General features: G+C 38.0%; 4 protein-coding genes and 1 long non-coding RNA gene across 6 annotated transcripts in view; 3 read left to right on the top strand and 2 right to left on the bottom strand.

The window, feature by feature from the left end:
* Positions 1-10044: 10044 nt before the first annotated feature.
* Positions 10045-16617, top strand: NPFF (neuropeptide FF-amide peptide precursor). The gene is made up of 3 exons (XM_072397946.1): positions 10045-10426; positions 12630-12748; positions 16086-16617. The coding sequence occupies exons 1-3, from the start codon at positions 10301-10303 to the stop codon at positions 16204-16206; spliced, it is 366 nt and encodes a 121-aa protein (XP_072254047.1). The 5' UTR covers positions 10045-10300; the 3' UTR covers positions 16207-16617.
* Positions 16618-19554: 2937 nt separating this feature from the next.
* Positions 19555-42477, bottom strand: TARBP2 (TARBP2 subunit of RISC loading complex). Of its 2 annotated transcripts, none has more exons than XM_072406125.1 (9): positions 42333-42477; positions 34268-34437; positions 31026-31125; positions 27577-27648; positions 26599-26671; positions 25796-25913; positions 24358-24485; positions 22450-22645; positions 19555-21922 (listed from the first exon to the last, which is right to left on the bottom strand). In XM_072406125.1, exons 1-9 carry the CDS (start codon positions 42413-42415, stop codon positions 21765-21767), a joined length of 1098 nt encoding a protein of 365 aa, XP_072262226.1. In that variant the 5' UTR covers positions 42416-42477; the 3' UTR covers positions 19555-21764. The 2 variants fall into 2 exon arrangements, with proteins under 2 accessions (XP_072262226.1, XP_072262236.1); XM_072406135.1 differs by lacking the exon at positions 42333-42477 and adding an exon at positions 36177-36323.
* Positions 36638-52621, top strand: LOC140327019 (pleckstrin homology domain-containing family A member 3-like). The gene is made up of 8 exons (XM_072406146.1): positions 36638-36780; positions 43463-43579; positions 44569-44724; positions 46943-47079; positions 49782-49949; positions 50983-51026; positions 51391-51536; positions 52380-52621. Exons 1-7 carry the CDS (start codon positions 36741-36743, stop codon positions 51506-51508), a joined length of 780 nt encoding a protein of 259 aa, XP_072262247.1. The 5' UTR covers positions 36638-36740; the 3' UTR covers positions 51509-51536; positions 52380-52621.
* A 13685-nt stretch (positions 52622-66306) lies between these two features.
* Positions 66307-72089, top strand: part of MAP3K12 (mitogen-activated protein kinase kinase kinase 12) — an 82675-nt gene continuing 76892 nt past the window's right edge. The window contains exon 1 of the mRNA XM_072406104.1: positions 66307-66565. The gene's annotated coding sequence lies outside the window, so the exon portion shown is untranslated. The remainder of the gene's footprint in view (positions 66566-72089) is intronic.
* LOC140326995 (uncharacterized) lies at positions 70857-71770 on the bottom strand. Its single transcript, XR_011919958.1, has 2 exons — positions 71356-71770; positions 70857-71244 (listed from the first exon to the last, which is right to left on the bottom strand). It is a non-coding gene; the product is annotated as an uncharacterized lncRNA (long non-coding RNA).

Raw genomic sequence — 72089 nt, 5'->3', positions numbered from 1 at the left:
GCCATGCAACCTGGATGTGCCCTGGCCATTGGTGTAAAAATGTCCACAGAATTAAATTTTTCTGCTTGTATTCCGATACAAAGAATAGAACTTCCTTACAACTAAAGTTTTATTTTTTCTGAAGGTGTAATTCCTTGTGCAGGTGCTGCAGCTTTGCTGAATGTTCAGTTATATCAAAACCAAACAATAAATTTCAAATCACAAGTTATAGTTATATTCATGGGTAAATAGTATTATGTTCTTTTGTTAGAATCCTCTTATAAGGAGAATAATGTAAATAAATGGGGTATTGATCACTTTACCTAAATGTATTATAATATTTGTAGGTGGAGCGATTCAACCCCTGGATTCATCTTACGTTTTCAGTACTCCAACAAAAAAATCTTCCTGGTATTTTTCCCTTTTCCTTTAATTCACCTCACTTTTTTAGTGAGGAAACTATTAATTTAACTTTCCAGTATCTGCCAAACTTTAATTTGTCACCTTTGCTTCCCTGCTACAGTGTTCACATGCAACTCTTGTATGAAGCACTCTATCATTAAAATGAATTAAGGTTTACCATCCTGAAAATGTCCCCTTTAGGTGCTTTATGTCTGAAGATATTTTTTGTGCTGTGTCGCAATAAAATTATTATTAAACAGGATTTATATAGCACCAACATATTACACAGCACTGTACATTAAATAGGGGTTGCAAATAACAGACAGATACAGACAGTAATACCGGAGGAGAGGACCCTGCCCCAAAGAACTTACAATCTAGTAGGTGGGGGGAATTTATACACAATAGGAGGGGAGATATGTAGTGATGGGCAGTAGTGATGGTTTCAAAGGACAGAAGAAGATGGGTAGGCACGTTTTAAAAAAATGGGGTTTTCAGTGCTCTACTACACTATTGAAACCAATAGTGTAATTGTAAAATGCTGAACCTTCCATATTGTGCTATTTTTTGTTTTCATATCTGAAAATCTACAAAGCTACAGCAGTAATGTCCTTAGAGTGTATAAAATGTATGCAGTCGGTAGAGAGCATGAATATTGTGTGAATTGTTACTGCATCATTGGAATATCCATTGGATGTTAGTGAGGAAGAGTTAAAACTAAATTCTGTTTATAATGTGGTCTATGTCTGGTAATCATTGCCATCAGGATAGAAAGTTGTCAATGGAGGCGGATTTTAGAAAAAATCTTTAAAAGACACCTAATCTACCTAAACCTTAATGTTCAAGCCTTGGTTTATAGGTTGCTTCTTTTGCTTAAAAAAATATATAATTTATGATAAAATCTAAAATGATCTATTTGCCCCTTTTTTTGTATTAAAGGAACACAAAAATAAATCTGGGAACAAAATCTAAACTACCAAGCACTGAGGTCAATAAAGAGATCACAAAATGCTGTTGTAGAAGGAATATAAACATACTTTTTTTTCATTATGTTAATAAATCCAGAGATTGTATTAAATGCTGCTTTCTGCAGTTCTTATTTGTGTCTATATGGTGTTTCCCAAATCCTAAAGACTTCCTATCATACTCATTCTGTGGCTTTTCTACTTGGCGAGTCATTGACACAGATTTATTAAAGCTCTCCTAGGCTGGAGAAGAAACACTTTCATTAGTAAAGCTGGGGGATCCCGCAAACCTAGAATGGATTTGCTATTTGTTAGCAAATGTTTTTAATCCTGGACCAAATCCATTTCAGGTTTGCTGGATCACTCAGCTTCTCTCTCTCCTAGGCTATCTTCTCCAGCCTAGGAGAGCTTTAATAAATCAGGCCCATTATTTAATATATATATATATATATATATATATATATATATATATAATGAAACTATACTAGAACAATCATAATGTCAGGATGTTACCATTTATTATATAGGCATCTGACCTTCAGACCCATAATTAAATAGGTACAGGATCAGCATGGCAGTAGGGAAAACAAGATTTTTTTTTTTCCTGAGCTGTGATTATTTTTTTCTAAAGCTGGATTTCTGCAAAAGTAATTTAGAAAGACTGATAAATTAATGTAGGTAAACTCAAGTGCAGAGACAATTTTGCAGTAGGTTTAATACTAGAGTGATCCTATATATTTTCTTCTTCTGCTATTTATACGGCGCTGACATATTACGCAGCGCTTTACAAAGCCCAAAGTCATGTCACTAGCTGTCCCTCAAAGGGGCTCACAATCTAACGATACTTCACTTCTATACTTAGTGGGTGTCCCGATGGTAGGGATATTTGGGCATGGACAAGCATCCTCCATATTAGGAAGTCCATAGCACTTGGATTATTATTATTACACAGTATTTATATAGCGCCCACAAATAATGCAGCACTTTACAAAGTCCATAGTCATATCACAAACTGTCCCTCAAAGGGGCTCACAATCTAATGTCCCTACCATAGTCATATGAACCCAATTAACCTCACTGCAAATTTTTTTGAATGTGGGAGGAAACCCATACAGACACGAGAACAACCTGCAAACTCCATGCAGATAGTGTATGGGCCGAGATTCAAATATGGGACCCAGCGCTGCAAAGGCCAGAGTGCTAACCTCTTGAGCCTGGATGAGCTCCTATCATATAGTGCAATTCTATTTAGCACAAATCTGACCCTCCTTCAAACTCCACAGGAAGGCATATGTTGGCATGCTTAGTATTTTAGCAAAAATCAGGTTTTTCAGCTGCCACATCCCGTTGAAGGTAAGAGCCAGTAAGGAGTATATAGAAAAGGGCTTCTAACTTTGTTCTGCCTAGTGCCTATGTGTTATTGCAAAGGCAGGCAAACGGGTTTATTTGGCTGCTTACATTATACAAAAGTTTAAATCAGTATCAGTTATGATATGGTACAAAAATACAAAGCACAAATTAAGGGTAATCCCCTCCTCATTGTTCGGGATATTTGGCTATACAATCACTCCTCTTTGAATATGTATGTATTTGTATGTAATCCATAAAAGGACTAGATAACTTGAAACAATGTGAATGCGATCCTTAAGTGTCTATATTCTGACGGCTTTCACCCTAATGACTTCCTCAGGGGAGCTTGAGATGGATAAACTAAGGATTTGAACCTTTTATGGACGAAATAGGAATATATACGGCATATGTACATATATTGTACGGCATGTGTTGGGTTTGCTGTTAATTTGTGCATTGTATTTTTGTACTGTATCATAACTGATACTGATGTAAACTTTTCTATAATATAAGCAGCACAAAAAACCCTCTTTGCCTGCCTTTTCAATATATATATTAAAACACTACTAACACTATTTAAATATTTTGTAAATATACCCATACCTCTTTCTTTCATGATACTGTACATATGTGTCCAGGCCTGTTAAGTGATTTTTTTATCAGAACACTTTAATTGCAGCCTCCATACTTTTTTCCATGATTGGTTTCCTTTAAATGAAGGCAACATAGAAAAAAAAATAGATCCCTGTAAGACCCAAGGTTTTTTGCCATTACACAGAAGAGAGATAGTGATGGAAAAAATGGCTTTAATAACCGCACGTTACTCTGACTTACAGAAATAATTGGACCCAACAGACAGAAATTTAAATATTAAAAGCCAAGCACTGAATATTTGTGAGATATGTGACGCCTAGCAGTTGCCAGAATTTATTTTGTATCCTGATTGTCTCTGACTATCTTAATTGTGATCATCTTTCCAGAGACTTTACAACTTTCTACATTCTGCAATCTCTGGGTCTGCCTACTTTCTTTACGGGGACAATATCCACTTTTTATAATTTAGCACTATCTCTATGTCATGAAACTATAAGTCATAGAAAAGCCCTGACATCATTCATTTTATTACATTTTACTACATAGTAAATAAAGTCTGTACTTTCCCCAGCTGTACTATAATGACTCATTTCAATAGGTTACCATGATTGCTAGCCTCTAGAAAAGGCAGTCACATGCAAGCCTTCCATATGGAACTGAACAGGAGCTCTTTAACTAAATAAAAGTTAAAAAAAACTGAAAAATATTTTATTTGTTTTTTTTCTATGTTGTCTTTTTTTATCTATTTTTTTTCTTTCGTATTACTGAACAGTAACATTAAACACTGCACCATTCTCACCAGGAGATAGCCTTCCAAGGGAATTCCAAATAATAAACCCTTCATTTTGAGGTTGTATAGGAGTTAAGATCCTACATTCTGGTCTAATAGAAAGCTGAACCCACTGTTTCATAATAACTCTTAAATATATGAAATGTCCTAAAGTAGTTAATGTTGGTTCCAACTCTTGCATCTGTGTGAAGCATGTACATGTGCAGACCCTGTTTAGTAGATTTTCTATATCCGTGCAATGCAGTACAACAGGGTCAACTGAAAGCCAGCTCCCACAGCACGCAAATTTTACCATTCTTTCTCTCCTCTGCTCTCAAATTGGTACCTGGAGTGAGAAAAGGAAGGAATGCATAATTGGGAGTTGTCCCCCCATCTGACAGATCTAGGTCAATCAAAGGAAAATAATTCCATCATTCTCATACCTAAAAGTACTGGGTTAAAAAAATCTGTTTACTTCTAACAAGAAGTAAACTAAAGCTGCGTACACACGTCAAATTTTTCTCGCCCAATAATCGGCATCAGCCAGATATCGGGCGAGAATCTGGCGTGTGTACAGCCCAGGTCGTTCATCGTCCGTGGATCCATCCTGGCGGGTCCACGAACGATGAACCATCCTAATGCAAGGGAAGGGGGAGAGCGCACAGCAGGGTGCCGCTCCGTCGCTCTCCCCCTCCCCTCTCCATGGAGCAGAACGGTGCTGTATGTACAGCACTCGTTCATGCATCTTTCGGTTTGAAAAGGATCGTGAAAGATCCTTTCCAACGACAAGAATTGCACGTGTGTATGCGGCTTTACATTTGTTCCACCACTGGTCTAAGTAAAGGGGAGCTGGGCATTAAAGTGAACCAGTTAATTTGTTCAAAGACCAAATCACAACTTTAAATATGTATCAAGAATATACAGTTGATGCAGTTTATTTAAATTAAAAAATTTTAAATATTTTTTTTTACAAGTGGAGGGGACCCAAATCCTTAGTGTGAATGAGGTCATACAAAAAAGGAAAATTACTTTTGTAAGATGTCAAAATATGAGTGTGATGTCCAGCTGGCACCAGATTATGACCACACTCTCCAGTGTACTCTAATAGACCTGCTCAGATACACTCCGCTCTTACTCCACACTGCAAATCAATGTGAGAACATTGGAGTGACTAGTACTCAACTAGGCCCACATGGAACCCTATATTAGAAGAGGAGGAAGTCCATCCCCACTAGAAGTAAAGGATATTTGAAAGCCAAGCAAATAAGTGGTACAAAAACTACAAAACTTGTATGTGAGCCTTTGGATAAGCTTCAAAACACATACATTTGTCTTAAAAAATATTAGCTACCTGTCACCCAACAACAGTGCCATCCACAAACCTGGACAACTAACATTGTATCTGTGGAATACTAAACACAGGTACGGAATATAAATGAGATCAATTAGACGAACTGGAGATTTACATCTGATAGCTGATTGTTCTTCAGCTACAATGGCACAATTTATAATATAGGTTTTATTTTTTGCACATCTGTCTAGCCATTAATTATATATTTCCTACAGTGGGATGGTTCCTCATAACAAACCTGTTTCTGCTGTTCAATGGAGTACTTGGTGCGCACCAATAGATTAATACTAAGAGGAATTATATATACAAAGCTTGTCCTTGATGTAGTTCTTTATTAGGGCTAGATTAATGTCCTCCATCACATTAAAATGTCTAATTGGTGGGAAATTCATCTAGAAGCTCCTGTGACTAACCTGGAGGAAACACCGCACAATAAACACAGATACTATTCCTGAATTAGCTGTTATCTGCGGTAATTGACAGTGTAAACAGTCAGTCAATATACAAGATTGGTTCTTTATCTACAATTCCCTCTACAACACGCTGTCGATAATCATCTGATATATTGCTCTTTACTATTAGTTCATTAACAAAGTAATGTAACTGTTCTCCCAGGGCGCTCATTTCTACCTTCATGATCACAACAGTGACAGATGCTCTTTAAATGTATTAGATTGTAATGTCCATTGGTTGGGACATAATTCAATGTAAACATAAAGGCAAGATTTAAAAGGGGTGATTAAAAACACTAGTGTGAAATTTCTTTTTTATAAGCAAAATATTTTTATTTTAAGTGATTTTTCAGCATTTGTACAACCAAATACATAAAACATCAGCACAGCCCAACACAATAAAAGAAAAAAACATAAAAGAATGTAAACCAATATCTAATAAAAGGCACAAAGACGTACTCAAATACACATAGAACAGGGATGGAGCGAAATTGTGTTTTTTTTTAATGTTTTGAGGTTTACGTCAATATTTTGCTTCTCTCTCCATACAAGTCTATGGGAATACAAAAGCAACTTTTAAAAGTCAGGAGGTGGTGAATTACATGTCATATGCTCTGTTAATTAATTTTGATTGACCCCCCCCCCCTATTTGGTCACCTGCAAAATACCACACACAGAACTTAGTGGTTAAACTTGATAGACTTGTGTCTTTTTTCAATCTATCTATGTAATTATATATTGTATTGTATTGGGTCTTTTTATAGCTGAAGCTTGCCAGGGATCCCATGCCCTAGAAGAACTGACGATAAAATCTCTGAATGCTCTGAGCTGAGTAAATAGAACACCTATTACTACTACATAGTTGTAGAAAAAAATACCGTCATTTCCTCAGTCACATAGACCAAAAACATGTAATATTCAAAAATGATTGGTTAAACCCTATGTTTTACCCACCATTTTTATACTGTACTCGCTTTTCAAAATTCCAAAGTTTAATGATGTAGACGTTGACATGCTGTCAGTCACTATAGACAATTGCCATGTGGTTGCAGGCATTACAGGGTAGAATAACATATTTGGCAGTTTGCTTGATGCATGCTTGTTTAATAGAACTAGAATTTCACAATGTTCCATGTCAGCCTATATATCTAACATCCTTATACAAAGATCCCACTGTTATTTACATGCAGTGTTCGCCCTATTATATGAGGAAAACCAAACTAATGTTTGCTTGCTGAGTCTGCTTTAACTTTTCCACTTATTACAAGGAAACATATGACTGCTATAACTAGCAGACTTTTCCTGTCTGTTTAGGTTGGTACATTAGGTTAGGTTAGGTTAGATCAACACTACACCATTTTGCCTAAAAAAATTGGATCTTCAGACAAAATTTACCTGCTAAAAAGTAGGAAAGATTTTAAACTTTGTAGTTTTTTACTGTTGTCTGTTGGGTAGATTTGAACTCAATTCCTGTTCTATCATTTGTCAGTAGTACATGAAGTAGAGTGACCTCTCTTCAACATGGACCCAGGTCTGGAACTTTTCTATATACAAAAAAGTAAACTAGGACTTAGTTCCACTTGAAGCCCTGTAAATGTTTAGTGGGGGCAGGTAGAACAGCAATGAATAATAATGATAATAAAACATTTGTAGGAGTATATTAATTAGTATATTAATGTGATATGTTACTGCCAATTACCACCAGGTCCTGGATTTGTAGGGGGTTCCTATGCATAGTCATTGATCACCTACCAAGTTTGGATCAACCATGTCTGCCATGGTCTATCATTGAAACAAATTAAGCATTCATACAGGTCGTTGGCAGAGCTTGGTCACCTATCATGGTACAGGGTCTGGCGGATGGCTATTTATTTACACAACTACTGTGGACAAAGTTGTAGCCAGGCCACACCATAGCGCATTGCTTTCCTTTAACCTATGATTACAAACAATATTTAGCTTTAATTAGCTGCAAAGGAATTGCAGATCCTGACTGAGGTCCATTATACTCTACTCATACAGGATATTGTGTGTGTATATAGTATATTTGGTAAAACTTCTCTATATATAGAGCTTAGCGTATTCCTTTTTTATTATATGCTATTGCCAAGTTGTAAAAGGATTGAGGGCAATAGTATATGTTGCCAAGCAAACTTTCATAGCTACTACTAAATATGATCAGATGGATCAAAGATACCCGTCATCCATACACTATTTTTGGGCTCATTTATTAATGCGTCATTCTTTGTGAGTTACATTACTGAAGCCTGGGGTTTCTCATTTGTATCTATGGAAACTTTTAGGCAGATTATTTGCCTGCATCTTTATGGTCAGATATAGTACTCTGTTAAAATAATGTATCATCTTTAGTTGTTTCATACTACTATAGACAAACTTGCTTTAAATTTTGTTTTTATTGAAGGATTGTGTTTATGGACTTTTATTCACAAACTACTTTAAAAATGTCAAATGTACCTGGTAAATAACTCTCCATCTGTTGTCAAAATTATACCATCAACACAAACCTCTAAAGTGTCCCTGTCACCCCTACATATAGTTATCTTTAAGGTAGCCCATAGTCTGGGGCTTCTCAGTTCTATGCTTCCGGGTGTCTAGAATACGTGTTCTCCCAGCTGCCTCTATGTTACCTCCACACCAGAAGGTGGAACCACAGCAGCCAGCAAAAGGAGCAAATATTTGACTCATTTAAAGATCAATTACTTACAGCAGATAAGAGTAGAATATCAGCTGTTTTTTTATATGCAGGTCACTTTAAAGAAGCCATTCACAACCAGGATTGCATGGAACCCTAAGGTTGCCCCAAAGGTTGCCAGAGGTATCTTGAGCTGTGGTTGATTGACCTTCTGTTTGCTGGAGCCTACATAGTTCTTGAGACAACACCTCTTGGCGGAGCCAGTAGATAATTGAATGAAAGATAATTTTAGCTGTCCTTAAAGGTGGTATTCAAACTGCCACTGTAAGTGCAACATTCTTCTAACTGATCAATAATGTAAAAGATTGGATTTAGCAGGTGTTCTGTGGTAATTAGTTTAGTGGTTCTCTGGGGTAAAAAGGTTGCTTTAATGTATATCTTAAAGTGGAAAGTTCACTTTCCTTCACCAGCACTGACATCTAGATGTAGCTCAGTGTTCATTCCAATATATATATTATTATTATTATTATTATTATTATTAATATATATATATATATATATATATATATATATATATTTTTTATATAAATGTATTTATATTTTTTTATATATATATATATATATATATATATATATATATATTTAGATATGGTTATTTTCCACACATACCAAGGGCAGTTTCTACAGGAGCCAATTACCCTATGAGAATGTTTTTGGTGGTGCAGGGAAAACCCCAAAAAAACATGATTAGCTCTGCATACAATGACCAGGTAGGCAAAGAGAAGGGTGAATTCCTTAGCAGGGAAATAAACGGCAATAAAAACATGTTATAGGTACTATGCCTTATTTGCTGATAACAAATCCAAAAACAATAACAAACTATAGTATATGTGATACTATAAAAAGACTTTATTGTCTTAATAAATAGTAAAATAAATAAATAAATCTATTCAGTATATCATTCAGAATTTAGATAGAAATAGCTTTTTGCACAGTTGCTTACAATTTTAGCATGGCAGAGGTTTAGTATTTGGATTGCCAACAACATGAAGCTAGTCATTGTAATTTAGGTTCCAACCAATACAGCCATTCCACCATTGATAATCTGATTTATACTGCATTGACAGTACAACGAGATGCCACCATTGCCCGGTAAATTGATGAACCTCAATGAATTATTAAGAAACATGGAGCTCTTCATTCCAGTGCAGCCATCAGTAATGCTGTCCCCAGAGCAGCTCCCGGATGGCAGAGCCATCTGTCCATGGTACAGCAAAGTATTAAGACTATTTATTCTCTTGCTTTCTTTGCTTCTCTTGTTAGGATTTGTTCCTCTCTCTTGTCTCTCAGTTGACATAATGTACTAAATACACAAGAATAACAGAAGAAGACAGGTACAGTCCCCAGCCCTTTGCATTATCGGCAGTCATCCCAAGAATATTTGTGAAATAAATGAGCAAATCTTTTTTCCCTCCACTGGGACTCTGAGCATTAACAGGACAAACAGCTTTCAATTAAGTGCCTACAAGAAAATGCTTTAAGCGCAATTCAGCTGGATTTATCTAAGTAATAATGTTGGAGGGAGCTTTACTGGCACTTCAGGGAGTGTCTCCCATCCCCAGAGCCAAATCTCCCCAGCATTGACAGTAACATGTGGCACCTGTTCCCTTCACAAGATGATTCACATCCTCCACCTTGCAAGGATGTTGGTTCCACCCCCTGACTGGTACCCTATATATAGAGAAGACCTGAGCCCATTCTATATTACACCTACCATACACAGCCATGGAGATAGTCACTTTCCTGTTCTTCGCCTTCCTCTCCTGTGCCAGAACTGCTCAGCTTCACCAGGCAGATGAGGACTCCACCGAGAACTTTTTGGAAGTTCCTCCTAGCTTCCTAGAACCACAGGTAAGACAATCTCTTAGTTGGTTATACTACACACAAGGAGTAGGACTTACAGTATATTTTAGATGTCATGCAATTCCATTTTATTGATTCTATGATATTTACTTAGCCTTCGGGTAAGAGTGTCTGCAAATTGTACATTTCCAGATTACATTCAGTCTATTAATGAAAAAAAAAAAAATTCTGGACGACCAGTGTTACTGTAATTATTAGATTTTATATGGAGAAGACCTGAGCCCATTCTATATTACACCTGCCATATACAGACATGGGGATAGTCACATTCCTGTTCCTCGCCTTCCTGTATACAGATCCTGTATAAATGATCTTTTAATGTATTATTAATATAGCAGAATAGACTTGTATGTTAACATCTGACACTTCTTTTGGTGTTTGTCTTTCTGTAATCAAACTTATGGCATGGTATTATGTACATTACTACTGCAACTGTATAAATAATTATACATTTGTGGATGTGAAATATACAGTAATATATTTTTAGGAGTAAAGCTGGAAGATCATTGATTGAAGATCATAGCCAATTACTATTAGATGTATGCCGCTACCATAGAAGACAAAAAGTCCGCCAAAATTATACTAACCACCTCCTGAAAGTTATTGCCGTCATACTGATTCTCTAAACCTAAGTAGAATATTTGTAGATGTTTTCAGAGGCCACTGGAGTTCTGATTTTATAGGTTTTGCACAGCTGCAGCAATCCTGTAATGTTCTGTTATACAATGCAATATACAGCATCCAAACAGCACATGTTCCTATTGAAATACATTGCATATGTGAACACTATGGAGCTACTGATCACAAAATTTAGTATATAGCCCAAGGCATTTGTTCTGGTTTCTTCACATACCTTTACGCAAAATATAATTTCTAACTTACCTTGGCCAGTTACTTATTTATCCGCTAAAAAAGATTCATATAGACAGTTGCTGTATACATTTTTTTTAAATTCTTTAATATTGACATAAACCCTAACAGAGCAACATTTAGTTCACACAAGTACTGTGTATTATAATCATTTTTTTTATTTATTGTTTTTTTGTAAAATATTTGTTTTTATTCTTTATTTATCCTTTGCTGCACATCAGTGCTGCTATCTCCTGAAGTTTCTTTTCAGTCACTTTCTGTATACATTCACACTAGAGATGTCCTCGTGCCATTTCTCAGGATTAGATTTCTGATAATGACAAAAGTGGATCATGGCTGCATAACGTGTGCTAAAATACCAAATTTTAGTCATGATCAGAAGCCCAAGTGACGGTGTTGTCACCATAGAAAGTGCCCAAAAAATACCTTGTTCCAAGGAACACCAGGTATTTTTTTATAATAAAAGCTACAAATTTAAAAATCTTGAAATTACTTTTGAAATGTTAAAGCTTCTATTACATTTAAAAGCTTTAGTCCATGTATGTTACGTGTAATAAACTCACATTGCATGCATTACATTCCTGGTAAAATGACATCTTTTGATTCTACACACTTATATGTGTCTCATGCAAATACCAATACCAATGACCCATTAGGAATATAGGAACAGAACAATTTGCAAACACATCGATTACATGAACAATTCTGTCAGCTGTTAATCCGTAGTAAAGCTGCTTCAACCCAATGTGCAGGGTCATATAGGTTATGTGATTGATCCAAGAGAGAATTTACTTTACAAATCCAATATACAGAGAGAAAACAATATCATCCCCTAAATCAGCAAAGAAGGCAGTTTAGGTATGAATAAAATACCAGGGAAAAATAAATAATTTCCAAAATATATAACATTTGCTTTTCACCATTTCTAACAAAACCATATGTAATCCCAATTTACATCTCTTATTTGCTTTGTTTGGTCTGTTAAAGCATTTTATTATGTCAGCTTGATAAGTATTAGATATCAATTGATCCAGCCATAGATCTAGCAAACTGAAAGCTTCAAGTGCCCTTTGCTTGTGCTGTTTTAATAGTATTATTTTTAGGTAATTATTAATATTATATATAATATTTATTTTATATTTTATATTTTATATTTTATATTTATATTTATATATATTAATAAAATTAATAAACAGTATTTATATAGCTCTGTTCATTAAATAAAAATGAACAGAAAAATATATAGAATACAACATTCCAGATCCACAGAAGAAGCCAGAAAGTATAAAATATGTGTTTTCTTTTTTTTATTTCTGTTTAGATGGATGAAAGCATCTCATCGCAGCCCTTATCCCAAGAAAAAGCTGCACTAAACTCCTTTTTAAAAACACTGCTGCATGGGAGGACATCACGCAGCTCCTTCCACTTCCAACCACAAAGGTAAAGTGTCAAGTCCCAGCTCGGTCAATCTATGTGTCTGGTGCTGGATAGTGATGGGAAGCCCAAAGAGGATGTTGCCAATATTATCCTTTTGCACTTTGCTTTTATAGTACAATGCAGGCTAAATCCTGGAACCTTTGGTTAAGTTCAAATGGGCAATGGGCAACTTGATAGATTAAAATTCCCCAGATGGCTCCCAATGACTAGCACCACCAGCTGTGATATTTCTTAAATCAGCGTTTAACACAGTACAGTAGACTGTACTCAATTGCTCACTACCATCCCCATTCATCCTTTATAGAGGCCACACATGAAAAGCTATATGTAGCATCTCATTCATCAGCACAATTCCAAGATATGATGAAGCGGTAACTGCAACACAACCTCACCGTTCATCTGAACGTTAGATATAAACAGCCATCATAGGTTACAAGTATGTGCAAGTTAGAAATGCCTTACTTTGAAGAAAGAGTTCATAATGAACTGACTTATCTCTAGCTTGATGATCAACAAATGATCATAAAATACGAGCGTCATAGTTGCTCAGAGGTTAGCTCTCTGGCCTTTGCAACTTTAGGTCTCAGGTTTGAATTTCAGCTAAGACAATGCATTGATGTTGTATGTTCTCCCAATGTTTTGCGTTGGTTTCCTCCCACATTCCAAAAACATGTGGTTGGGTTAACTGGCTGCCTCTAAAACTGACCTGAGACTGTGGTAATGACTATTGGGGGGCATTAGATTGTGAGAGCCTTTGAGGGACAGCTAATAACTATGGGCTTTGTGAAGCGCTATGTAACATGTTGGCGCTAAATAAATAATAATAAAATAGCATTTAAAACAACCACATGTAGGGCATATGGAACTAGCCAACAAATCATACATCACCAAAACTATTTTACTTTGTAAATGGACATGGCCAAATTAAATAAACACACCTAAAAGTGCAGGAATTTTTCTAACTTGAATATAAGAACAGTTTTGTGTAACATTTAAACAAGTAGATTATATGAAATGGGAATACAACCCAAAGAATACATTTCAGTGGCACTTTGGGTGAAGGCAGCCCATTCTGAATGACCTAACAATACACAGAAATGAAACGGTCCTTAAATGGTATAATCATGTCAAACTGAAATTGTATTTTACTGTTTGTTATATGTTTATTTTATTGTATTTGAGGATGAGGGTGTTAATAAACTTCTTACACTGAGAATCCCAGCAACACCATGCAGCCAATAACCACTAACAACCAATGTAATGTTTTTAGGTCACAGCATTGATTGGTGATTTTGTGTTATTACACTTTGCTCTTCACTTCTTTTAAGAGGTTTCCACTGGTGTAATTACTGACCTGTGTAAAATTTATACTATTCGGTGCCACTCTTTACTAATCCACTAACACAAATACTACCCAGAATATCAAACTATATTAAACATGAGCACATAAGCAAATAAATCCAGATTCTAATACATCAGTACATCATTTTAAAACAAAAAGTCCAAAACCTTAATTTTCTTGCTGTGTATTTAGATTGTCACTTCGTTGCCCAATATGCACATATGGCAAATAATATAAATCATAGGAGAGAAAGGCGCCTAAAGATGATGCTAATGTGATGACCATTATAGTAATACTGCCCCATACATCCCCTGTATTTGGTCACAAAAAAGAGCTAACCAATCACATGACAAGTGTATGGGTCTTTAGTAGTTTCTTTTTGTCCCATAGTGGATCTCTGCTAGTGTGCTCAGTCTAACTCCATGTTTGTAAAATAGACAAAAGAGAGTTTTAGTATTCACCGATTTAAATAGTTTCCATTAAAGTGGGTGGAAACAAACTGATCTGCACTTATGTCACTTTAGTTTTTTTGGGTCTCTTGTGAGAAAAAGAAGGAAAGAAAGGAACTGAGTAAGGAAAGTGGTAAAGAATGATCCAGTTCTAGCAGGACCCAGCAAAAAAAAAAATGGCTTATAACAAACCAAGGAAGAGAGCATTTTGGATTTTTCTATTCATGTGCCAACCTTGTCATATTCCACCAGGCGTGGTTAACTCTCCAGATGGATTTTGAGATGTAGGACATTATTTTAGGTTAATTTCTGCCTTACGTATTTACAGAGTATTCTGGAAAAGCTATGTTCAGAAATTGGGAACTGTTTGTGGCTCAAGATATCAACCCAAGTGATGTGCCCTGAGTTTTGTAATTTATTCTTAATTTTTTTAATGATGCCAGCCCAAACAGCAAAAATCACCTAAAGAGTGAGTAGACATTTCTCAATTGTTTAGGAATGGGTGAAGAAAGGGGCAATGGTGACGGAACTATTGACAGGTGATCATCATTGTTCACTCTCTGCACTAGTGGAAAACTCATGTTGTGTCCCCGTGTAGGGGTGACCATCATGGTGGAGGATCACGGTTTTTCTTCTTTATATTAGAGCTGCGCTCCAGATGAATGGTTATTATATAACTGTGGGGACATATTAAAGATGCAACAGTAGAGGATCAGGAAACGAGATCCCTATACTGTAGGTGGTACACAACAGATATATATATATATATATATATATATATATATATATATATATATATAAATAAATATATAACTATATATATATGTGTATGAATATATGGGTATAAGGGTGCAGGCACAGCAATGACTAGGTACACTTACATAGGAGGTAGTGCTTTGCTATTTATTAAGACAAAAGGTAGATTTTTTCAGGACCCTGCTTAGCCACAATTAATACTTTTGTTCTTATGAATGTAATTCATGTGCTATCTTATTTATTTTGTTGTATGTTTGTTGTTTATTCCTTTGTAGTGCAGTCTTTACTTTTTAATGTCTTAGTATGTCTTAGTATGTCTTTTGAATGTCTTAGGTACAGTCCTTATTCTCCTGAAAAAACTAGAGCAAACATATCGAAAAAAAGATAGATTGGTTTTGCTGTTCTTGGGGTCTAAAGAACCTTTTTTTTATCTATTTTATTCTTTCCAAAATCAAATATTTGAGATTTTATTTATAAGAAGTTGCCCTGCTCCATAGCTATCCTTTATGTGGGGAGGGGAGATTTTTCTACTGATATTGGTGGAGGTATATGGATTTATTTTCTATATAATAAAAGAATATAATATAAAAAAATTGTTTGTATTTCCCTTCGGCTTGTACGTGAAAAAGTGTTTCTGTCTATTTGTGCACCATTACCATAGATCTTTCTTATTAGATAACAGGGTTAAGGTTCAGCACAAATATAACCTAGGAAAGTCTTGTTTTGTTTGAACATTTGAACACCATGATATGAAGGGAAGTTCAATTCAATGTTTTCTCCTATTCCACCTCAGGTTTGGGAGAGATGAACGAAGCTCTATATTGGGCGATAGTCGGATTCATTCTCGAGGATGGGACTCGGCACCTCAGTTTTGGAGCATGGCAGTACCTCAACGTTTCGGGAAGAAAAAATAGACCCAAGAAACAACTGGACTGACTGATAATACCGCACTACTAAAATGTACAGCCAAAACACTCCTATGTACAGTCTGACTACATACACAAAATACAATGGGACTGTTTGCTAATAAAGTGCAAAACACCTGCCAATAGCAGTCAGTCAGAATTTTACTTTTGTGATCTGTTGCGGTCTATTGTTAATCTGATGTTTAAAAAGGAGGACAGAGGAAGGCGTAGGTGATGCTCTCGGTAACCAGATTAATTTTTTCTGCTTATGTAGGTCAATGAATGAATGATTGTTTGCTTGTGCCACACTTTTACTTCTCTTTCCTCTGTAGATTACATGAAACCCAGCCAGTCTACATGACCAACCATTTTGTTTAATGATGTATGCCTTTAAGTATCATTAAATTGTTTTTCAGTTCAGTTTGGATATTACTTGATGTTTATCTTTATGCTATGGTGCAACATTCCATGAAAGTCGAAATTTGGCTAATTTTCCTTAAAGCTAAAGGGTAGCCGCAGTTGGATGTTCCCAGGTTCTGCCCCTTCTCCACTTCCCTATAATAATAGTTATCACTTTTATAAAAAAAAAAAAAGGACACGGAGGAGTGTACAGATTGGAGAGCTCCCTGGTGAAGTGGGCACGGCAGGAATGTACGGAGTGGAGATCTCACTGGTGGTGTGGACACGGGAGGAGATATTGGCACAGACATAACAGTTCTATTAGTCTAAATATTAAATATTTAGTATTATTATTATTATTATTATTATTATTAATAATTAAAAAAAAAAAAAGAATAGTTGTGCGCAGCAACTTCAGCATTTCACACTTGTCAGTGCTTGGGTTAGACACAAATTATTATTTTTGGTTTGGTTTAGGAGCAGATCATTTGCAAACCAGCAGCCCTTCCACCATAACAAACCAAGACAAAGTTAGGATACTGTTTTTAAATGTACAAAAATTGAATTTATAGCTGTAAAATTTGTTAGATATACATTCTAAATGGTAAACCAATATAATATTCTTTGCTTGGGGACTTCAGCCCAAAATACATTTAAAAATCTCAAAGGGGAATATTTATATCAGTGTCAGTGAAAATGACAGTCATTGAAATGTTTTCAGGTGAAGATATAATTACTACAAATGAATTACATAGACTTTCCCTCTTTCCGGAAAGATTTTCCATCAAAACAAAAATAATCCTAGTTGTAATTTTAGATTTTTACACACGAGGGCGACATTGCAAAGCATTTAGTTCAGCCAAACAAAGCAGTACCTGGGCAAAGATTCCCTGTGTGTTTCAGGTTTATAATCGGGTTCCATGTACATGTGGAAGTATTGGAGTGTGATTATTAGACACTGTGGCATTACATACATACAACATAATTAAAATGGTTAAATTCAAAACATACCTCTAACAAGAGCTGGCAGAGACAAAAGTATAAGCTTCTAGAGACATCTAGGAGGTGGCAATGTAGACTGAGGAAATGTTCTTAAGCTACGTACACACGGCAGATTTTTATCGTGTGTACGCAGCTTTAGATTCAGCTCAATCCTATCATTGCCAGACTGCAGATCTGTCAAGCAGACAATAGTTTGTGACCAGGCAGGCTCTTTATCTTTAAGGCCATGCACACATGGGGTGATTTTCTGATTTGGTTCCTATTAGTGAACCTTCCAGACTGGAGGTCTCTCAATCTTTTGTACATGGGGGTACCCTTGTAATGATTCTCAGGTCTTCAGGGAACCCCTTCTATATGTACTACATTCACAGCCTATAAATATTAGCATGTTAGCCAGTGAGAAGGCAGCCACCTTTACAGATAGCCAAAAAGATCTATGGTGTCACATAAAAGGACCTGAAAAGCAGATTGCTCATGGAACCCCTAGCAACCTCTAAAGGACCCCTATGGTTACCCAAAATCTTGGTTAAGTAGAACTGCTCCAGACCATCCTTACCAAGTAGATATATTCCAATTTTCAGAGTACAGTCAGTCTGAGTTACATACAACTTGTAAAGTTAGGTCCATAAATATTTGGACAGGGACAACTTTATCTAATTTTGGTTCTGTACATTACCACAATTAATTTTAAATGAAACAACTGAGATGCAGTTGAACTTCAGCTTTAATTCAGTGGGTTAAACAAAAAGATTGCATAACATTTTGAGGAACTAAAACTTTTTTTTTTTACACAATCACTTCATTTTAGGGGCTCAAATCTAATGTTAATTTTTCAACTTAGTTGAAAACCCTTTGCTGACAATGACAGCCTGTAGTCTTGAACTCATGGACATCACCAGATGCCGGGTTTCCTCCTTTTTAATGCTCTGCCCGGCCTTTCCTGCAGCGGCTTTCAGTTGCTGTTTGTTTGTGGGCCTTTCTGTCTGAAGTTTAGTCTTCAACAAGTGAAATGCATGTCAGTTGGGTTCAGATCAGGTGACTGACTTGGCCATTCAAAAATATTCCACTTCTTTGCTTTAATAAACTCCTGGGTTGCTTTGGCTGTATGTTTTGGGTCATTGTCCATCTGTATTTTCACCGTGGGAATGATTCTGCGATCATCCACCACTGTTGTTCTCCATGGACGTCTTTTGGCGTTGCTGAGTTCACCAGTGCTTTGTTTCTTTCTCATGATGTACCAAACTGTAGATTTTGCCATTCCTAATATTGTAGCAATTTCTCTGATGGGTTTTTTTCTGTTTGTGCAGCTTAAGGATGGCTTGTTTCACCTGCATGGAGAGCTCCTTTGACAGCATGTTGTCTGTTCTTCCACATACAAGCACCCCCCCCCTCAAATCAACTCCAGGCCTTTTATCTGATTAAATGATAATGACATAACGAAGGAATTGCCCACACCAGCCCATGAAATAGCCTTTGAGTCAATTGTCCAAATACTTTTGAGCCCCTGAAATGAAGTGATTGCATAAAATGTGAGGAACTAAAGCCTTTTTTTTAACACAATCACAAGCTGAAAATCTGCAGATCAACTGCATCCAAGTGGTTTCATTTAAAATTAATTGTGGTAATGTACAGAACCAAAATTCAAAAAAAGTTGTCTCTGTCCAAATATTTATGGACCTAACTGTACTTACCAACTGGGGCTGTGCAGCCGGGCATTACCAAATCTGCTGCTCCTAGAACTGTATGTTTACCATACAGTTACCAAGGCCTGAGATGCTACAGGGCTATTTATGATGTGCATACCACTGTGCAAACCTCCCTTGATGTTGTGACTCCAGCAGCAGAATCAGACCCCGACTCTCTCTAATACCTGTCCCATCCACTTCCGACATTGTTTAAGCATTTACAGAAAGTACTGTATGAAAGGTAAAAGTGTAAAACATGTTAGGACAAACATCTGTCCAAGTTCTTTATTAAAATTCGCTGTTCCAACAATACAAATTCCACTTGAACAAACCTACAGAACCTTCCATTCATAACCTGGGGACTGCTTTTAACAGATATAGGGTGTTATGTACACAATACAACATAAATAATAGTCATTATTCTGTTGCCTGGTAAAAATGATACTGGGTACACATTCAACAAAACAATAGAGGCCAAAATATAACCTGGAACAGCAGGGTTAATTTTTAGGATCACAACAGAATTTCAATTACATAACTATAAAAGTTCCACCCTTATCACCTGAGAAGTTCAAGATAAAATACATTTGCAGAGATTGTACATCTCAGTTAATGTTGTAAAGTTCAGTGTGCATAAAAGACACCAGAATGTCAGAGCCTGTCCTGTGCACAAAAGGATAACAACTATCTATGGTTAACCACCAGTCTGACAGCACCTCCATCTCCCTTACAGTGGGAGTCAGGACTTCAGATGTTCACTAAAGCTCATGCTACCTTCTCATTGATTTAGGAGCTGTAGCTCTGACTGCATGAGAAGTGTTGGGACTGCTGCAGAGAGCTCTTACACAAACAGCAGCTGTCATTTTCTATTGCTGGCTGGCACGGTACTGGCTTTTTTACCGTTAAAACTAAAAGATCTATTGTGCACATGCACACTTTTTTGTTCAATAATTTACCAAAGAAGTACAATTCAGCTTTAATAGATGCTGAAAGGTTAGAATTTAAATCAGGGATGTGGAGTCGGAGCGCTTTTTTGGGTATCTGGAGTCAGCCAAAAATGTACTGACTGACTATTAAATGCAAGCTGTCCTGAAAACACACAGTATGTAAAAATGTCCTATTTCACAGAACAGACATGATAAAGAAGTAGTTCACTGCTGTATGTCCCCTGCACACTGGGAGTGTTGGGAGAAAGCAGAGGTGTTGTTTATCACCCCATGCCTGCACTCCTATTTTTATTTACAAACTATTTTTACAGCTAAATGCCAAGTTTAATTACCATTTATGCTGTTTTAGGTTTTTCAATTGTTTTGGTTTATGTAGTTTGATGGTTTTAAAGCAGTATATGATGTAGTTCATCTTTTTAGTTTAAAGTTTGAACAAGTTGTTCCTGATCCTCTTTATATCTGCAAGTACTTTAAAATTTATTGCCTCTTGATAAAAATAAATAAAACTTTGTTTTCATTTTTGCATTTATAATTTAAAATTTAGGCATAAACATTACATTTGAAAGTTTACATGCTGGCAATGACAGTCTGGTCAGTAGGGTAGATTGTCAGCTTCCTGGCCAGGAGTTCTTGTTCACAAAAGCAAGACTCCCCCATCTTCATATAGCTTTACAATGGATAGGCTTTGGCAGTGATGAAATGCCGTGTATGTTGTTTTACGATCAACATGGAACATTAGCATACATCAGCACATTTAAAGTGGAGGAGTCGGAGGTAGCATAAAATTGGAGGGTTTTTGTACCGACTCCACAGCCCTGATATGAGTGGATTGAACTGCTAGAAGGGCAGATCTCTACTCCGCAAATGTACCAAAATCTAGCATTCAAGTCTTTATGTAAACTACAAACTCAACCCTTCATCCTGTCTACAACCATCCACAAAAATACACCCATTCAAAATAAATATGGTCACTTACTGAAATGTGTTCCTTACAATGGCTTGGCATAAATAAAAGGTTTGTCTACTGTTTGACACTGCAGCAGGGTGTCAAGTGCCAGTAATCAAGGAATAAACTCATTTTTTGATACTTGTTGAATCATTCCTTATTACACATTTACTGATGTATTTTAAGAGATATAGTAAATGGTTGGGGATTCTTACCCCAACAGAATGGTGTTTGGCATCCCTGCACTAAAAGATTGCTTTTGTATTATACTCCACGTACCAGACATTTTTTCCTAAAGTTTACAATCTCACTTTTTTTTTTTTTTGTAACACTTCATACACCAAAACAGTCCACATTAAAATAAGTTGGATTTTCACAGTCCAAAACAAAAAGAAATATTTAAGTTAAAAGGGGAGAGGATGAATTTTTATCTAAAAACCAGTGTTGATCCCATTTGAAGGACGTCCATTTCAATGTTAGTGTGACAAGATATCATTTAGGCTCCTGAATTTTTGAGTCCTTGACCGACAATAACGTAAAGCTGGTTTGATTTCATTATTGTTGGGGAACAGGTAAATCCCACCATGTTCACTTGCTCTTAGTCACAATTTGTATATGTTCCAAGGCGTTATAGGCTGCATGTTCATGTGCGGCTTCTCTAGTTGTGGCCATGCCATGGCATACAGCGGGGGGTTGCGTGGACAGTTCTACGAGGCATCGGTACTTGCCATCTGAACCGATTCGCTCTGGGAAAAAACAAACAAAAAAAATAAAACAACATGAGTCAACACACAAGATGACAAATCATAGAAGCTTAAAACAGATGTAAAAAGAATGGAGGTGAGAATGAATTGACTGAGGAATTAGAATATCTTGGAATTACCAGGTTAAAGGGATTTGGTCATGCAATATTCATGCTGGGTGCCATTTCACTATCCTTTTGCAAATGGTGGCTCATTGGCCATCATGCTGATGCTTTGACCTAAATGCTGTCTGCATTGCATCCTAAATCTGGAACATGTAAAATAAGTGCGAGAATGGCTCATCTTTATACAGGTATGTGTTTTAGTGTTTAGTATAAATCTACCTCGGACATGATTCACCTCAAGACTCAACTCCTGGTATTTGTGTGATTCGTTGACAAGTCAGTGGTATAGTTGGACATATGACAATAGTCCTCATTTTGCTCTTTTAGTTATTAAACAGTTTTTTTAAACATGGGAAGCAAGATTTCTCCATGTGTTTTCTTCTTACTCTGCATCTTTTTACTCACCAAAATCATAATAACTGACTTGGAAATTCAGTTCCTTGGACAGGTCCTGGAGGTAGTTGCAAAAGTCTGAGCTCGGGATGTGTAGAGGATTGCTTCTCGGATAAATTATCCTCTCTCCAACAGAATTACGGAGGGGTTCCCATATACATGACGAACCTCGCCCTCGGCTTCCATCGGTCTTTCCCCCTCCCGTACACTGCAAACAGTCAACAAGTACCATTTGTTACTTTTTTTCTTGATGCAAAACCTACAAGACATGTTTAGGTGCAAGAAAAATCACAAAAGAACAAACAATACTTGATGTTACTCTGACATATAAAGCTCTACCAAAGTGGAGCTTACATTACACTCTTATTTCAGACCCCTTCATCAGGCCCTTTTTATTTGAAAAGAAAAATAACGGTTTCCTGTAGAAAGCAACCTGCCGTTTTGAAAATAGAAAAACAAATTTGGTCAACTGGAGCAATATAGACACTCCTGGAACACAGGATCAAGAGGCCACAGTTTGGTGTTTTTTTCAGTCTACATTGTTTAATCACAACACAACTCCATAATGCACAACCAAGTGACACAAACTGATACTTTTAATTATCTGTGGATATTTGGTGTGTACAGGTCATGGGCTGGTAATCCTTCACTTTTATGTACTGTGTTCCTGTAATAATCTGAACTAGATGTCCCCTGGTATCAATTTGAAAAATTTAAGTTATATCGAATAAGCCACTGAATGATCGAGTATGGTGACCTAAAAGGGACTATCCATGTTACAGTTTTGTGTGTGATCTGTCAGGGAGATTTCCTTTTACTTCCGATCTTAGGAACACAACAGGAAATAAGAGTAGATTTCTACAAAAGTGAGGGGAATCCCCCCACCCAAGTTAAGGGTCTTACATTTCATATCACTTTGTATATAGGAAAGAATAGTTATCAAGACAAACTAAGGATAAGAAAGCAATAAAACTTGACAGTGGGTTAACCATTCCTAATACCCAAAGCTAAAAGCAAATGTTTTGCTTTACACACACTTTAAACCTGTAATTAAATAATAATAATTAAATGTGAAATGCGGGGGCTTATAGGAAATTCCCTGTAACACATCCAAATACAGCCATTTGTTCTTAGAATTGCAGCCTTGGTTAATGGTTATCATTGTAAAATAAAAGCTTAAATTATTTTGCCTTTCCACTTACTTAGTGGTCACTTCATTTCACCCCTTGCAAAGTATATGACATTGAAAGAATGACAGCTTGTATGACTCAGAAACTAATCAGACCAGATTGCACATAAAAAGCCCTATAAACTTTATTTATACGTCTGTATTCAATTTGTTGGCTTCAGGAGCAAATGCCCCGGTAGAAATTTAAGAAGTAAATTAATTAAGAAGTAAATAACGACCAAGAAAATAAAAAAGAAAAAAAAAAAGTGAAGAGATTTTCCAGTGCATAGAATAAAGCTTTAGCATACTAAATGCCTGATAAATAAAATCAAAGAGCAATGAAAATCACCGGGATTGTTATCCAAAGTGCCATCTTAAGGTAATGAACAAAACGTTAGTGATACAGGCAGGATTACAGCCCTGCTTCCACCACACCATGGTACAACACAAGGATTTGTAAAAGAGCTGTAATAGCAGTGATCTCTAGCAGTCTTCTATGCATGTTTCTATGCTCACCATCTCCTGATCAAATCCTATAGCATGTTTGTGGTTGCTGAACAGCTCCTAATGCAGGTCTGCAGTTTGACAGTTTTCTGTAGGACAACATTCACTAAATATCAAGTGCAGTCCTTTAGTGATGTGAAGGGCTGCATCGTGAGCAAACTAAATTAATTTGATCATTTTCATTATTTTCATTCATTAATTTGATTTGTGCAAATTCCCTAAAAAATAATTGAAACCCCATCGGTTACCGTAGAAAACTGATCATCTTCTGGCTCCATTTCCCCACTCTCCCGGTGTTCTGTAGGCACTTTTTGGATCTGCAGAAGCATTTTGGCAGCAGCATTCCTCTTAGCCAGCTTCTTGGATGTGCCACTGCCTGGAGAAAAAGTACTGTTTTAACCTTGTGCATAGTCCATAACATAAATCCCATAATATAATGCTCTAATTTTAAAAGTGAGCTAGAAGATAAAAACCACAGACAACCAAGGGGTGAATATATATATATTTATTTCCAACCTATAAAAAGGTAATATGTACACAATTACTATATATAGTAATTGTCTAAACTAATGCATATGCTGTGGCCAACCTACTTTTCAAGCATTTTTCAAATTCACTTCATCATTCCCATCTGGGGATCCTGCACTAACACATTTCCTGTTTAGGAAGACAGTGGCCCTATTGTACTGTATTTATGGAGAAACTGAGGGAGAGGTAATATAGAGAACCACCTCAGCTCCAAAACCTATGGAAGAGGTTCTGCAGCAAGAGTCCACAGGAAGCTAGGAGACGATTTCTGAGAGGATCCACAGATCCCCCCTGCATCCCATGCACTTCAATTACACTTTTACAGCATTTTTAAAGAGAAAAAAAAACAAGGGAAAGAATTCCAGTCAGAATTTTTGCCTTGATCATAACAACAAAATGGCCTAAATTTATAATATTAATTATTTTATTTCAAGTTTCTGAAGCTGGTAGGGCTCCTAATATAAATTAACTTTGCTTTGCTTTTGAACTAGGCACCCAGAATAATTCTGTCTCTGGTTTCTATGCCATGGAATCACTGAAACACATGCCGTGTCTGTACCAACCCCCTTTTTTTTATTTTACAATTTCCATATGTGGATGACTCAGGGGAAGGCAGTAAAGTGTTTATTACAAACAAGTGTGCTTTTTAGCATTCTAATTTATAAGAGATCCTCAAGAAGCAGACACAATAAAGCACCACAATAAAGAAACCTGGAAAAGATTTACAAAGTAGATGTTTTGCTGTAATGAGTGCTGTCTGGGTAATGACATACAGTCTGAATGAGCAGGTTTGAGGGCTGCTGGAATACAAATAAGCCTGCTGTAATGATACTTACAATTATTATGACCCATGTTATGAAGTATAGGTTGAACAGGCACACTGCTTTCTGTGTATTGCCAGCTAAACATCTGCTGGATGCGATTCAAACTTAAAAAGTTACAAATGCTACAGTTTTATAAAAAGCCACATCACAAGGTAATACCAGGACACAAACCTATTTATATGTGCCCGAGAGCTGCTATCTAGACTATTTATAATACCAATGGCCTGATAAAACACTCATGCCTTCTAATTAAAAAGGTTTCTTCAAATGACTAATGTTCCCACCACAAAAAAACAAAACAAAAAAAAAAAAGCACATATCACCCTGGTCATACCAATCTCCAGGAACTTCTCCACACGGCAGGTCATGGTGAATTCCTTCCGATGTGCTGGCCCAGATTCTTGTGTTACTGTATATTCAGGAAGTCTCCAACCTTTCTGTACCACTAACTCCTAAAAGGAAAAATAAAAGAGGGCAAATGTCATTGCAGACAGATTTATTTTCAAAACAGACGCAAATTAGACACTGCTCCCTACAGTGCATAAATCTAAATGCTATGGCCATTGCCAAAATAGCACAGGTGTAATTTCTGGAGAGCAAAATAAGTACGATGTCTTAAAGCAGCATGTGTCAATTTGTTAAAGTGTAAAAGTTATGGTATGACCAAACCCCTAAACTGAACCTATGTTTGCCCACGTGGAAACAAAGACAACAAAGCAACATGCTCAGCATAACAAACCCCATCCCCAGATGTAAACATTAACCAACCCTTCACTCACCCTGCATGAGTAAAGCAATGGTTTACATTTGGATCTGTGAGTGGCCTGTCAACCTACCTATATCCAGTATACATACCTTCTGCCTGTCTCTATATTTTGTAGTGGTGCAACCAATGCATGTTTAAGGTCACTGATCCAAACAAAAAATAGCTAAGAAACAAGTATCAGATTAAAAAAACCCCAATGCAATGCTCATGAACAGAAAAGTGGTTTAAAATCAAGACCCTAGAAATCTTGGAATGCTGCAGTCTGTTCCGGATATGGTTTTTCAGTTCTTGTGCAAATTATATTGGCTCGGAAGGTGAAGGGATTAAACCGGAAATGAGAAAGAGCACAAAAGTCAATAAAAATTTTTTACCTGCAGCGCCCCCACAGGATTACACTCTGACTGCTGTGCAGATAAAGGAGGCTTCACATCAACGGTGTTATCTCTAAAGAGGAGAATAAAGTCACAAAATAGAATCACTTTCTGCAAAACACTTTGGAATGCCCACAGTAGGAAATCCATGGATATTCTCCAGGTTGTTTACAAAAATAAATAAATAGTGTACAAGTCAACTGGAATTTTTAATTTAAAATGAATACATGAAGTGGAGGCTAAATGACTGACAGGACATACAGATGGGAAGGAGTGGTCTGGACATTCCAGTTAGTATGTAGGATATGGTCATAGGAGAAGACTTCCAACAAGTGCGCAATTACAAAGGTGAGGGTGGAAGTTTGACTATGCCGTTATCCTATCAGACTCCATGAGTTGAGGGATAAAATAATTGTTAATAAAAAATAAGAGTTCCACCTTAAAACTCTAAGCCCTGTTGGAAATTCTGTCTCTTCCCTACAGTTATTTTACTGCAGAGCACCACTGCAGTGCCTATGACCAAGAACTGATACCTACATTTGTGCCCAATATATATCAAGCTTCAAATACATAGAAACCAAGTTAAAATGACGGAGTAAGGAAGGAAAAAGGATGGCAACATAGTACACAAAATACCTAGGCTTCCACTTTAGAAAGTAAACTCTTCCATACTCACCGTGTTTCCTTATGAGAATGTCTTTATAGCCCTTATTTGCAGAGGTAATTTGTTATGCACATATACCGGATTTTAATTCTAAACAAGCAAATCAACTGTACAGAGCTCAATACCACATCTTGAAGTTTATAAATAAATGACAACTCAACGCTGACTGAAATGTTCCTACAATTTGCATAATGAGTTATATTTAGAGTAAGAGACTAGTTACACTTCCCAAGCAATCTGGATGAAGAATGTCAGAAAAGCAAATATTGAATATTTTCTGTAATTGCTCTGGTATACATTATTTTAGGAGGTACCTGGTGGGTGAAGGTGGGGACATGTCTGGTCTTATCTCTGAATCTTCTGTTGGTTCCACTGTAAGCACTGCACTATAAAGGAGAGAAAGGCAGGTTAGGTTCTCATTTAGAAGTTTACATTTAGACTTTAATTTTTTATTGTTACTGTAGTATCATAATGAAGCAGACATACAGACTATAAGGAGCCTATGTGCCTTAAAAGGGTCATTACACTAACCGCTATTCATTGAATATCACTCCGCATATCAAAATATAAGCACTGGTAGAACATAGACATAATAGCATGCAATACCAAGCTGAAATATCTAAAGCTAGTAAAATACTTTCTTGTATTAAAAGAGGAATATACTGTGAATACAAATGAAGACATAATCCTGCCCCAAGCATTGGTCAGACCACATCTGGAATATGCGTAACAGTTCACAAAAAGGACATTGTGGAATTGGAGAGAGTGCAGAGAAGGGCAACTAAACTAATAAAAGGAATGGAGGAGCTCAGCTATGAAGAGAGATTAGCTGAACTGAATCTATTCTCCCTTGATAGAAGACGTATAAGGGGGATACGATCACCCTGTATAAATATATAAACGGTCCACATAGAGAACTCTCTTCCCCATCATTCACTGTAAGATCATTACACAGAACAAAAGGGCAGTCTTTGCACCTGGAGGAAAAGAAGTATAAGCTCAGGATATGGAAGGGATTCTTCACTGTAAGGGTACCCTCAGGAAAAAGTTTCAGCAACTACTATAGATTGCTTTAAGAAAAAGCTGTACGCTTTTCTAGAACAGACTATAACTGGGTATTAAGGCTTTAAAATAAAGATAATAGCGACTGTTGATCCAGGGAACATCCGATTGCCTCATGGAATCAGGAAGGATATTTTTTTCCCCTGTTGAAAGAAAAATTGTACCAGGGTTTAATTTTTGCCTTCCTTTGGATCAACTATGTCCATAGGGTTTTATATCTGGGATGTGTTTTTTTTGCCCAGTGGTTGAACATGACAGACTTATGTCTTTTTTCAACCTGACTTACTATGAACAATTCTCTTTTATACAACCTCCTTTATATTATGAACCACTATGTAGTGTCAGACTGTCCAATAGGATATAGATTGAATGGACAGTCCTTGCCCTACATAGTAGTTGGTAATTTCAAAAAAAGGGTTAAGGGTTAAGACTGCATACAAGGTATGTGGAAGCAAATACCACACGGGGACGGACACAACCCACTATTGCTATAAAGAATTATAAACCTTTACAATGACCACTAAGAATACAACAACCATGTAAAAACTTACCTTGCTCACATCAATTTGTCTGTGCCTAAATAAGATTAAGCCTAAGCATTTCCCTACTCACGATAAAATTCTGCCAATCGCTTAACAGCCTTATAGTTTAAATGCCTGGTAAGGGACTATCAAAGGCTAAATACAGAAGAGAGGAATATATCTTGCAGAACAAGGATGACGCACAAGTGAATAGTTTTTCTTGTTGAGGCTCTGAGGCTGCCAAAAATTGTGCTTGTATTTTAAGGCTAAAACGCTTAACTGATACATAATTATGCATCAATTATGCAAAATATTCCCAAGACTGTTTCCTCCTCGTAGGAGGAAAAGCGAGGGGGACTGCAAGAGCTTTTTTTTCCTGTCAGTTTAGACAGTGAATAAAAAATAAATAAACACACACAGGACTTCCGTGTGCCTCATTTTATCTCAAATTTTATGCCAATGCCTGTGAAATTTCATGCCAATGCACAGTCACAGCTTCATTTGCTGCTTTCCTCAGTTAAGGGGGGGGGGGGGGGGAATGACATAATATACATGGCATAGATGGAAAAGCTGAACATTACCTTCTTCACCCATCAAAAGTTTAAAATACATATCTTATAGATTAGCAGCTGGTTTTTATAAAGTCCTCTTGCCCACACAAGGTAGCAGCAAAGCAGTGAATCGTGCTTGTCAAAAGGTGTCTGAATATAGCGAACAGATTTTCACCCAATAATGACAGCAGTGGACACCGAGTACTTTAATCTCTCCCTCTGCGTACTGGGACAATGTCCAAGGAACAAAACTGTATTTTATATACAAATCTTTACAGGTACTCAGCAACATTAGAAGACAACTTCTGAGACTGCAGGATAAGCCATATGTAGTGTTTTCAATGTGTGTGAGGAGATGAATGGACTTGAAGTCAGAGAACAGTAAAGCAGATTTACTCTGCAGCATTTCTAGGCAAGAAGCATAATTATAAATCAAATTCTGACAAGCTAAACAAAAAAAGTTATATTATGCAACTACATTAATACAAATTGTTATTAAATACCTATCAGTTTATGATGGCCACAACTTTACAGAGGTAAGAACAGACAAATGTTTTATTACCAATTCTGAAACTGGGTTTTAATATCATCCTTAAAAAAAAGAGACCCGTCTATGATAAGTATAATATAAAATCGACCAACAGAACAATGTTTAAATATAGACAATATACTTGTTGTTACAATATTGTTTATTATGAAAAATTTAATAAAAACTATTGAAACATAAAAGAGAGCCATCATTTTTTTATCTGACAGTAACTGACAACTGTCATAAATGGCTCGTCTATGGCATTCATCTTTTCCAATGTAAAATACCATTTCTCTAAAAAGGTGCAGGTACAACAATATCCAGAAAAATGTAGAGTCTGTATTTTATAATACATTTGCCAGAGCCGGGCAGTAAACATCTTTATTTCTCCCAATGAATAGTTTTGACAAAGATTGCAGTTAAAAAGTCTTTTAGGGTGAGGAAGTAACTTTCATAAAGTTAAGATATAATAAATTAAATACACACATATGATATGTCAGGCCAACTGTTAAAAGCTAGGGTACCAATTCATATATACAAGGTTATATAGGCCACGGTATAACATTCTGGTCTTGCTAGAAACATTTAAATTTAAAATAAAGTTTTATAATCTATGCACTGCTTGTGTCAATGCAGGGCGAATGTATTCTTGGCATTAAGTGCCTGTTCACATGGGGCAATTCCATCTGCCCTAACCCTAGCCAGGACCAGGAGTAAACCAGGAGTAAACTCTTATGTAAACCCAGATTACTGTATAAACTGGCACTTACCAAAAAATTATGTAGATGAGCTACCCTTGCACTTTACATGCCCGGTTCTGATTTTACAGGAATACGTTTTTTTGCACCAGGAACAAGTTTGGGTAACGCCTGGTCATACACTTCTGAGGCTTTAGAAATTTGTATTTCGTTTACCACTTCACATTTGAGTGCTCTATACATAGCTCACCAACAGAATCCACTGACAGTTTTAGAAAAGCTGAAGATCTGTAGTTAAGGTATATTAGCGACTTGACCTGATAGAATCAGTACATTTTACAGGATCATGCACAATCAGAAATAAAAATAAATAAATTGCCAGAACACCTGTATTGGACTTACCTGTTATCTTCACAAACCCCAAACATATCACCGACCTTCAGACGAGAGAGACACACTTCTGCTGCTCTGTGTTTTGCTGCCTTCTTGCTGGGTCCTTGACCTAGAAGAATGAAGGAGATATCTAAGGAATTATCAGCCTAGCACCCTGAATTATGGATTTGATTTCTGAGGAGAGTTGACATGTCGCACCTCCAGGACTTCTCTGTAAACAATCGTTCAACCGCTGTCCAAAAACCAGCAGAAACATAACTGAGCTATCAAAGGGCATTATGTAACCCAACCCTAATCTTAATCATGTGTTTAGTATACAGAATTATAGGAAGAATCCAAATATACCTTGAAAAATGTTTACATTACACAGCACCAGCATCCTTTACAGATATGCACAATCTAAAAATACACAAGGACACTAAAGATTCATTATCTTCTTCCTCACAAATCTATATTTCAAGGATAATGGTATCAAAAGTGAATAATTATCTTATACATAAACATCCCAACCACATGGATACAGTGATTAACATGCAGAACGGTCTGAAAGAATCACATCCATGTAGAACATATTCTCCATGCAGTTTACAAAACCTGAATTGAAGGTACAGGTGCGAGTGCAAATACTTGAAGGATAATCAGTTCCCAACAAATCTCATTGAGATTGTATTTTAGTAATTAGTAAACTCTGGATGAAAAGCTGAGATTATATTCATTTTAACGAACACTCAAGGCAAAGTTGCCAAAGGAAAGTGATCTACATCAATTTGCAAAATCAGTTCCTTGTGATTTTTATCCAGCCAAAACACCAGTGGAATTTTTTTTAGCATTGCCATCATCATTATAGAAATAAATTGCCGTTCTGTTTATATGCACCAAAAAAAAAAAAAATTACCAGAAGTCTTCAGCCCTATAGATGAGCCCCCTCTTTGGGATAAAGCACTGCCAATCTGCTATCAAGTGAGAAAGCTTGGCTCCAGGTGTATGGGTCAGGGCTAACAACACAATGCATCTAATGCCAGTTTAATGCCCTCAAAAAAAAAATTTAGGCTACGTACACATGTGCAATCATTGTCTTTGGAAAGGATCTTTCATGAAATGCACTGCACGATGCATGAACGAGCACTGTACTTACAGTGCCGTTTTGCTCTATGGAGAGAGGAGGGGGGAGAACAGCGGAATGGCACCCTGTTGTGCTCTCCACTTCACTTGCATTACGATCGCCCGTCATCCATGGATCCGTCAGGACGGTCGTTCAGACAATGGATGACAAGCACCGTACACACACAAGACTCTCGTCCAATATTGGCCCCGAGCCGATTATTGGAAGAGAACCATTGCACGTGTGTACGTAGCCTCAGACCGAAAGAAAACATTTCCTTAAAGTAAGTCACAAACTCTATAGGAAAAAAAGCTTTAGTCTCGAAAAGGGTTACTGGCTGAACAATCGTGCAATTTGACTTTAGTTGCGTAAAGCCACATGATAGAAATGACAAATCAGAAAACTGCCAACCCTTAAACAAAAGTCAGCAGTAAAAAGAATTCCTCTCTTGTGACAGGTAAGTATACAAAAAACAAAATCAACTAGGCAATGCCACTAGGTAAAGACTAGAGAGGACAGCTGCAACCTGTAGGTGAAAGGAAACAATTTTGCTACTTTGTGACAAAGATTTCTGCAGATTACAGCATCATAGTAATAGGTAACACTGTACAGGGGGTAAAAAAAATATGATTAATATAAAATGAAAATAGTCATAAGGTCCTTGCTCAGAGTTTACAATAACAAAAGGGAATAAGGAACAAATAAATTGCCTACAAAATTACTATTTAGAGATTTAAGAGCACTGAAAATTCAACATTGAATGCAATAGCGTTTATGTCTACTGCCATATGAACATCGGTTCAGCTTTGGTGCTGAAGACTAAACGGATACTGCTCCAGATATAGATATGTAAATGTCATAATAAAAACTGAATGCTACTACATGCTCTAAAAAATTGTCACTAAAGCAGGGTTTCTCAAATCAGGGTTCTTTAAGCAATGAGCAGTTGTGTAGTGAGACTCTCCTGTCCGTTTAATGGATCGCAATAATTCTTGATGCCATCTGTAAGGGCAACATTCTTCTTACTGACCACCACACTATTATATACACAGCTCAGATGACATTTATCATGGAAGAGTAGTCAAAGTAGCGATCATAGTAGTAGGTTTTATTTTTTTTAAGGGGTCCCCACCAATGTTTAAAATTATTCAAGAAGCACTGCTCTAAAGATTTGTTGGATCAAATCCCACATTGCACCCCAATCAGAGAAGCATGGAAGTTACACATTAAGTGGAAGCCCCCTATTCCCAGGAAACATTGCTCCACGTCTGGAGACACAAACCAATAAAACGTCAAACTCTACAGCTATATTTCAGTCAAAATGGGTGTGATAAACATGACCTGAATATTCCCTATTACACACACATACTTCAACTCTTATTTACCAGTGCTGAATACCAAGGTCATGCAGTACTTGACATAAATATGGAAACTGGAGGGGGGACCATGATCATCAATCTGCTGTTCCCCACAAGATACAAACAAAGCTCACTACAAATGTGTTGGCAGCTGCAGTTGATTATCGTATGGTTTTGCCACAAAGATGTATGAATGTTTGGGGTAAATTGTATTAGGCGTCCTCTGTATCTTAAGGAAGCAAAAGTGATCATCTTGGGAAATTATTCTATTCTACACCATTCATTTCACTTACCCCAATACCAGCTAAACATAATGGGCCCAATTTATTAAAACTCTTCCAAGACCAAAGATAACCTGATGGAAGAAACTGGGTGATCCAACAAATCTGAAATTGAGTCCTTAAAATTCACCATTAGTTGGTAAATATCTCCCAATCCTGGACCACATTCATTCCAGGTTTGCTGGATAAGTCTGTGTTCCTAAGTCTTGGGAGTGCTTTAATAAATCAAGCCCTATGTGTATACAACAGTCCTATCTACAAACATAGATTTTTTTCTGGATAAAACCTCCAAGATTGATATTGGACAGCTACATAAATGAGGGATTGGCCTGGTCTAAACTTTGGCAAATGTTAGGTCCTCATGTACAGCCAATGCCTATAATCCACATGGCTTTACAGGGATTTGGTTATAAGAAGAATATTGGTACTTCTGTGTACTACAAAGTGCATTCACTTTAGCACTGCCAAGTGTTTAGAGAGGGTAAAAAAACAAAAACACAGAGGACTGACCAGTGCAGTTTGTGTCTCCAATTGATACACGGAAGGTAAAGTTGGGTTGATGTGCTTGTCCTTCAGCTTTGAGCAGATCATACACGGGGGTCTTTCCTACCCGAGTCCCATACTCCTGAAGTAAGCTGATAGGGGTCTTCCCAGGATTCAACGCCAGCATGTGTTCCACACTGAAAATAAGGAAAAGCATATTATCCAAGGACAATGATGGCAAAACACAATGTCAAAGGAAAACAATACATATGTGACAAACGGTCATCAGTTATGGGCAGCACGGTGGCTCAGGGGTTAGCACTCCAGCCTTTGCAGCGCTAGGTCCCAGGTTCGATCCCCAGCCAGGACATATCTGCATGGAGTTTGCAGGTTCTCCCCGTGTCTGCGTGGGTTTCCTCCAGGTACTCCAGTTTCCTCCCACATCCCAAAAGCATATTATCAGGTTAATTGGCTTCTCCCTAACAATTGACCTTAGACTACATTAATCACATATGACTATGGTAGGGACATTAGATTGTGAGCTCCTTTGAGGGACAGTTAGTGACACGACTATGGACTTTGTACAGCGCTGCGTAATATGATGGCGCTAAATAAATACTGTATAATAATAATCAGTTTATATTTTATCCAACTCTATACGGATTACTGGGCTTTGATGCGTCAAGTAGATCTATTACAAGTAGTCCATTCTGCAGGGACACCCATACAACAACATGGTCACCCTGGGGGAACGTAGATTACACTTAAATTGAAGCAACTAAATGCACTGAAACCTAACTTCAGCCAAAACTTCCAAAGCAATTGCAGAAATTTTACATGAAAAGTTTATGGTTTATGGTTGTCTACCCTTTTATGTCAAGCGAAAATTCTGAGTTTAGGTACGCTTTAGTCAGTGCACCCAAAGTGAAAGAACAATGTACAGCACAAAGAGACGAAGGCACTGATGAGGGTGCAGCAAGCCAGTACACAAAAGGAATGAAACACTGATAAAGGTGCAGGAGAACAGTAAACAGATGGGGGCACAGATGAAGGTGCAGCAAGCCAGTACATAGAGTGAGGGTAAGAACCAATCGGGGTGCCACAGGGCAATAAACCGAGATGGAGGCACTGGTGAGGGTGCAGGAGGACAGTACAGAAAGATAGGGGCACCGATGAGGGTGAAGCAGGTCAGTACACAAAAGGGATGAGGGCAAAGCAGGTCAGTACACACGAGCAACAGGAGACACTGATGAGGGTGAAGCAGGCCAGTAGACAAAGGGATAGGGCACAAAGGATGGGGGCACTGAGGAGGGTGCAGGAGGACAGTACACAAAAAGGATGAGGCACAAAAGGGCTTGAAGCACTGATGGAGGTGCAGAAGGACAGTAGACAGATGGGGGCATTGAGGCAAGAGATTGCAGCAGGCCAGTACACAAAAGAGATAAGGGCAATAAGGAGGGCAGTACACAAAGGAATGGGGCACAAGAGAACTGAAGCACTAATGAAGGTGCAGGAGGACAGTAAACAAATGGGGGCACTGATGGGGGTGCAGCAAGCCAGTATAAAAAGGGATGAGGACACTAAAGAGGGTGCGGTCAGTACACAGTGACAGGGGGGCAGTGATGGGGGTGAAGCGGGTCAGTACACACAGGGGGGCAGTGATGGGGGTGAAGCAGGTCAGTACACAGTGGCAGGGGGGGCAATGATGGGGGTGAAGCGGGAGGACAGACCATAAATGAATGGGGGCACTATAGAGGGTGCAGCAGGCCATGGCACAGTGACAGGGGGCAGTGATGAGGGTGTAACAGGGCAATGTTTATGGTAGGTTTGTACTCTGCTGGGAGGCTGGGACATTGAGCAGTATTTCCACTCTTCCGGTGCGGTGAGCGTCGCTCTCCTATCAGTGCCAACCCCTGAGAAACGCTGCACCGCTTACCTGGGACACCCGGAGTACGTCTGGTTGTCACAGTCCTCCGGCTCACTCATTCCCTCCTGCTCTCCGCTATCCAGCAACAATGGCCGGGGCGGGAAGCCGTGCTCGGAGAGGTCATTCGTCAGGCCGCATGGCTCGACGGGAATTGTAGTGCAAGACCTACGTATACCTTGGCCTTGTGCGATCCATTAAAACTACAACTACCAGCACTCACCTCACCACCATCCTCCCCAGCAGCCAATCACAGTTTGGCTTTTCAAGCGTCAGCGTCGCAGTGTACACAGATTGGACGGCCCGGCAGAACCGCGGTGACGACACAGTCACTACACAGAAGTCACACAATGCTGTAACCAGGATTGCAGACCACGCCTATTTATCCACGCGGCGCTCAAATATTTTTCTGATAGGTGGAAGCTAGAACTAAGAATTAACCTATTTAATTTTGAGGGCCTCTACTGGGTTCTAGTCACATAAGCCACGCCTCCTCGCTTCCTATTGGCTAATACAGCACACTCCTATACCGATTGATAATTCCCCAGCAGCGGCAGGCTGATCAGACTGCGGGACATGGAAGGATCTCTGATGAAATGGACCAATTACCTGTCAGGTACTGGAAGCATCACAATTCTTTGCAGAGGCCCCATACATATAGATCGCTGCAGAGAGATGTCATTGGGTGCCCTTGGCAGCCAATCAGACAAAGCTAGGGTTAGCTGGAACTTGTAGTTCATTACATAGAGGATAGTAAACACATCCTGCAGCTGCTATTGGGAAATGTTGACTTCGATTTGTAGGGACAGATAATAGGATAATGCTTTTTATTAACTTCACAGATCATTATTCTTTTTATAGAAAATATGAACATGGTGGAAAAAAATAATAATGATGATGATTTATAGCTGGCCCTATTGCAAAAAGACATCAAGATGGGAATGTGGGAGAAATGTCATTGTTGAGACAGCTAGGGGATCTGGTGAAATGTGAGCATGATGGCTATTTACTGCCTCGGCACACCAGATGTCATGGCCGTGTCACCTCAGCCACAACTTGCCAGTGACGGCATCACCGTACAAAACAAATGGTGCGACTGCTTTGGGTAACACTACCCTACATGGGCGCCAGCAGCTGGCCCTGACACTCCAGCAAGTAAAAGGAGCATTTTAAGCCCATCATCATAGGTCATGGGTTGTTTAATCATTTCCCATAAGACTAAAAACTGCTACCGTACTTCATGTCTTTAAAATTATGTGTCCAAATCGTGACAACGCTGCTGCACAATGTTATCGCAGAATAAAAAGCATTGTCACTCCAGCAGCTAATGGCAGGATCAATGTGTAATACATTTATGGTATACTTTAAGGCTTGTAACAGATTGCAGCATATATGATGATTTTGATTATTTGGATTAAACCCAAATCTGGCACAGACACAGCTATACCATCTTTACCTCCACAACAGTAGGATCACATACTGATCCTATCTGTCAACACTTGTTTATGTCTACAAATGATTTGGGTTAAGATTTAGCAGAAGCCAACATGCTAGACCGGCAATTACATCACACATCAATCATAGGTCTTGGTAACAATTCACACCTATCATCCCGCCCTGTTCCTTTCCCCCATTGGTGACTTCTATGCCCCCCATATTCTGACTACCAATAGCGGCTGAATTACATTATTGGTGGTAAGAGTATCAAGATTGGCAAACAACAAGAATTGATCATTTTTCAATATATTTGCATTGGATGCTTATATATTTTTTTCTGTTGAATCCTTTAGCAATATTGCCCATTATATGAGCAGTATTAGTTGTGGGGCTTACTGACTTGGAGCATGAGATATTTAAAAATGTAATTTATAATATAACACATATGCTATAAATACATGCATTTACTTTCAGTACTCTATTCTATCTATGTGCATACAACTAACTGATTGTATATCCTTTGATCTGATTGTCTGGGTATAAAAGACAACCAGGAATGTTGAAGTGTTTCACATGATTCTGCATTATTTGCAGGTCCAATGAAAGCTTTGTAATACACTCAGGATTTCCTGAGGGTTAATGTAGAAGAACAGGCTTGGTCACTGTGTGTACAATGTGAGCTTTACATTTCACTCTATACTAAGCAATACATTTTGTTTCCTAATCAGTTTAAGAGACTGGATTTCAGCACAGACTGATCAAGCTGATTACAAAGCGCACTAAAACTAGGTACACAGGTCCAATGGTTCTCGCCCAATAATCATCTCAGGGCCAATATCGGGCGAGAATCGGGTATGTGTACAGCGCCCGTAATCCATCGCCCGAACGACCGTCCTGGTGGATCCACTGATGATTGACGATGAACAGTAATAAAGTCGTTCTCCCCCTCTTCATAAAGCAGAACCGTGCTGTATGTACAGCATTGTTCATGCATCATGAAAGATCCTTTCCAACGACTATAATTGCACGTGTGTATGCAGCTTTATAGTCATCTTAGAGAAACTAATGTCAAACATGGTTCCTCCAAAGGTCACTAGGGGTTCCTTGAGATGTTCTAGACTGACCTCCTGTCTGATAGTGCCGGTCTACTTCTGGATCCAACACCATTTGGCAGTGCCAATAGCATGACAAAATTATCTTTGCCTGTAAAAGTGACCCCCACTTGGTGGCTTCCTTCAATGACCACCAATCAAAAAGGCATTCCTCTAACTTAATTTTAACAGGAGTTCCCCTAAGACCTAACCCAAGGGCTCAGATTTGAGGGAAAATGTTGAGAAATGCAGGGTGGCATCAATGCAATCATTCCATTTATTCTTCTCAGCAGTATCAAAATGCACAACATATTGTAAGATTACAGTACAACACGTGTCTTAGGGCTTTAATTATAAGACAGGGAATCAGACATTTCCATAGATTAGGGCTGTTCATATGCAGTCCCCCATGACAAGGATCCACACACTTTTCTTATATTTACAAAGAGAACATGAAATGCACAGCCTGTGTGTAGCCCTCAGACTGGAGCTGGGCATCGCTGGTATAGACAGCATATTATTAACAATAAAAACATTTAAGTGGTAAGGATGTGTCACCTGGAAATTTGTTCTTCTGCATCTGTCAAGTACTCAATTATATTTATGTTCTTGAGTCCCTGAGATTACACACATGAAATGTCCACAATGAGTCCTTGGGCAGCACAGTGGCTCAGTGGTTAGCACTCCGGCCTTTGTAGTGCTAGGTCCAAGGTTCGAATCTTGGCCAGAGCTCTCGCTGCATGGAGTTTGCAGGTTCTCCCTGTGTTTGTGTGCGTTCCCCCTGCGTACTTTGGTTCTTCCCACATTCCAAAAACATGAAGTTAGGTTCATTAGCTTCCCCCCAAAATTGACCTTAGACTGTAATAATGACATATGACTGTGGTACGGACATTAGATTGTGAGCCCCTTGTTGAGGGACAGCTGACATGACTATGGACAGCACTGCGTAATAGGTTGGCGCTATATTAATACTGTGTAATAATGATAGACTCATTATCCCTGTTAGATTTTCCATGTAACAGGATATATAATACATAATATAGAGGTGGTAGAGTACATTAAATTGGGTGGGAGCACTGGAACAGTTGGCTTTTAGAATATATAGTACCAAAAAAGCCAGAAGATCATTCCGTTAAAAATATAATTTGTTTTGGAATATATCTTTATATTACACAGACAACACCATTATAACTTTACACCAGACATAAAGGAATACATTTATGCACACTTATGGACTTCCCACAGCATAAATCTTGGCTAATAGTGGCATTAGATTATCAAATGCCTCCTGGGAGCAAAATGAGCCCTAATGTGTGCATGGTGTCACTTGAGTTCAGGTCCTCAATATTCATGCAGAACCAACCAAATTATTGTACATGGCAATGAATGTGCCCAGAAAAAGTTTATCTTCCTCAATGAGAATTGTGCACAGCTCAAAATGAGCAACTCCGCTCATGTATGGCCATTCTAAGCCCTGTATCACAATGGGATATTTGTAGCTGGTATAGACTTGCTTACCTTGGCATGTTTGCTGCTACGAAGGAATGAATGGCAATCAATGAGAGGCCTGTGTTGCTAAAATAACCAGCAATCTGTAGCTGATTGTGAATGACTTTTTGCTTCATTCAGAGCTAGCTACATAATCATTGGCTTCACTAGCTAAGAACATTATCCTATGCAGCTGCCAGCAATCATGGCACACCATGATAATGATTGTGGCTTTCTAGATAAGTCACCTTACAAAAACGCTGTATCTAGCTGTAAACTGCCATGGAAAATAAAATAGAAATTCTAAGCTGCTATAGAGATTCGCTACAAAGTTACTACTACAATATGAACCTAAAAGTGGTTAAATGATGAGTGCTTTGTTCTGTGTGTCCTTCCATTACCCTTTATTATATAACTCATGATCCCAACTCTGTATATCATTCCTACTCACACACTGTATCAGTCATTATTTATGGGGCATGTTACCCTTTAATCATTTGGATTTAGATTTTGAGTTTTAGACTTGTGCATGTTACAATCTACAAATGTTACAGTTTTTACTGTAAGATATTTTGAAAATATTGTATCATCAAAACCAAAAAGCAGATGTCAAGGCAACGTTCACCTTAAGTCCTTGTTGTCCCCTATGGTAAGTCCACTCTTCCACTAAATAGTTCTGGGCTAAACAATGACCAATGCCATTCAACCCACATCCTGTGCCATGGACTGTTCCCCTGGGGGTATATCATCATGCCAGCCTAGACCAACATGTCTAATACTAAACTGAGCTCTTATAAAATTATTTAACTGACATTCAGTGCAGCAGCCAGAACAGAAACATAACAAAATACTGGAGATAGGCTTTAAAACTGCCCTTGTCATACAATCCTGTACAATCTAAACATCCGTGTGGTGCAACCAGGATTTAACCGTGAATTCTAAATAATTAGGTAGGCAATACAATCAGGCTGTCAGACTTAATTTTAGAAATATTAGGGAATTTATTAGCCAGTTTTCAGCTATTATATTATTATACAGCTTTGTATGGATAGCTACACATTTTCTAGTAGTCTGAAAGTGGACAATGGTCTTGTAGCAGGAAAAATGCATGGGCAGTGCCCCTGTAACATGAAAGAAAATGCATGGGCAGTGCCCCTGTAACATGAAAGCATGAAAAACATCCTAAAGCCATTGAATACACATCACAGTCAGTAATAATTCCCCTGTCAAATACCAATGCCCTGCTCATGTAACCTACAAATATCAGCATCTGTTTAGTCTGATAAGCCATTGTGTTTACTTTAGGGGAGAGTTACATGCATGCATTAGGCTCCAGTGTAGGGAGGGGAAAATATGTTTTGTGTATATTTGCTTTCTATTGCTAAAAAAAAAAAAAAAAAATACATTCTAAAAATGAATTTTGCTCCGAGTGAGTTTGTAATACAATAAGGGAAATAAGTTGCAGCTATAAAGTAAAAATATGTTAAAGTTTAGTTTAATCAAATTACTGTTAATGTCTTTCCAGTAGTCATTCTTTTCATTGCTTGTATAGATTTGTATTGCTGCCCTTTGCATTCAAACACATCATCCTCCAAATGCATTCCTGTAAATGCAAAACAAAGCATCTGAACAACTTTCCCTGCAATTGCAGGACATCTCACTAGAACCTGCGGGGTCCAAAGCAAAGCAGTATTAAGAATATGCAGACCTATTTAGTTTTAGATAAAAAGGGTTTTTATTGCTGTGTCCTTGCTAGGGAGGTGCACCTCAAATGTGTCCTGGGGGCCACTGGCATTAGGACACAAAAGTAATAAATTAGTCCAAAATGTTATAATGGTTACTAGAACAGAAGATACAACAACACCCACATATTATCATGCATTGTGGTATAGAGTTTAGCAGCTCTTTCAAGATAAATGGCTGCAACACAACACACCAGACAATAGATCTTGCTGCAATGTGGTGTGCGCTGCAGTGCCGGTGCAATAATGGCAACACAATGTACATATGGTGCTTCGCTGTGCATTGCAGTAATGCTCTTTTGTAATTGCACTGTCCTGGTGTGAAAGGCCTTTAGGAGGGGACTGGGTGTTGTGTGTCTATCCCACACTTCTTAAGAAAATTATACACTATACACACTTTAAAACCATACCTCTTGCTTCGGACACTAATTTTCTTGTTTTCCCATTTTAACAATTCTTTTTGCTTTTCTTTCAGTTCATCCATTGTGGCCATTTTAGCACAGATTACATAGACAAGGGTCACTGTTGTCAGCCTCAGGAAACACAGCCCTGAAAATGTTGGAGTTCCTTTCTATAGACAGGAAGTGGCTGCAAATGATCAGCACTTAATTCCTTATTGGTATACTTCCTTCCCCTCCCACGGAGACTTACCTGGTCACTGATCTAGCACTGTTCCTCCTCTAGATTAAATGATGTCCATCACCATTGATCCCACTATCCCTGAGCCCAGAGTATCAAGACTAAACAATGGCAGCTCTTTGCAGCATTTGGGTTCTTGTCCACCAACAGATTCAGATTTTCTCCAAGGTGGGTGGAAGACAAACAAGGAAGGGAAGATCCAAAGTTGGAATTTGAAACAAATCAGCTCCTCAGTATACGCTGCTCATTCACCGGCCATTAATAATACACTAATAATGGAAGCAGCATATCTACAAGATTAGAGGTGCAGGCAAATAAGGAAATCACAATTTAATTGTTTTGTATAATAAAATAAGCCATAAGGATTCTAAATAGCATTTAGGCAGTGTGAGATCAGATTATCACGTTGAATTTATTATAGCACCAACATATAGCACAGCGTCCTACAAAGCCCATATCACTAACTGTCCTTCAGAATCCTTACAATCTAATGGGGGAGCCAATTAACCTAACAGCATGTTTTTAGAATTGAACCCACACAAATACAGGGAGAACATACAGACTCCATGCAGATAGCATTCTAGCCAAGATTAGAACCTGGGCAAGAGTGCTAACCACTGAGCCACCATGCCATCTGTAGAAAATTCTTCAGCTAAATAGACTTCATAAAAGTATGGATAAGTTAAAGTATAGCAACACAATGCAGCAGCTTTACTAGAATATCGATGGAATGGGTTTCATATATACAGTATACTTGCTCTGCTTAGTGACCAGTAGATCTTAATCAGATTTTATAGAAATAATGATATATGTGGTAAGCTTTAAAATTACCAGCATACATTTTTTGCACAATAAAGCTGCATGTTTTATTTTAATACATTAATGTGATTATTCCTCATAGGCTGGCAGCCACGTTATTTTGTATTGGACCAGGGAATCTTGTCTTACTATGATTCACAGGATGATGTTGAAAAAGGAAGTAAAGGCAGTATTAAAATGGCTGTGTGTGAAATCCGAGGTAGGTTTCATTACTTTTTTTTATATTTTTAATATTTTGTTTGTGTTCTACCATTATACCATTTGTTTTGAATGGCAGCTATACGCGCCAAGGTAACGGAATTCCTGTGCTCATGTGTTGCAGCACACAGTAACGCAGGAAAAATACTGCATGTCTGTTCCTGCACATTGGCAGTCCATGTATAAAAACAGGCTGTCCTAATCCGAGGTGGCCCATTCTGGGCAAAGACACTTTATTGCAGAACTGACCTCTCATATTTCTCTATGGAAATCAGACTATTCTAACTACTCTCTTAATAACAACTCCAAAACAGAAATTGTTAGTTCCACACATTGACTGATTTGAGGGTAAGTCACAAAGTCGACATTCGGACCATTCTTATTCTGGGGTCTTTATGCTAGTGGTAAATGTATATGCATCCTACACTAACAATGAGACCCATATCTAAAAAAAATAAAAAAAAACAAAAAAAAAGCTTGAAAGTGAACCAACCTGGCTTCAGATGTCTGTCCTTTTGTGTCCAGAGGTGTTATATGTATCCATGTGACCTCCAATTTATTTTCTGTTACCTGTGATTGCCCTGCCCTATGGGCTCTTCAAATGCAGATTATTGGTTATATTGAGTAATCAAGGGAATCAACAGGGATCACAAAACTAACACTACACGGCACTTCATTAGTGTTGTTGGTTAGGAAAGTTTTAGGCCAGACCAACCGTATGTACTTTAACTAGACATACTTATGTCTGTGATTTCAAGCAGATAGCCAACAACACAGGATGTGTGACCATCCTAAGCAGGAGATGCAATGAGATGCAAGATTGGGGATGATTTTAAATTAGAAACAACATAGTGGCCAATTAAATGGCAGAGAATTAGAAGGAGTGTATACATATGGTCTTTTTATTTGTTCTGTTTGTCTCCTTTACAAGAAATTGTACATGCTTGTCCTGTGTTCTCCATATGAACCAGCTCTTTCTACTCCTTGCAGTGCACCAGGCTGACAGCTGTCGGATGGACCTCTTCATACCGAGAGAGCAGTGCTTCTACTTGCGTGCAGAGAGTGCGGCTGACAGGCAAAGATGGCTGGTTGCTCTGGGCTCTGCCAAGGCCTGCCTAGGAGATATCACCACCCAGCAAGCAAAAGGCATGTAAGGACCTCTGTTTAGAGCTGAAAAAATGCTTTTTTGTGGTTTTCTTTTAGAATCAAGCCCACCAAGAGAAAATTATTTAAAAGCAGCTTTGTTGTGCTTATGTGAACTTCCTTGACTCAAGCCCCTTTTTTTTTACCACTTACTGCACCTAAACTGCTCCCTCTCTCAGCCGCCAGTGTACCCCAATCCTTCTTTATCTCAGCACCTGTTATGTTTGCACCCCACAAACCTCATTCACAGCCCCCTCTTCATCAGCAGCCTGTCTTCATTTTTTAGGATCCACTATGCCTGCAGCCCTATTTTCACAGTCCTCACCATACCTGCACTTTTACTTTTCCTGACAACTTCCTTCTTTTTCGTTACGCCTTCATCTGCACCCCTTTTTCTCGCCTTACTACTTCTACTCATAGTTTCTGACTTGTCTGCACGAGCTTTGACTTTTATTACATTTTCCCTTTAGCTGTGGTATGCATACCATTGGAACTGTTTTGTTATCAAAATACCCATTGATCCTGCCAGAAGTGCTATCCTCTGCACTCCAAAATCTTATCTGACATAGTTTTATCAGTCCTACCCAGATCATCTATAGTAACTACAAGACATCTTCTCTCTTAAGCTGCGTACACACTTCCAATTTTTATCGTTGGAAATGAACGACGAACGATCGATTGGTCAAAAATCGTTCGTAAAAAAAGTAACCAACGACGCCGACGAACGAGAATAGTCGCTGGAAATGAACGACCAGACCAGCGGATCGGATTGGACGACGATCGTTTACCATCTATCGTGTGTACGGTCGTTCATTGATCGTCCATGGTCTGAGCATGCGTGATGAACGAACGTTCGTTCACTTCCTGTCGTGCACGTCACTTCCTGTATCGCTCAAACGATCGCATCTATTGTGTGTACAATATCTGCGAACGATCGTGTCGTTATCTGCATGTACAGGATCGGTGCTATACGATCGTTCGCAGATATCGTGCAGGATCGTTCGTCGTTCGTTTACCAACGATAATTATTGGAAGTGTGTACGTAAGATTGTGTTGTATGTCAGCAATTGCAGTCTGATAGAAGACATTCTCAGATTCTTTGAGAATGACTTGACTTTTTTTGATCAAATTGTAATGATGTAAGTTAAAACCTTATGCAGGAGCAAAAAAATGTCTGTGCATCTCAAAGGCTATGTTTTGAACCCTTTGTTCATATTTCTGCGTGAAAAACAAATTCAAAACTGTGTTATTGTAACGTGCATAGCGTACTTGCTGATTAGATAAACTTCTCATCCATACAGAGGTGTACAAATCAACCCATTTGTCTGTAATCTAAAGATCCTGGAAAACATCTGCTGGCAATACTGGAACATCCACATTTTGCCTTTTACATACAAAAAGAGCAGCATAATGTATTTCTATTAGCTTTCAATAGATTTAAACTATGTTGAACAAGGGGAATTAAACCTGTCCCTTGCTCATTCATTTCTGGTGCGCACAAGGGGTCGCCATGTTTGCTGGTTTTCCTTGGCAATCAACCCTGAGCTCCACATGAGCAGCTCAGCCGCGATCAGGTAGGTAGGAACAGTTATTGCAGAAGGGACATCATCTGTCCTATTTGCCTGCCTGATTGTGGTGTTTTCACTTTAATTGTGATTGAAGCAAGAGAGAGAAAGAGAATTACAATGGAGATTCTATAAAGTAACTTCTCACTGTTGTCCTACCAAACTTGTGCACTGTGGATGCCACTGATTACAGAAAACTCACATTACTATGAAGAGTTGGTGTTCTCATTTTTGCACAGCTGCAGTATCCTGGAATGTATTAGTGGTTCACTGACTGGTTTTATTTGTTGCCAAGAATTGTTTTTCAATGAGCGCTGGTATAGGATTGGTTCCATGAACAATGCAGAGTAATTAGAGATCAGTTGGCAAGTAATTGAAGCCAGGCAACTGGTAAAATATTCCTGATTGGATTCTGCTTGACACTAACCAGCATTACATTTGTAAAAAGTCCTTGTATGTAACATCTGTACACTTTTTTTAATATACAGGGATACATACAAATGGTTGGCTTGCCAGAACAGTTTTTATTGAGAATAATGTCTTAGTAAAATGTGTGCTGAATTTTATGTTATATCTCTACATGGACTGTTAAACACCTTTTATTACTCTAGTGATATATTTTAATGCATCTGCTAATGAAAATGTACCTTCCCCAGAAATAATCTCAGACAGTGAATCCCTGGGACGGAAACTGTCGGAGCTTCGGCTCTTCTGTGATCTTCTTATGGAACAAGTGACGGAAGTAAAAGGAGCTGTGGATGCAGATGAGCCAGGAGCAGCTCCCAGTAAGGAGGTAAAGCAACTTTAACAATCAAAAATCACATCCAAAGAAAATTCGAGTTTATGGTAAAGACATTTGTACTGAAGTCACCTGATGTCGTCCATGGATCCGTCCTGACAGATCCATGAACAACCGATGGAGAGCGACCGCTGTACAAGTCAATGGAAATGGGCACAGAGGTGGGAGATCATTTAAGGCAGTGCTGACTGTCAGAAAAAATATTTAGTAAGATTTCACTACTGTGCAGCTCACTGTTCTTGCTGGGGAATAAACTCCTTAAAACCTGTAGACATGAGTCTCACTGCTCTTTAAACCTCTCCTGCTGATTAACATTCTCCCACCATTCATTACGAGAGACAGCCCTGACATGAGGAAGCAAAACCCTGCTCCTGCACCATCATGGCCACCTACATGCAGACCACCAGTGAAAAATGCGGCATTGATGGTCTGTTCTGGGGAAAAGATTTGCTGGGAGACCACAGACAATACTGCTGAATAGTACTTTGTCTTTTTAGGCATAGTTCTGTAAGTCTTGGCAGCTGCTCTGTTGTCACTTGTTCTGTGTTATATCTAGAATTGTGGCATTAGCCAAAGTGAGGTTCTGCAACTTTATGCCATGCAGATGCATTTATACTGAGATTAGTTCAGAACGTTCTATTTAGCAGTGTGCTAGATGAGGACTGTAGATGGCAGATAGTCATTATCAGACAGTTCAACCGAACTATCCTTACTATGAGCTTGCATCCTGTTATCATATAATTAGTCTAGTTTGGTGTCTATCCTTTTACATTCTTTTACCTTGCGTATGAGAAATGAGCATCTCCAAAAAAAAAATTTGGGGTCATTATAATAATCCATAGGCATTTTGGGCTAATTGCCACAAATATCTACTCTTAAGCTTTTTTTTTTTTGTATAAATGGGTATTTTTAAGATCTTCTGATGTAGAATGTATATAATATATATATATATATATATATATATATATATGTTATAATTATTATATTATAGTTCAGTTGCATGTTCAGTTTACATAGCCAGACAACTCATTTTCTAAATGGTAATGCAGACTTGTGTTGTCATGTGTTGATAGAATGCCATTGGTGCTCATTTTCTGGGGAACGGTATGCCCATGAGATGTTTTTCCTTGACTTCACTTCAGTAATTGCACATTCAAGAATTTAATTTTGCTTGCTGCACAATTCTTTTTGCACTATACCTCTGCATGTGGATTTAAAACCACCCAGATTACAGGCAGTATTCTTATATTTTTCTAGTCAGCATTTGTTACTGTAGTGAGTTTGTGGTTTTTAAAGAACACTTGTGTCACAAAACAGGTTTTGCATGTTGCCTGACCTCTGTACAATTCTATGTAATTTAATCATTTGACATAGCAAAGAGGCAAAAGGAGACTATTAACTGTTCACTGAAGGCTGGGTCAAACTTTGTCCAATTCAAAAAAAGTTGCAATAAATCATTTATAGTATTGTGTATATTGTTATTGATTATGTGTATACCTTACAATTTATATTCAATTTGTCATGGCTGCAGATTGGGAGGCTTTTTTGCTATCTTGTGACAGAGGAATATAAAATGAGTAAAGCACATAGCATGGGTATTTGTCTTCTAAGTGTGTTGGTTGCATTAGCATCTTTGTCTCTTTTTATCATTAAGTAATCCGTCTGCCAGAAAAAAACATCAATACATCAAATGGATGAATTTCCCATCTTTCTCTGATATCAAATCCAATATCAAAACTACTTGCCAATATTGAATACTTGTTAATACCACAAATAACATAAAACACACTGATATTTAACTGACATTGTGCAGGCATTGTAAGCTGCATCACTTTGTATCTTTTATATCTTCCCGGAGTTTAGCCTTAAATGTAAACCTGTAATTGCAGAAACTTTGTAGCTAGATTGCTAGTTTGGTTTTTAAAGAACAGGTTTAAGACTAATTGGTTGCTTTATGTCAAAGGATCTTCCTGATCTTTGTTTTATTCTCAGCAGGTCACTTGCTAGAACAGGCATGTAGGTAGTGAAGTTGGAGAATCTGCATTCCTTTTTTGCATACTGGTTCTAGATAAATAACTTACTAAGCAGACTAGCTGAAAAAATTCAGAATGAGAATATTGGCCCCCAGAGCTTTCTCCTTTGAAAACAAAATGAGCAATGGTGACTATCAATTCTTTGGAATCACTGGCTGGCTGAAAAACTACTGGTTAAAGTTGGCATTTCATGTCCAAGGCATTGACTTTGTTTGCAAAAAACATAAAATTGACCCTACCTTCACTTGAAACTAAGCCCAGGTCTAAAAAAAACAGGTGTCCACAGATATACTTTCCTATGTCTTTTAGAGCACATTTGGAACAAAATACTATATTATGGAGATCTCAAGTCCCAGGTATGCCTTCTACATCTTGCTATTCAGTTGACTATTTACTTTAAAATACCCTGGGTTTTGGGGGTGCTATGGTGCTTTGCAAGCTACCCAACAGTACATACGGCCCTTTTGGCAATCATTTTTAGGTATGAAATTAATGAATGATTTACCTTACCTGCCCTGCAGCTACACTGTCAGAGTCATTACTCAGGTTGTTTGCTGCTTCCATCACAGACTGCTGGGACATGTATTTTGCTTTTTTTAATTTTATTCCCTTTGGTTGATATTTATTAGATTACATATATTTTTGTCTTTGTCATTCTTCCAGAAACTTGGTGCTGTGTGCTCTGTGTTACAAGGGACCTGCACTCACATCTGTTCAACCCTGGATGAATGTATGAAGTATGTGAACAACCTGCATCCTCTGATACAAGGGCCCCCTTTACCCATCCTGCCAGAAGACGTTGTGGGCAGCAAACTTCCCCAAAGTCGAAAGGTACAATTGCCGGTCTTGTCAAGGGGATGATTGTGAAAACTAAAGTGAGCATGCATTGCTTTGTTCTCCCTGATTCAGAATACACAGAGTGGCCTTGTTCTATTTGGAGAATATAAACCTTTATGAAGGATTTATTGCAGACAGCAAATACTAAGCAGTCGGTGACCTGTGAAAATGAACCTGTCGGCAGGTTTTAATGTTTAAAGTAAACACACAAGGTGCATGCTATAGTGTTTCCTAATTAAAACTATTTAGGTATTAGTTATTTAAATCCTAACTCAAGGGTAGGCATGGGACATCTGATATGTTTTACTGTGGAAAGAGATTTCACCTAAATTCTTCATGGGGCAGCCAGTGATGCCAATGGGGACACAGCAATAAGACTATTCAAATAAATAGGGTTTAGCCCTTTTTAGGTAATCATTGTTTGTGTCTTTCTGTCCTTGTCAAAACTACTTTTCTTTAAATTTTTTCCTATTGTCACAGGGACAGAAAGTCAGGTGATATCTTGGTTCTGAGACGATAATCAGATTGATAAAATCTTTACTCCTCCCAAGTCAATCCAAAGTCTGGAGTTGGGCTTTATTGAGCATGCAACTTTACCAATTTTTATTCCAAAGGTACATACAGACATTACATTTTCATCACCCAAGACAAATATTTGTGATATGCCATTTAGACATCCGTGTGTTCTGCTGGATCACTATGGATGGACAAGAATAGGTTTTCCCAATAGGAAGCACACAGCAGGGTGTTCCCCTCAAATTCAAGTACAAAGTGACACAGGGGAAGAAAATTCAAATGTATAGATGTAGCAGGGCGGTCTCCTGTACAAAATTTTTCAAGATAACATTTATCGATATTTAACTAGTGTGTTGATTTTACTGAGTGCACTTAAATGCAAGCAAATATTTTATGGTTGATTGGAATTTATCTTGTAAATTGTACTGACTGGCATTGTAAAGGTTCCTGCTGTCCTTCTTTTGTGTTCTATCTTACATTTTTGTGTTAAGCTGCATTTCCCTTCTTTCAGATAAAACGCTCCATCAGTCAGCCTGCCGTGGCAGCACCACCGAGGTGAGTAGGATTGAGCTTCACGTGGCCTGCCATCCAACAGTTCTAATGCAATATCAACCGATATATCTCAATTTCCAATCTGCAATATGAAATTATGCTGATCCTACAATGAAGGTTTAACCTACTGGTTTATGGAAAGCCAATTTTTTTGTTTTTAATTTTTTTATCCTTTAATTTATGTATAGAAATCCGTCATCCGCAGGACAAATAAAAAGGGTAATTCTCACCAGCGGGAACACAGACAGCAATAGAAACCTAATAAAGATTTCTGTGCTTCCATATTTTTTTGCACAAATATAAAAAATGGGGTTTACATCCATTAAAAAAATTATAGATGGATAATTACTTCGGTTCTTCTTCATAGGGTTGCTGCCTCTCCAAGGCGGAGCGATGGGGTGACAGTTGTAAAGAATCTGGAAGAAATGGCGATGCGTGTACACTCTCGGCACTACCTGGCATCTGGTAATGGAACTGTTGAATGAAACAGCCTTTATGTAAACTGACAAAGAGGTAAGTCATCTTACCATACAACAGAGTAGGTAGCTCACAATGTTACTGGATATCCATCTATCCTTTTAAAATATTACCTTTGCCTTGTATCAGTCAATAATAGAAAGGTCAGATACTGGCAATTGAAAAGTCTTTTCAGTTCTTTTTATATATTAATCTATAAGAAATTGGCATTATGTAAATATCTTCTAATTTAATATCTGTACATTTAAAAAGAATGTTGGTATTGTATCTGTACATGAAGGGTAACCATATTTGTTCAGTACATATGAGGGCTCTGCTCCCTGGTTTGCAGGACTCAACAATATTTATGTTTTGCTGTCTTTATTTTCTATGCATTGGTGAATTTATTGCCAACAATGTATTCTCCATGTGGCTGATATGTTATTTTAAGCCAGGGGTCGCCAACCTTTTGGACCACTAAATTTATAGACTACAGACCGCGCATGCACGGGGAGCCGTGTGTCACTCAAAGGGGAAGAAACTTCCCCCAGAGTGACGTCATAATGCCAGAGACACAACACGCCCACCTACCTGAGGCTGCGATCCATACGAGGGACATGGTCCGCGGCTCTGGCCGGTGCCCCCCCAATAGGGTCCTTTTCCTGATCCCTCTGGGGGGCACACCGGCCAGAGCCACGGATCACCAAAAATTTCTGTACACTTGGGTATCAGGATGCCGGCATTTCCATGTTTCTTCTGAGCTATTGACTCATTGAAGATACATGTCATTGCAGATAGATTCCTAGATATCATGTATGTGAAAGGGCATGAAATATGAGCATTTCTATTAAATAACAATTTTAAAATATTAATTCTAATTGTCTGTTTTTCTTTTTACAGAAATCCACTTATTGTGAAGTTGAAATTCCTCAAAGTAATTCTATTTTGTACAGAAAAAGATTTTCTATCCTTATGAACAATATTTTCTATATGGAAATGAAGAGCAGAAAAAACATTTTTATGTCATAAAACCTGTCATTGTTATTTATGTGTCCGGAAATTGTGCAGTGATACACAACATGTTTGTAATATAAATGGTCGATACCAAGTAAATACAGTTATTTTATATTTTTAAACAATTAGTGTTGGACCCAATTGTCTTTCATGCGTTGAATTACTTCAATAGGGTAAATGTTTAGAATTCTAGCTGTGTGGTTTAGGAGTTCTTAGCACCCTGGCCTTGCTGCACTTGTTGTGAGGCAAGGTGGCTCTAGGTCTAGCACCCTAGCTGTATAGCACTATGTTGGGTGACATGGTAGCTCACTGGCTATTTCCCTGGCCTTACAACAATATGTTGAATGACATGGTGGCTGGCACCCTGGTCTTGTAGCACTATGTTGGGTGGCATGTAGGCTTAGTGGCTAGCACCTTGGCCTTGCAGCAATATGTTTAGTGCTATGGTAGTTGGCACCCTGGCAATGCCACACTGTGTTTAATCACTTGGTGTCTCATCGGCTACCACCCTGGCCTTGCAGCACTATGTTGGGTCCCATGGTCTCTCAGTAGCTAACAACCTAGCCTTGCAGCACTATGTTGGGTGGCATGGTGGGTTAACGGCTATTACCCTGGCCTTGAAGCACTGTGATATAAAACCTGGCCAGGATGCTGTCTGCATGGAGTTTGTATCTACAGTGCTTGTGTCAGATTCCACGTCTAAAATATACTGGTAGGGTAAATTGTTAACAATATGATTAAAGTAGGGACATTACATTATAATGAACATAGGATAGCTGCCTGATGTTTCACTCAACACATTAATACACCTTTCGAAAACAATCCCTCAAAACTTAACCTCACAAAATAAATACTAAAATGTATCTAAGACTGAAAAAAAAACTAATATGTAGCAGCTAAGCAATACTTAGATGTAGTAGCTGCATTCAATTATTCTTTCAGGGTTTCTTGTCCTATACTACAGGGCTCACCCACATTACTGCACCAGGCAACAGAACAGGATTTCCAGGAATTACCCTATTCTCTTGTACATAGCATAGGTGATAGTCCTCTGAACAATATATTTGCTAACAGTGCAGCACAGACAGGTAGAACGGGAACTTCACAAAATTACGGTAAAATCATCAAGTATTGTTTTCCTTGACTTGAATACCGGTTCTTCCCGTTCATTGTTCATAAATCTGCTGTGAGGAATCCATGAATGGCGTTTGGTAACCACTGTACACACATCAGATTCCCACTTAAGATGACCAAACCATTTGTCTTGGGCGATGATTTTCTGATGTGTGTACATAGCATAGCAAAAGTGTGTATAATCTCTAGCAATTGACTTCTTTTATGTGTTTCCTTATGTTCTGTTAAAAAAAATCCTTGAAGGTGTTATATCTGTTCAGAAGGTGCAATAATACCCGTTGTTCTTGTGAGCTGATAGCGCCCTAAGATCTCTGCTGGTGCAGTACTTCTAGCAGTGTTATGAGTTTCCTATATAGACTACAGAACACTCCCCCATGGTATGGATAAGTTGTAAAACACTTTTAAAGACCAATTTGCCTGACCATGGATCAAAGCAATTTTATAATATGTATACCACCCCATCAGGATAGGAGCAATGCTATCTTCTAGCAATATCACTGAGCATTTATTGGTGCATTTCACCCAGGTAAATTTGTACAATTAAAATGGGCTGAACAGTGATGTACAAACATGTGACAAAGGGGAAGTATGGTCATCCCAGGTCATCTTGAATCACACAGGAGGAGGAGAGGTAGAGGAATTACCTTGGCACAGAAGCCTTATGAGAAAGGGAAATGTCATAGATAGATTTAATCCACTTTAGTTTGCAAATGTTATTAGAAATCATGACATTGACAATTTAATAAACCAGATCCCGGTTTCAATTACTTGATAGAATCAGCAACCTTTGTAAGAGTACAAAAAGAGCCCATAGATTTTGAGGCATATCTGTTGATTGCTATCAGGATAAGTAAAATGTGACCACGTGTCTTCATAAACCCATAAATCCCGGCTACACCAATCCAGCAAAGCTGTGGCCAGACTAGGACATCAATCCTGCGAGGATGTCTGACACTAAAAATCGTTACATGGCGGGCAGCGCGCACCCCTCTAGCCTCTTCCTGGCATTCTTTATGGGCAAATCAAAGATTAAACTTCAGTCTGATGAAACATCCATTGGTCATCGAGAGGATGGCATTGCTTTTATGAGAAGGCAGCATAAAATATACACAACTAACAGCTTTATATCAAATACTCTAAGAAAATAGAGCAATATTTTAGGATGTGATTTGGATGGGAGCTGAGTGATGCTTTTAGATGCACTTCAGCTTGTAAGGAGAAATCAGATCTGTGAAATTGTAAAATATTGGATGACCGTTCACAAAAATCACTTTACCGTGGTGAAAACTAAACAAGAAAACAACTACTACATAATACATACTACAGTTTCTTAATTTTTGGGGAAATATGTGTATATTTATATATGTGCATATATATATATATATATATATATATGAAAATATAAATATATTAAAAAACAACAAAATTCTGGTTAGAAAATAAATCAGTTTGCTGGATTAGTTTACTTTCCCGTAAAAGCCAAACAAAAAATGCATAGATTGTAGCAAACCATTCTTTCATTTACATTTTTTAGATTTTTTTTTCATTTATTTGTACCCAGTGAGCATTCTTATATTACACTTCTTGACCTTTTTAACTTTCAGGTCTCAGGGAACCCCTGCTATTATTACTATATTCAAGGCTCACAGTACATTAGTGTGGTTGTCATTGGGAATAATTCCTCTTACACTGCTGACCAGTGAGAGGAATGCCACCCTTTGAGATAGATAAATAGATCAGTGGTATCTGTTAAATTAACCTGATAGGCGGAAATTATTAATTGCTAAAATAACCCCAAGCAACTGCTGATATAACACTGGTGCAGAAACACTGGTATAGGATGATAACACTCACTCCCTGTACTATATTTATGGAGAAGCAGCATTGTATCCCTAGGGCAGGAATTGTGGTAAAACGATTAACCAGAATGGATTTATAAGTCATTTGCTATTTGTTAGCAAATGTTTTCAATCCTGTACCAGATCCATTTCTGGTTTGCTGGATCACCCAGGTTTACTGATAAAAGTGTATCCTCTTCAGTCCTGGAGAGCTTACATAAATCAGGCCAATTGAGTATGAATATTTCATATATATCATATATACATTTTCAGCCAGCAGGGGGAACTCTAAACTCAGTTATACATGTTTATCTTTGTATGTTTTCTAGGTTGCTGAAAAATCTGAAAGCATAGATTTGTCTATCGCAGCAATATAAAGCTAATTAGTTGATTTCAGCATCCATTCTCTTATAGACCAACAGGTAAAGTTACTGAAAATACTAGCCAATCAGAGATTCCCTTTTGTGTGCCAATCATTCACATTGTTAGGGAGTTCCCTGGGAGCCTGGCAGGGGACTCAATAAAACATACTAGTCTTTCATGTACCGGTATTTTTACATTATCTGGCCGGCACAGAGGCTGGGCAGCATTGTCAACTTCACAATACTTCTAGACTAAGACTGGGCATAGTTTGGGAAAAACCTGAGTTGCACCATTCACATGAGTAAAATTTCTGATCACATATTTACTATAAACATAATACAGCAGTCAAAGCACTGATTGACACCTTACACAATCTGATTACTCTTTTTATAAACATAATCTTATAAAATGGCAATGACATTATAAAACTGTTTAAAAACTGGCTATCAGATTTAAAAGATTATAATATTTGGGTCCAATAGGATTCTGATATCATTGGTATGCCCTCTATTAAATGTTTATCTATACAATGGAAAATAGAAAGCATCTTCTAAAATTTCTAAAAACATTTTTTATGTGCTATGTTAATTTTAATTTTACCCTTCATTTTCTGATTAGCTTTTGTGAATAATTCACACATCATGAAGCTTTTAGGAGAAACACAGATTGTTTCATCTTAACATTTTGTCTGTGATCTTTGAATCCATTTGTAACAAATCGTTGATTTTCTGTATTTATTTCTTAAAGTTAGTCTCAATTTGGTTTATCATTGGTTTATCAGAAAGTGAATGTAAAGGAAGAATGTTTTATCACATATAATTTAACCTTGATCATATTAGGAATAGGGAGGATGAGAGAAATAATTTGTCAATCAGGTTAAAATTGAATACAGGTTGAAAAAAACTTTGAAATAATTGCTAATAATAAACTGTAATAGTGTTCATATATATGGCAGTTTTTTACTTTATTCCATCTATTAGGATATATTGTAATCACAGACAAAAAGTAGGTAAGAGTAAGAACCTCTGAACTAGGCTGAATCCTAATACCACTCATTCTGGTGATAAAGAAAAGTTTCTACCTTCTTAACATATTAGAACCTTTAAAATAACTTTCAGGTCTTAAGGGGCCCCGCTATAATTACTATATCCACAGTTCTCAGTAGATAAGTCCAGTGGTCAGAAAGCCTCTTACTTTTTGCTGGTCATTGGGAAGAATGTCACCGTTACAGATGGCCAAAATGTTTGGATGGACATACACTTTGGTTCCCAGTTTCCAGTGATCAGTGAACAGAGTATACTCCTTTCATATCACATTTAATGGTACTGTTAGCTAACATTTTCTACTGTTTATACACACTTTTTTAAAAACATTTACTAATCATTAGGAAACAAAACCAGATCTCTCTATTTGGTATACAGACAACAGTAAAAACTCACCAGTGGATCTGCCCCCGCTCTACTCGGAACAAAGAAGAAACGTCTTTTCTAGTTCTATGAAATATCTGTTGGCAGGTCTCATGTAAAAATGCAAGGCCATTCTTAACAATAAAGCCTATATTCTGTAAAAATAATAATTAGGATAGTTAATGAAGGACCACACACCCCTACCATTCAAAGTGGAACTAAACTAGTAAAAAACTGCAAACAAGAAGGATATTTATTGCAAAAGGGATGGGCAATGTCATATAAAAATACCTACCTGATTGCAATTTTTTAATTACAATCACTTCTACTCCCTTCTTTGGGAGCACTATCATCCTCACCCGGTGTCACAGATCCCCACAAGTCTAGGGAATCTGTGCCTCCTCAGGCTCACTCACCTTGCACTCTCCTGCTGCCAGCACCAACAGGCATGCGAACAACACCTGGAAATGTCTTTTCACCAGCACTCCCTCTGCTGGTGGGTTAGAGGTCTGACAATTCTCTCTCGCTCCGGCACCACACTTTGTTCCTGCACAACCTGGCAGCAGCTCGTAGCACAACATCATCACCTCTAGAGGCTTTGAAGAAGACCGGCTGTTGCTTAGACTCTGCACCCCATGCACGTCTCTACCCACTGGGCTGGTGACACGGAGGGTCCACCACCCTGCCCTGTGGATCTGTGACACCCAGTCTTCTGTGTTCCAGATGTTCATTTTCCTATTTGGCCATTCTAGAATGATATAACGCCTGCACATGTGCATGGGAGTTCATTCATTCCCAGCAGCCTGGGGTACAGTATGCCCAGGGTATGCTTTGAACACTGAACTGCACATCGAACTCTCCTTAAACTACCTTGAACCCAAGCTCTCATTTATTGGTATCTACCCTTAATTTGAAAAGACTCAGTACTAGTATCTTGAGCCCTCTCTTCTTTTTTCCACCATCTTTCCACTGACCCTTTTGCTTCCCCCTGCCCTCCTTATTTTTTAAAATCTACTTTTTCATACACAACACTGACCTCTGCCAACCACATATCTAGATCCTCATGGGAAAGTTCCCTGTGACCATATTCATGGTTAGTACCAATCAAACAGGACCTTGAACTTATGCCCTTGGTCTGGACCTACACCTGCACTTGTATACTTATTACCTTCGGTTCTTTCTAGCAGTAGCTTGTTCCATGATTTATCACGGCTGCTGTATTCAGTATAATTAGTGTTTTTACTGTTGTGTATCTCTTTTTCAGTAAATCTCAAAAAAAATTTGATTTGTAAAAAAGTGTTGCCTGGAGTTTCTCTTTCATGTTAAATGATCAAGGGGAGAATTAGAAGAGGTTAAAAAACAAGCTGGAAGTATCATCTAATCTTACAGTGCTCCTTGTATGCACTTACTTCCTCAGCTGTGTTAAAAGTAAGCAAGTTGTTTCATTTATTGAGCAGATTGTACATGTTTTACCATAGGGCTCATAAGCATGAACTTCAATCACATATTTACATTTTTCATGCTGTGTGATGCTATATTAAGCAACCAAACTAATTAATAATTGATTGTGCTGTAGTATGTATCTTCATAGGTGGGCTTCATCTTCCTTACTAATTGAAGGATGGAAAAGCATAAATTCCACAAATCTATACACAAACAGTGTTTTAATGTATTAGCATTAATGTATCAATATTTTTTTAAATCAGACTTTAATTAATGTTGATGAGGCAATATATTTATTTTTATTTAGTTTTATTTTTTATGAGACAAAGGATTCTGATAATATACAGTAATAGCAGATATTTAAGGTTTACACATGTATATAATACACATAATTTCATGAAAAAACAGAAATCCAGACAAATGACTTCAAAGTCATTCTTAATTATTTTGTACTATAAATCCACTAAATCCTCAATTCCCAAATCTTCCAGACTCCAGAAAACAGCTCGAGAGAGCGAGTATTAGCATTAGGAACCAAACACTAGGAAAAAAAACATGCAGATAGGTTAATTGACTTCCCCCCAAAGTTGACCTTAGACTGTTTTAAAGGTTACTATACATAAGCATTACCTTAATGTGAGATCGCCCACAGCAACAGGGTCAGAAGACACCAGACTTCAAAGTTGCAGTTAAAAACAGACTCCTGCCGGTCTATTTATTAGCATTTTTACAAACAAACGAAATGGCTTGTCTGAGCAACTATATACCACTAGTGAGATAGTCCCCCTCTGACTAACATTAAAGCAGTTTAAGCAAAACCAATACAAGGCAGTCTTTAGAACACAAAACAAGCATGTTCCACTCACATGTAATCGTTGCTGGTGCAAGGCCGAGCTCTGTTCCCCCACAGCTCTGGGAACTAGCTGAGCTGCCTCCTAAGCACCCTCCAGCTTGCAGCACAGTGCTGATCCTCTTCCCTCAGCCTCTTGCTGATCACTCTGTCAGCCTGAATCCCTTTGGCTCTCTCTCAGCCTGGATCCCTTTGGCTCTCTCTCAGCCTGGATCCCTTTGGCTCTCTCTCAGCCTGGATCCCTCTGGCTCTCTCTCAGCATGGATACCTCTGGCTCTCTCTCAGCTTGGGTCCCTCTGGCTCTCTCTCAGCTTGGGTCCCTCTGGCTCTCTCTCTCTCAGCATGGATACCTCTGGCTCTCTCTCAGCATGGATCCTTCTGGCTGATTACTTCCTCCTCTCCTTGCACCTGAATGCTGGTGCATATTAACCCAGTCAGGATTGGGTTGGGCCAAGGAACCCCCCTTCACTCCCTTGGCTGGCTCCAGGGCCCTGAAGCCCCTGGTTTCTTCCTAGAAACTTACACAGACCTATCTACTCTCTATTCCCTGGAGTCTTTTTAACACTTTCCCTGACGTTCTTAGTGACACAATACATAAAGACATAACATACGACTGACTGAGGTCATTAGATTGTGAGCTCCTTTGAGGGACAGCTAGTGACATGACTATGGACTTAACATGATGTCTGCATACTTACTGTAAATAGACTGATTCCAAGAGTCCCCTGACTCTGTCTTCATGTTGCTTGCCTAATTGTGCTGCAAAGAAAACTCCAAACAGGTCAGAAACAAATCTCAGTAGAAGTATAGATAAGGGGGGATCAGCATTATAATATCCATCCAAAATAGAAAGCATTTGGCACCACTGCAAACCTGACCTGAAAGAAAACTTACACCCTGGGCAAGGAGGGCAAAAATCAGAATACAACAGACACCAAGGATAACACTGAAGGAGTTGCAAAGATCCACAGTAGAGATGGGATTATCTGTCCAGGGACCACTTTAATCCATAAAATCCACAGAGCAGGGCTTTCAAGAAGAGTGGATAAAAAAAAAGCCATTGCCTAAAGAGAAAAAAAAGAAAACAAGTTTGTCCAATGTGATGGAATCCACAAACACATGGAAGACGGTTACTAGTCAGATGAACCTAAATTTTCTCATGGACCACTGTTTGGCAACCGCTGACAATTCCTGAGACAAAATGTGACACTCCTTCAGCACCATGGGCATATAAAGAGACGTCATTGGACGGTTCTTTTCCCTCCAAAAGTTGAGCTGCCAATCAGCCACAAGATTGACAGCAAAACCAGTGACAAGCACCTACACAGGTTCTTCCGCCTGGCAACAGACTGCCACCTAGAGGCAGCAGATAGATAAAGCTATAAATGTATTTATTGACTGACATTAAATCAGAAAGAGGGGTGCCAGGGGTGACTATTCCATGTGGTCACTCAGTTTAAAATTTGTGCCCTGCCATTTTACTCAAAGAAGCTGAAGCATTTTTGCTCTGAGGAATGTGAAAAATCCCAGTGGCTAAATGTGCTAAGCTGGTAAGACATACCTCAAGAGACTTGCAGGTTTAATTGCAGTAAAAGGTGGCTCTACAAAGTATTTCTTTTCATGATGTAAATACCTATGCACATGCATGTTTTACAATAAATCATCCTGCACCTTCAAAATTGTATGCGTTTGTGTAAACTATAAATGTGGTGCTGGTTCAGTGGTCAGTGTAAACACACTTCACTTACTTAAGTGGTCAATGTAAACACCCCCAATTGCATTATTGGTCAATGTAAAAACCTCCTAATATATTGGTGGTCAATGTAAACACCTCCTATTACATTGGTGGTCAATGTAAACACCCCCTATTACATTATTGGTCAATGTAAATGGTCAATGTAAACACCTCCTATTACATTGGTGGTCAATGTAAACACCTCCTAATATATTGGTGGTCAATCTAAATACCTCCTATTAAACTAGTTGTCAACGTAAATACCTCCTACCACATTACTGGTCAATGTAAACACCCCATATTACATTGATGGTCAACGTACAGAACCCCTATTACATGTGTGCTCAGTGTAAGCACCCCCTATTACATTGGTAGTCAACGTAAACAAATCTTTACAGGCAATGTGTACATTGACCACCTCACCTCATAGTAAATTGGTGGTCATGTAAAGACTCCTATTACATTGATGTTCATGTAAACACCCACAATTACATTTGCGGTTAATGGAAAAGTGCCCACTTACACAGGTGTATATTAGGAGAATAGTTAGTACTTACATTGTCGTCAGTGTGGGACTAAGTTTTCCCTTACACTGGTGCCAATATTAGGAGCCCCCTATTACAAGCTCAGTGGGAACATATACTTTTGCACTTAAAACAGGGTAAAACAGGGAATAAATGTATGGCTTTTAAGAAGAATTTAAACTTGTAAAATCCCATGCAATGTGGTATTCGCTGCTGATAAGTATGCCAAAACAGATCATGAAAGTGAATCTTGCAGATCATCAGTGGAATAATGTTGAGAATTTCCACATCCCCATGGTATTTTGTTTATTCTAAATTGAATTACTAAGTATTACTAAGTGGGTCCTTTAATAGCTGTAGCATTAGTCATACCACTAATCAGTACATTTCTAAATAACAGTTTTCATTTTTACACTATGCTGCTTGTTTCTGTTTACGATTTACCCCCTGCAGGTGGTGACAAACACTAATTAGGATATCTGTAAACAGATAGCGCAGATTATAGTTTAAACATAATGACACAAATATAAGGATTGTGTGCAACATCTAATTAGTGTTGAGTTAGTCAGCAGATCTATCGCTATTCAGATTCAACCATCACCCTTTGAGTCCTAATAACACTATTTCTGGTCATTATTTGCAATGTTATCTGATTCGTGATTGATAGGTGGAAAATCCAAAATAACAATGTTATTACATCTCCTCCATCTTCACTGTATGTTGGGCTCATCTGCCTCCAGATCACTTATGCCATTAACAGTGTATGCTGGTCATATCAAGTTACAAATGGCTAGACCTTAGGGGTATTACAACATTACCCTCACTTCTCTTAGTTGGCTGGTAACTTCAATGGATCAAAGAGCATAGTCTTCAAAGTTAACTATGACAGCACTGTATCCCAATATATTTTAAATATCAATGTCCTGTAATGTGGAAAATTCTGTTTTTGTGTATAGTGGACATCAAATGTTACATAGTTACATAGTAGGTTAGGTTGAAAAAAGAAAAAAGTCCATCAAGTTCAACCACTAGGGAAAAAAAAAATATACCCCATATATAAAACCCTATAAGACATAGTTGGTCCAGAGGAAGGCAAAAAAAACCCTGGTACAATTTGCTTCAACAAGGGAAAAAATTCCTCTCTGATTCCATGAGGCAATCCGATGTTTCCCTGGATCAACAGTCACTGTTATTTTTACTTTAAAGCCTTAATACCCAGTTATATTCTGTGCTTCTAGAAATCATCCAGCTTTTTCTTAAAGCAATCTATAGTAGTTGCTGAAACTACTTCCTGAGGGAACCGATTCCACATTTTCACAGCCCTTACAGTAAAGAATCCCTTCCTTATCCGGTGCCTAAACTTCTTTTCCACCAGACGCAAAGAGTGCCCCCTTGTTCCTTGTAATGATCTCAAAGAAAATATTGGGGAAGAGAGTTCTCTATATGGACCGTTTATATATTTATACAGGGTGATCATATCCCCCCTTATACGACTCTTCTCAAGGGAGAAAAGATTCAGTTCAGCTATTCTCCCCTCATAGCTGAGCTCCTCCATTCCTTTTAATAATTTAGTTGCCCTTTTCTACACTCTCTCTAATTCAACAATGTCCAATGTACAATGTTAAGTCTACTTTACCATCATGGATATGCACCTTTGAAATGGCATGTATTTTTTCCTAAATTTAAATAGAAATGTACAAACATTTTAGCCTGTAAGAAATTCCCTAGATTCTCAGGTGTTATTTTGACAGTCTGAATTTTTATGTATATGGGGTCATCATAAACAAAATTTTACCTAATTGTGGTATACTGTGATAGTGGATCCAGTAGTGGCTTACCTTCACAAAGGAGAAAATGCTCAGGTTGCATCTCTGTGTTTAAGGAAAAAAGCCAGATGGTTTATAGTGATCACTGGAAGCGATGATGAAGCTGCTGTTTGTAGAAAGGTGTGAGGAGTACCCCTATGAGTGCCTGTGTATATAACTTTTTGATAAAACCTAGTCTCCCAGGTTATCTGTTTGACATTGATACAAGGTGGGAGCCTTATACGAGATGGGAGTTGGCGAAACCTAAACAACTTCTGAGCAGGAACATTTTTCCATTATTCCAGTGACCCTGCCCAAATTTCTGGGATGAATGATTCATTCTTTGCTTGATTAAAATTTATTGAACTTTAGAGAACTTTAAAAGATGGGCAACATCTGCCCTGGTAGAAGACTCAACCATGGAGTGGATGCAAAGCCTGGGTTGTTTCCCTGTCATCATGTGCAGGGATGAAGCCAACCCTTTTGGTGATGTATTCTTTTTGTATATAGAAGCTATTCACACTGCTTATTAGAATGCCCTATAGAGATTACTGTTGGATCATAGACTGCCTAATAGTGTTGCTTTTAGTTTATATTCTTTTAAATCGATCATTGGAATTGTCTAACAACTGGCAAATACCCTATATTCAGTCCTGGCTAAATCCCTTATGCCCAAAAGTCAAGCTGTATGGGTTAAATCATTTCTGCAAAACATTTCAATATGGAACATTTGGAACTAATGGTTTATGCCCTAAAGCTCAGTCATATTGGCTTGTTGCCTTTATTTTCACATAGCCCTATTCTCCTTTGATTATAGTGCTCGGCTGTGGTTCCTGCATCTAAACAGCTCTTGATCTTTTACCCTGGAAACAGCATCTGCTTGAACCTACTTTGGATGGCATCATTGTTAATGAACACCAATCTTGCCCAGTCCTAGGAGAGGTCTTTCAGATTCCCCTCTCATTTTGCTACTCCTACATGTGCACCATTCAGGCCGCTAAAATATGGGTCCTGGTCTTCTCTTCAAAGTTAAAAAGTCTGCAAAACCCTCTGTAAACCCTTCTTCTGTGAGAAGTTGACCACCACTTTCATAAATGTGGGAGTGCAGCTAATTTTGCCTGACTCTTTTTTGTCTTTAAGACCTTCAAGAGAGGAGAGAGATGGTCAAGAGTTTTGACTCTGCACCCTTAGTTTCTCTCATTCTAAAAATTGCTTGTGTCTGCTCTAATTCACAGGTTTTTGGTGTCTCGTAATACTAGAAGGGACAGTTCATATTTCTCTACCCAGGAAGAGTCAAATCATTTACATTCTGTTTATGATTCCTTGTCTAGAAGACAACATCTACATCTTATTGGACATTCAGGGTCTGAAAACTGACAGGGTTCTTACAAGAACATGTAGTTACTAGTTTCCCCCCTTCCGGCATTTATTCATTGAGCCCTCATTGCTGCACCCTGGGTACACTTAGGTGTACTGAATCCAGTATCAGCTCTGGTACACTAGGCATCCCCCTCCAAGAACATCTGTGGTTGTGGGGTCTACTAACTGGAGTGACAATGTTGACCCAGTTCCTAAAGACAATTAGCATTCAGTGTTACTTTGACGATAGCTTTAAGAATTTGATGTTTGATGTAGGTGAAGCAGCAGACAATCTCCCCAGGTATTTTATTGAGTTTGCTGGCCAACCTGTCAGTTGCACTACTTTTGGATGTACAAGACTTTCTGTGTCTCTGAATCAACAAACACAAGATATATAAATTTTAATAAAACTTACCATAAAATCCTTTGATGGACAATCTTTGTATGTTTTTGATCTTCTTTTGGTACTTGATATAAATATTTATTTACATAAAGTACAATAAGAATGTGTTTGATTCGTAACATCCACAAAATTAAACAACACAGATGTGTTTAAAGAAAGGGCAGTCCACTGAAACACCAAATACATGTTGCACACAAACTAATTTAGCAGTTGAACAATTCAATCCATTGTGAATCTTTATGCTAATGAATAATTGCTATAGCCTAATGCACTTTTTGTTAAGGATTTTATTATTGTATAGTAAGTGTTAAGTGCAATCCACCTTTTAAAACATGTACAGCATAAAAAGGTTACCATTTTATGTGGCTATCCTTATGTTTATGGTCTGCAAAACATAAAATAACTTTGGAAGTCTTTACTTCAGTTTTCTGCTAAATACTTACATCATCACTTGCGTGCAGTTTTCATACACAATATTACAACATCTTAGTTATACCTAAATAGAATTACAGCTATATAATTGTAAAACCTGCCACAAATAGATTAATTTCTATTCTTCATTTCTGTTTTGGATAAAAAAGGGTTACATCTTCTATCAGTTTTCTTGCGTATTTTATACTGTTTACTATTTTCCAAAAGTAAGTGTTTGACTTTATATATTCCTTAATAATTCTGTATTGTATCATATTTAAAGCTTTTATTTTAGTATATCTTTTATTGTATATATTTATGATTGCAATATTTGTGATCAGTAAGCAGATGGATGAATGAGGGCAGTAGAAGGAAGGGAGTTTATAATGGTGATGATGCTGCTGTCCTTGGTGCTGATGCTGATCAGGGTTAATGTGCAGCCTGTAGCAATGTGGTGCTGAGCCAGGGCGTGTCTGACCTCCATAGGGATGCATTGAGAAATGGGAGGATACTGGTCCATGGTCCTCCTCTCTCTCCATCATCCTCCTACATCCATCCACCCCCCACCAAAAAAAGCAGTGCAAGCACTGGGCTTCATCAGTCCTTCCAAAAGGGAGAATTACAGGGTCTCAGGGCTTCCCATCCCCCTCCACACCCAGTCTGATCCTCTCTCTTCCAGAGACTACAATTAGCCAGATGGGGACTATGCAGAAGCTGTGACAGGAGGCCCTGGGGATAGCAGACTCCTGCACTATTGTGTAGGCAGAGGACCAGGAGAGACAGACAGAGGCTGTGATTAAGGTAAGGGATGCAGAGATGCTCCATCTTCCACCCTCTTCTATATGCAATCTGCTTGCTATGGCTCCCTTCTACCTGTGTGCATACAGACATATATACAACCATGCATCTGTTGTGTTCTCACTTATTATAGTAAGATGATGTACAGTCTGCATTGTGTGTCTATCCAGTTTATTGGCTGCTAGGCCTGTTCTGCACAGATGGCTGCATAGTTCTACCTACTCATCTAGAATACATAATTTTTAATATTAACACATGGCAAGCAATGGATTGTTACTGCTATCCTGACACTGACCTTCATAGAAGATTAAGTTTGCATGTGCTGCTATAAGGACCAGACAATATGGACATTATAAATATGCACACTCATTCACATGTACATTTATTTAGCCGATAGCTGGAAGATTACCATACATCAGGTATAAAGATAACTAGGTAGGACAGACACAACAAAATGGACTCAGAGAGATGCAGCAAAATGGAAGGATAATGGCAGTGGGCAGCAAAGATAAATTGCCTGGAAGATGGATGAAGGGTTATGCAAAACTGCAGAGAAATAGATATCTGCCAGATTTATTTTATGCTAATGTTATCAGATGTGTAGAAGCAATTCTATAACATGATGCTGCTAAAGAAATACATAATCAATAGAAGACAACCAGCCATAGATTGCAAGGATTTATAATTGATAATGTGAATCATGGAGAGTTAGTAAAAGGTAACACTTCTCATTTCAGCATTAACTGTTTCAATCACACAGAATTGCATTGATGGGGTCTTTTTTCCCATATTTTTTTTTTTTTTTTTAACTTGAAGACTGCAATTCCAGGACTAACCATAAAGGGGCACTAGAAGTTCATTCTTAAACAAGGGGGGTGTGGTATTTGGAGGTGGCTACTCACAAGGCAAGCATGGTTGTATGGCCACATATAGGGGTGTGTGTGTGCACATGTGTGTGCACAGCACTATGCTGTGATATATAGCCGTGGTATGACTGCGGGGTAACGGCATGCATGGTTATGTGTATGGCCATGGACTGGCTTTTGTTCTATGTGGCTAAGGTGACGTAGACTTTTTAAACTTTATCTATGACAGGTTGGTGCATATCTTTGGCTCTAGTAGATGTGAACCCTGAATAAAATTTATTTGGTTTGCTATAATTGATTTCTAAATAAATGTAATATTATGTTTTTCCATCCTGTGTTGCACCCCAGTGATGCTGATTTCCTGCTGCCCACTTGTTGTCTACATACACATCATTTGTATGGCATTTCTCAGGGTGCGTTACCCAATGGTAACAACATTGGACCCATGCCACTTTGTATAACAGGTAGTACCTGATTAAGGACCTTCATGGCAGGGTAATTTTAAATATATTAATATACACGTTTGTATGCTAAAGATCATATTTTAGTAATTGGGTTTACCTGGACATTGTCTGTATTCTATATTCATCAGTTATAATTCTTATAAGAATAAGTGTTATAATATATTAAGTGTTCTTATAAGTAAATTTTGTTAAGTGCATTGCATTAATTACCATTATCATTTGATGCGTCTTGTTGAATGTAAATGTTATGTATATATATGATAGCATAGGTATCAGTGTGTCACAATGCTGTTATTGCATCATTCTTAAACAGAATGTTCATTGTTCATATGCTTTTGGCTTGATGTGATTGTTTAAGTAACTGGTTTTGTCATTTTGCATTTTAAATTGGACAGTGCTGTTCTTCATTTATTTTTATTTGGAAGCAAATAACTGCATTTTATGTTGGTGAAGTATAATGTTTTTGTATTGGTACATAGTATGATCAGTGTCCCATGTACGGGTCTGTATTTTGAGACAGGCTTGCAGGGCAGAATGGACATTGCACACTGATGTTCAAAACTGCGTTACTATGGGTGAATTTGTATAGAAGTTATCAGATTTGGAAAAATGTTTTTGATGTTTTATTGTTGAAATGCTGAGTGTCCATTGTTAATTCTCGTTTCATTTTCTTAACTTGCTATACATACGTATATCTCTCATAACAACATAAGATTCAAAAATTTGCAACTACTGCTGAGCTATTGACTATCATGGGAGAACCTGAGTGATCCAGCAAACCTGGGATGGATTTCTTAAAATATTTTGCTATTAGTTGGCAAAAAAAAATTTAATCCTGGACCAGATCCATTCCAGGTTTGTTGAATCACCCAGGTTCTCGGATGGTAGTTTATCTTTCAAAGTCTTGGAGAGCTTTAATAAATCAGGCCCATGTTTATTTTCACTAATGCTACTTTTTTGAATACATGGTTTGCTCCGTGTTTGATTTTGTAGCATGCTGGAAAATGTATTCATCAGTTAGCAATTAGCTGTTATCTGTTTCACCCACTAGTAATCATTAAACAATATACAGCCTAATGCAATACCTGAATCTTTAGAATCTTAAGGTAGTTCCATGAATGGTGAACAGTGAACTGGTTACTGAACTCTGCTCATTATCACCATTTTTTTACTGCCTTCCAATGCACCTGTGAAAAAAATGTATCAACTGGCATTGCTGATTTCCTTTCGAAAATTCTACATGTCTGGCTGTTGCTGGCTTCTATATTTGACCAACCCAAAACAAATATGCAAAAGATAAAAAGTTTGCATTTCTTATCACAATACTTTTCTTGGGTCAGTAAGTCGGAAATTATTGATGCCTTTAGCAAGATAGCCAGGGTACTAGCTAAGATCAGTGTCAAAATTTCTTTAATTAGACCATTTAAGTCCATTTTATGAAACATTTTGATAGAACTGTTAGGGCAAGATGATATTAGAATCTATAAGAAGTGTGTGTGTATTTATATATATCACTGTCTTGTTTGGCATCACTGGCTGAGTAATGTTCCTACAGTTGTAAAATGATGACGCCGTGTCTAGTATTGTATTTATGTTTACAAAGTCTAGGAGTATGCAGATCTTTTGAATTTTGGCCTCTGTGGAGCTAATAATTTATGTGTATTTATGTGGCTAGGGTAGAATTGCTGAGCACTCACAGGCATGGATCAATGTTTATCGATTATTAGTAAGAAAACATTAGGTGACAAATAATATGAAAGCCTTGAAGAGCTTAAACTGGGCGGGAGGAGAGAGACTCCCTGAGTGATGAGGTTACACCAGCAAGCTTCCCATGTAAGCTCTTAAGCATGGGTGGGGGGCCCCTACTAAATCAATTACTCCGGGCTCTTCTTTGTTCTCCGCTCTGCATTGCATGAATTTCTGTCCAGAGAAGACATCAAACAGTATATAAAAAAAGGGTGCATTTTTTGAAATCTGGAGATCTCTACACCATTTGAAACATCTCCCCAGAAAGTCAGCCAGCAAGTTCTTGGGATTTGATTGTAAACACTGTGACAAAGACAATAGAGATGGGGCCACATGTGCTGATACCATCCAAAAGCCCCAACTGCCCCACACCACAACTAATCAGCCAAATGTTCTACTGTTCTTAGGGAAGGATGGAGGATGAGAGCACAGCCAGAACTGTTTCTCAAAGACGGGAAGGGGGCCAATGGAGAGCACAACATGTTCAACAATTATTAAAATGGTCAGCTGTCTCGTATCTGTTGGTCCCATTGGTATGCAATGGTTGATAAAGCCAGCTAAAAAAAAACTATAACAGATACTTTTTTAGGCAATCTCAATTAGGCTTATGGTAAAAATGCATAAGCAGAGGTTACTAAAACCCTAAATTTGCATGTGAGTCCTCACTGACCATTAGAAGCTCTGAATCTGGTGGACCCAGGCCAAGTTTAAATTTTCCGGAAAAAATGTGATTTGCCTATACTTCTGGATTTACGAAGATTCCACTATGTTGTATTGACTAAAGGTAACCTCTACAAATGCCTAATTTTTATCATATGGTCATCAATCTCCTAAACCTCAGTCACAGATTCTTGCTCTCCTGAATATATATATGGTCATCTAACCAGCCCTGGGCCACTGAAAAGTGAGAATTAGTGCCAGTGAACATTTCCTCTGTCCTCTAATTGCCATAATAAACATTTCAATGCTTTGTGACCAGTGCAAGAGTTATCAGTGAAAGAATGTATCTTTTATTATAGTTTGAGCAGCAACACTGGTGATGGATGTTCATAGTAGCACTGAAAGTGTCCACTTTTCATAGTCCCAGAAAATATGAACATTTGCCTCTGAAGTCCAATTAGATGACTTGCATGTAAAAGCACAATTCTTGGCAGGCTGTGTGCATGTAATACAACACAAAAGGAGCCTGGTGGACATCACTAGAACATGAAAATAACACAATATTTGTATTTATTTATTTTGTATTGCATGATGTAACAAGTAACAGTAAAAAAGAAAACTCTGAAAAACATGATATAAATCATGAAGATATTAAACATCAGTAACAGCATAACACTGCAACTGGTAACAAATGAGAGTCACAATATAAAGCAGATTAAATCAAGGACAATAAGGTATAGAGTCCAGTTGTACCGGAGGGTTTTGGAGGAGAAGTCTAGTAATATACGATATAAGATATTATAAGATGTAAAAAACCTTGTGACTTGTAGTTCCTTGTCCAAAGAAGCTTCGATCCAGTCCATTAAAAAGAAATACAATAATTTTTCCTTACAAAAGTTTAGAGTTAGATCAGGGTATATCCATTTGTGTAACATAGTTAATATACCTGTCTGTATTAGTCTGTCATTTGCAATCCCTATTTAATGTACAGCTCTGCGTAATATGTTGGCGCTATATAAATCCTGTTTATTAATAATAATAATAATAATAATAATACCTAAAATATCACAATATATTAACAAATTATATTCAGGTGTTATTAGTAGCTGTGTTATATAATGCATATAAAGATATATTCTATGTTCTTGCAGGCCATGGGTCTTGCTATACAATTCTAGGGTGCAGCAAACACACCTTTACATAGGAACACAGGATTCTCATTACTGGATACTTATTCTACCAAACAAATGTCTTCCAGCATAGTTCATATTACCTTGTGTTTCAGGGACCTATAGTCATTTTATTTCTCATAATTTTAAGTACAACTAAACCTCAACAGGATAACATTTAAATTACTAAAGCTCTATATATTAAACAGTTGTTTTTCTTAATTAGTTTTTGTTAGTGCTCAGTGCTCCAGCCTCTTTTACCCAATTTCAGTTTATTCACATTTTCTTCAGAATTGTCCACCATGAGATGTGGAAGTGAATGGTGGACCATGCCTACATAATGTATAAGCAGGGACATTTGTGGTATAAACCAAAGGCAACACCGTAGCAAAAATTGAGATTTTGGACTAATTGCAGTGACACATCTTACTGTGTAGACAGATCATGATATGAGGCAGAAGAAGCACTGGAGAGAGGATGAAGTCACAACATGTCCTCTTTGTCTATGAGTGGTGGCTTGGTCTGCAATCCTGCAGAGATTGGCATCATATAACGATATGTCTCTCTTCTCTGTACTCTCCTGTGATTCCATGGTGGTGCGATGACACCCTTTATCTGAAAA

Source organism: Pyxicephalus adspersus, chromosome 1, assembly GCF_032062135.1.
Source record: "Pyxicephalus adspersus chromosome 1, UCB_Pads_2.0, whole genome shotgun sequence".
In the NCBI taxonomy this organism is placed as follows: Eukaryota; Metazoa; Chordata; class Amphibia; order Anura; family Pyxicephalidae; genus Pyxicephalus; species Pyxicephalus adspersus.
Note: the sequence above shows the minus strand (reverse complement) of the source record. Positions and strands in the feature narration are given on the sequence as shown.

Coding starts and splice junctions, on each gene's coding strand:
- TARBP2 (XM_072406125.1), bottom strand. CDS start 42,415: ATGGCCACAATGGATGAACTGAAAGAAAAGCAAAAAGAATTGTTAAAA. Junction 22,646..24,357: donor AAGATGATCAGTTTTCTACG/GTAACCGATGGG, acceptor GACTGTTTGCAG/TGTACGGGAGGGGGAAAGAC. Junction 21,923..22,449: donor AGTCAGTTATTATGATTTTG/GTGAGTAAAAAG, acceptor GTTTTTTCCCAG/AGCGAATCGGTTCAGATGGC.
- LOC140327019 (XM_072406146.1), top strand. CDS start 36,741: ATGGAAGGATCTCTGATGAAATGGACCAATTACCTGTCAG. Junction 43,580..44,568: donor GGCTGTGTGTGAAATCCGAG/GTAGGTTTCATT, acceptor TACTCCTTGCAG/TGCACCAGGCTGACAGCTGT. Junction 51,027..51,390: donor GCCGTGGCAGCACCACCGAG/GTGAGTAGGATT, acceptor TCTTCTTCATAG/GGTTGCTGCCTCTCCAAGGC.
- NPFF (XM_072397946.1), top strand. CDS start 10,301: ATGGAGATAGTCACTTTCCTGTTCTTCGCCTTCCTCTCCTGTGCCAGA. Junction 10,427..12,629: donor CTAGCTTCCTAGAACCACAG/GTAAGACAATCT, acceptor ATTTCTGTTTAG/ATGGATGAAAGCATCTCATC. Junction 12,749..16,085: donor TTCCACTTCCAACCACAAAG/GTAAAGTGTCAA, acceptor ATTCCACCTCAG/GTTTGGGAGAGATGAACGAA.